This window comes from Hylobates moloch, unplaced genomic scaffold (assembly GCF_009828535.3).
Source record: "Hylobates moloch isolate HMO894 unplaced genomic scaffold, HMol_V3 SCAFFOLD_8, whole genome shotgun sequence".
In the NCBI taxonomy this organism is placed as follows: Eukaryota; Metazoa; Chordata; class Mammalia; order Primates; family Hylobatidae; genus Hylobates; species Hylobates moloch.
In genome coordinates this window covers 29,258,135-29,330,223 of record NW_026652283.1, presented here as the reverse complement: position 1 = coordinate 29,330,223, position 72,089 = coordinate 29,258,135, and the positions used below count along the sequence as shown (strand labels likewise).

General features: G+C 38.4%; 1 protein-coding gene across 10 annotated transcripts; it reads left to right on the top strand.

Annotated features, from left to right (window-relative positions):
* Positions 1–20,058: 20,058 nt before the first annotated feature.
* Positions 20,059–65,633, top strand: CAPRIN2 (caprin family member 2). Of its 10 annotated transcripts, none has more exons than XM_058442019.1 (19): positions 20,059–20,259; positions 21,447–21,662; positions 23,836–23,898; positions 34,239–34,325; positions 40,088–40,326; positions 41,618–41,700; positions 43,810–43,977; positions 45,036–45,079; positions 45,976–46,653; positions 49,157–49,279; positions 50,781–50,862; positions 51,922–51,977; positions 54,304–54,408; positions 55,989–56,135; positions 58,525–58,693; positions 60,123–60,245; positions 61,307–61,407; positions 63,557–63,620; positions 64,717–65,633. In XM_058442019.1, the coding sequence occupies exons 2-19, from the start codon at positions 21,486–21,488 to the stop codon at positions 65,283–65,285; spliced, it is 3,078 nt and encodes a 1,025-aa protein (XP_058298002.1). In that variant the 5' UTR covers positions 20,059–20,259; positions 21,447–21,485; the 3' UTR covers positions 65,286–65,633. The 10 variants fall into 10 exon arrangements, with proteins under 10 accessions (XP_058298002.1, XP_058298005.1, XP_058298000.1 ...); XM_058442022.1 differs by having other exon boundaries at positions 64,673–65,633; XM_058442017.1 differs by having other exon boundaries at positions 60,063–60,245.
* The last annotated feature ends 6,456 nt before the right edge of the window (positions 65,634–72,089 follow it).

The following is a 72,089-nucleotide window of genomic DNA, read 5'->3' as shown; positions in this document are numbered from 1 at the left end:
CTAGGTCTAAATTTACCATTCAATATTCTTTCTCATGTAAAATTATTTGTCTTTAAGCTTTCTTACCAAAAATCCTCTTTATTTCTATAACTTTCTTTGTATTTCTCTTATTTCCTGGATCTGTTTACCTTGTTTTATATATAACCTTTAAATAAGCTTTGAATTAGACAAAGCTTGTTTATTTTTCTTTTTTTTGAGATGGAGTTTCACTCTTGTTGCTGGAGGGCAATGGCACGATCTCAGCTCACTGCAACCTCTGCCTCCTGGGTTCAAGCGATTCTCCTGCTAAGCCTCCCAAGTAGCTGTGATTACAGGCATGCACAACCATGCCCAGTTGATTTTTTTTTTTTTAGTAGAGACAAGGTTTTACCATGTTGGTCAGGCTGGTCTCAAACTCCTCACCTCAGGTGATCTACATGCCTTGGACTCCCAAAGTGCTTCATGAGCCACCGTGCATGGTCTTGTTCACCTTTTTTAAACAAAGGACACACTTTTTTTTTTTTTTAGCAAGAATATTTTCCTACAATATATATTTGTTGGAAAATACACAAGTAATGAAATAACAATTATTTAATTTGATATACCTTTATATTCTAAATCATGACCAGTTTATCTACAAGTATTTGTATCATTACCTTTACCTAATTATTTTGTTTACCTAGGTTATTTATGAAAACTGTGATAGTCATGATTTAAAGTTATGAAGCTGCCATTGCAAAATAATAACTGAGACAGTCAAAAACTATTTGACCCAACTGACTCCATCTTGCTCTTAACCTCCAAGCTGTCCTTGTTCATTCCTGGGCACAGGTGGAACTAACTTTGAGAGGAACTTCCTTTGTAGTTTAGTTTTGAAACAAAGATGATAACAAAGATAAACAAAGATGTCCTTTTCCAAAACAAACCTCCTTATTGTCTGTGGACTAGACTCCCTAAAGCCACAGTATTAGAAGTTATGGTAATCTTGCTAAATTCAAGATGCAGCTATCTTCATTAAACCCATATCAATGTCTTATTTATTAAACATTACACAAGTGAAGATAATTCTGTTTTGGGCTGGGTTTATAGTTCTGTAACCCCTGTGCCAATTTTGACATGCACCTTATAGTATTTGCCAGGGATAAGTATGAAATTGCTTGATTAATAAATGCAAACAAAAATGTATGCTGGCACTTCTTAAGACATTTCTAATACTACTTTACCAATAATTTTAAAGCTAGCTTATTTATTAAAGATTTTGCTTAAGTTACATAAACTTACAAAAGCATTTGACTAGTCTTTTCTTTTTCCCTGATAAAGTATTTGATTTAAGCAATTTTATTTTTCTTTGAGCCAATTAATTAGAGCTCTTTTATATGTTTTCAGTGGTGAAACATTGTGTACACAACATATAAATACATAGACGTATTAGGCATGCTGATAGAAGTACATCTTACAGATTCATAAAAACCTTTTTTTCCTATCTTAGACTTTCAGATTCTTGATAACCTGTTTCACAACCCTAGGCAGTTGTCAGCTAAATAGCCTTAAATTGGCATATTAACAGAAACACCTCAGGTGTATGGCAGATAGCAAAATTTATAACATAATGTACAAAAAGAAAGTTTGGTGAGGTAGAGAGAAATTAAAACAGACTTAATTACCAACTGAACATAAAACTATAGACATTTATCATTGGATTGTATAAAGAGATTAATTTTCTTTAGATGGGGACTACCTATTTTTTTTAACTGGATCTGTGAGCTCTAGGCAGGGCCTACACTGAATTCTGGGTCTCCAAAAAGAAGGAATTACTATGAGGCTAGACCACGTGATTCTTTTACACTGCACTTAAAAAACGTTTTTGGCCAGCTGCTGTAGCTCATGCCTGTAATCCCAGTACTTTGGGAGGCTGACGTGTGTGGATCACTTAAGGTCAGGAGTTTGAGACCAGCCTGATCAATATGGTGAAACCATGTCTGTACTAAAAATACAAAATTATCTGGGTGTGGCAGCACACGCCTGTAATCTCAGCTAATCGGGAGGCTGAGTCAGGTGAATCACTTGAACCCAGGAGGTGGAGGATGCAGTGAGCTGAGATCATGCCATTGCACTTTAGCCTGGGCAATAGAGTAAGACTCAATCTCAAATTAAACAAAGACAGTTCAGACTAAGTGTCTCAACTACACTCTTTCTTAAAAGCCCAATACCTATTTTAGTCAAAAAATCAGGTGAAAACATAATTCAGTCAACTGAGAAGAAAAAACCTTTTGCTCAAAAAAAAGACAAGTTCCTAGGAGAGAACAACAAACAACAACAACAACAAAAAATGAAGGCCTTTTAAATACAAACATGCATGTATGCACATACACACACATCTCGGATGTTAGCCTTTTAATTAAGCTGACTTTTAACCATTGAACTGCTTTTAAAAAAAATCCTTTTAAATCTCATTACCATATTTTAACTAGGAAAACTTGCTGCTATTTCAAAAGTCCCAAGTTAACAACCCAGAAAGGGCTTGATTTAGGAACCAAACCCAGGCTGTGGTGGTGAAAAAAAAATACAAAAGCAGGACCTTAGCTATCGAACTGCAGCATAAAATGACAGCCATTGCTCTTTCACTCTGGCCTGGCTGGCAAAAAGGTGGCCTTGTTATGTAAATAAAGCCCCTTAAGTAGTCAAAATCAAAAGTCTTTTTTTTCCTGGTGCTGGCCATTTTTCTCCTTCCGCCATACCACCTTGTGTGTGGGGGGGTGGGGTGGGGGGGGATTTAGCCACTTTAGAGGTCTTGTTCCTCATAATTTGGAACTTTCCTTCAGATTTGATCAAGTCAGATAGAGTTGGTCAAACCCAATGGGAAAAAGACTGAAACAACAACAAAAACAGAAACAAACAACAACAAAAAATAGTTAAGCAAAACAAACGATCATGCCACTTATATGATTACTGAGCACTCTAATGGTAAGAAGAAATTAAGACTAGCCGGTTGTTAATCTTAACTTTAGCCAAGACATACCCCAACTCAGTTACTTACCTAGGGATAGGCCTCAGGCTGTGGACTGCTCTCTACCATCCTAGAAGCAGGAGAAAGACCTCATTTTCCCTGTTAGAAGTGAGCTCAAACTCCACAAAGGAGTTACCTGCCTTGGATCATCATGGAAGCAGAAAACCTGCCTCCTTCCTTGTTGGAAGCAAGTAGAACACCAAAAAAAAAAAAAAGGCGGGGGGGGACTTGTAAGGCAAAATAAACTTTAGATCTTGGTCAAATTTTGGGAGATCAGGGATTCTCTGGAGGGGGTGCTCTCACACCTCAGCAAATTGTCCTGTTGGTTTGAGCCATAAAGTTAGCTCATGCTGGTAGCAAGCACCTGTAGGAGATTTGTCAAAGGTCAGGGGCATCTCCACTCAGAATCCCTCTGTGGTTACCAAATGTGAACCCCCAAAATTTGAGACACGTCTCAGTTAATTTAGAAAGTTCATTTTGCCAAGGTTGAAGATGCATGCCCATGACACAGCCTCAGGAGTTCCTGATGACATATGCCCAAGGTGGTCAGAACACAACTTGGTTTTGTACATTTTAGGGAGATACAAGACCTCAATCAACATATGTAAGATGAACGTTAGTTTGGTCTGGAAAGGCAGGACAACTCGAAGTAAAGGCAGGGCATCTTGAAGCAGGGAGGGGGTTTCCAGCTCACAGATAGGTGAGAGACAAGTGGCTGCATTCTTTTGAGTTTTTTTGATTAGCCTCTCCAAAGGACTCAATCAGACACACATTTATTTTAGTGAGTAGAGGGATGACTTTGAATAGAACGAGAGGCAAGTTTGCCGTAAGCAATTCCCAGCTTTAATTTTCCTTTTAGCTTAGTGATTTCGGAGTTCCAAGATATTTTCCTTTCACAATTATATACAGTTAACAATATTGAATGAAAGGTAACAGGCAAACATAATTGCTTCTGGATGCAGATGTTTACATTTCTTATACCTGAGATTCTTATGAATTGGAATTGAAGAGTGAATGTTGAGCAAAATTTATACCTGGTTTAGCCTTGCCACAGGGCTGCATAGGGCAAACAGCCCAGGCCCCTTCACTTAGGACACATTTACAGTTGCCCTCTGCACCTTCTCCTATCTTCCCACTGAGTACTTTCCAAGCAACAGATACTGTGGTGGTTGCTGAGATCTGACAAAGAAAAAGAATACCACTCAATATCTGAAACAAAAAGCTGAATCTAATGCTGCCTGAAGCACAGTCTCCTCCAGTAAAGCAAGGAGCTGATTGTCTATAGAAGTTGGTGGAGCATGAAGTTGAGGGACTGGCAGACTTTCAAAGGTGGGAGTGGGTTGTTTGTTGCCAGCTAGGGAAACTTGGTTGTTTAGATGAGATTGTTGTGGATTGGCTGGCTTTCAAAAGCATAGGGCTGTTTCTGGCTAGATTTCAGAAGCGTGTTCGCTTAGGTAAGTTGCCATCAATCCACCAGACCAGATTATTTTATTTTATTCCTTTTTGTGTTTTTTTTTGAGACAGGGTCTCACTCTGTTGCCCAGGCTAAAGTACAGTGTGCAATTACAGCTCACTGCATCCGCAAACCCCTGGGCTCAAGTGAACCTCCAACTTCAGTCTCCCAAAATGCTGGGATTACAGATGTGAGCCATCATGCCCAGCCCATTAAACCAGTTTGGACCTGGGTCTGGTGGTTACTTGTTGCCATAACTACAGCACATTTAATCTTTTCCCAGGAGTGTCGGAATTTTTTTATTTTCAAGCCTCTGCCTTCAAGAAAATCATAATCTATGTGGGAGATAGCGACGCAAACTATACATAGAGACAGCATAACAGAGAAGTTAAAAGCACAGGTTTCTTGCTAAACATAAAAGATTGGAGACTTGCATTTCCTTCTGTTCCTTCCTGAATTTTCACCTAGATGACACTAAAGGGATTTTAAAAGGCATACATCTAAGAGAAAGAACATGAAGGGAGACAACAGGAGAGGATAGAACAGTTGAGAGATGCCAATTAAATTTTGGAAGCCTCCAAATCAGTTTGCAATTGCTAACTGATCTAGCAGACCAGAGAAAGCTGAAACAATACTGCCTGCAGAGAGGGAAGCCAAAAAGAAAAACCCTGCCTTAAAACCCTGGAAAATCTCAGGAATAGGTAGTATTAGTCATCTCTGAAGGTAGGGGTGAGAAGTGAGGCTGACAACAGAAGGATGGATTGAATATCTGTGAATGAACCAGTTAGACCCTTATATCCCTTTCCATACCATAGGCAGACAAGTAACCCAGCCCAGCAGAAATGGAAAGGTATTGAATTGAGGAACTCAAATTCAGGCATAGGTGAAAGGCAGGAAACTCTGCAGAAAGTAGGGGAAATAAGTGGAAATTGATATATCTCAAAGTAAGACTCTAAAGCCTCCTTCCTTACCGTGGCTCTTAGAATGCTGGCATCTATAACACCCACCAAAGTATGAAACTGGAAGGAGAATTTCTCCTGAGGAAAATGGCCATGCCTAGAAAAAGACTTAGAGATGCTGACACATTTCTGGGGAGGTTTTCCCTAGGGAATAGCTGGGGCCCTACCAAATCATTCTGCAATAAGTCTGTAATTCAATACATTGCACTTCTCCACAAAGGTTTTGTTTTTAGGTTTTAGTGCCTCAGTTTTAGATATAAATGAATAGGTAAGAATCACCAGACACTTGAGGAAAGTTTCCAGCATAAAGAAATAGAGATAAACAGAAAAGAATGTGGAGGAAACTGAGGCAATAGAGGAATCAGAAAAGTTAGGACCTACAAGTTATGATCTCAGAGAGATAAAAGAAGCTATTGCATTCATGAAGAAAAAATGAGATGTTTTTTAAAAGCCATACGTAAGCAAGCCAGGTTCAGTGTCATGCACTTGTAGTCCCAGCTACTTGGAAGGATTGCTTGAGCCAGGAGTGTGAGTCCAGCCTGGCAACATAGTGAGACCCTGTCTCTTTAAAAAAAAGCTATATAAGATGTATTAAGTAATACCATAGAGAAATATATAAAGCTGCATAAGACTTTTGAAAGTAGAACTTAACCCTGTCAGGAGGAGATAGGAAAGGTTTCATAGTAGTAGAAAGCCAAACGGGGTATAAGTGGATGAACAGAGTTTGACAGGTGACGAGTGGGAAGAACATTCCAGTGTAGAAAGGTATAAGCTGTAACACAAAAGTCTGAAAGATGTGTGTTAGCAAAGAGAATGTGAGCCAATAATTTATATATTGTGCTTAGTTGACTTTCAAGTATAAGGCCTACAGATCAATTGTTATGGACATTTAGGATCTCAGGGAATATTGCTCCCATGAACTCTTCCTGAGGAATGTACTAGAAAATTAACCTCAGATAAGCAAAATGACTAGAGAGGCATTGACATAAAGACTGGTGGCACTGGTCCTTAATAGGTCTAACATCACAAAAGAGAGATAATCATACATTGTGTACATCCTACTGCAAGAGCATGGCAAGAGCATAGCTGTGAAGCAGCAGTGTCAAGAAAATTAAACTTAAGTCGAATCACGATGGAAACCTAAGACGGGTGGACACTAAACTGAGAGAAAATTTGGAAGCCCCCAGACCCTGGGTTCCATAAGGAGAGCGAGGGAAGGGTAGGAGTGAAGAATGATGTGAGACTCCCAGTGCAGGTCACCTTCCAACATTTAATCCAACATTTTTTAATCTTTAAGCTGGTGACACCTTTGGATATTGCCTATGATCTCTGAATCACACAATGTTGCTTTGCCTTAATTTTGGCTCTCTGATGAAGAAGATTGAATTAATCACACAGCTCGATTCCTAGCACATTATCATCATTAGTCTGAGCAAGGTCCTTCTCTTGTTTTATTTATGCCCTATTAACCCCATTTCCCACTTGCATCTCCTTCCTCTCCTATAGGCAAACATTCTGGTCTTTTTAATGTGGTTTTTTTTTTGCTTGTTTCTTTATATCGTGCTTACAAAACAGATATCTTTGTATGCATGCGTATTTTTGTTTACAAAAAAAGTGCATCAGATACATCTTAGTCTTGGGCATTATGCTTTAAGTTCAGCCATGTTGCAATGTGCAAATCTGATCTATTGCTAATCTACTCTTCCAGTGATGAACACCAAGATTATCTATTCACTGTACCACAAATATTGTTACAATGTACATCTTTGCATCTGTCCCCTTGGGACATATGTGACCTGAGACTATGGACCTGAGACTATTTGAGCACGGGAAGGAGCTTAAATACTGCCCAATATTCATTCAATGTTAATCAACAAGTATTTGTTGAATGTTACTATATACCAGCTACTATTTTAGTTTCTAGGCATATAGTGGGAAACAGGATAGACAAGATCCTTGCTCTCAAATAGCTCACTTTCTAGTGTAAAGAAACAGAATAAAGACTTTTTTACAGGTAATAAAAAGTCCTGTGCAGAGAATGAAAACATTGTGATGTGCTAGTGTCAGAACGGCTATTTAGATTAGTTAGATAAGAATAAACATTAGAGCTAAGATCTTGAATGACAAGAAAAGGTCAGCTAGGTAAAGAGCTGGGTTAAAAGCCTCCTAGGCAGAGGACAGGGTAAGCGCAATGACCCTGAGGAGGGAATAGCCTTGACATATGGGGAGAGCAGCAAGAAGGTCCAGTGTAGAGATGAGAAGGAGTGTAATGGAAGAGAAGTGTATTTGTTATCTATTGTTATGTAACAATATTACCACAAATGTAGCAGCCTGGCACAGTTTAGCTGGGTCCTCTGCAAAGCTGCAATCAGGGTATTGGCCAAAGTAGGGTTCTCATGGGAGGCTCATCTGTGAATCTGCTTCCAAGCTCAAGTAGTTGTTGGCAGAATTCAATTTTTTGCAGGCTCTTGGCTGTAGGGCCTCAACCTCTTGCTGGCTGTTGGCTAGAAGCTGCCCTCAGTTCCTTGCCGTGGGGGCCTTCCCATTATGGCTGCTTGCTTCCTCAACACCAGCAAGGGAGAGAGAGTTTCCCGCAAGAGAGGTTACAGTCTTGTGTAAGGTTATAACAGAGGTGATGGCCCGTCACCCTGGCTGTATTTTGTTGGTTAAAAACATGTCCAGGTCCTGCCCACTCAAGGGGAGGGAATTACACTGGGATGAATACCTGGAGGTGGGGATCATGGGAACCACATTAGGGACTGTCAGCCACAATGAGGAAACAGAGGTGGAGGTTGGGGGAGGGTTTATATCATGAACACCATCTTAAGTACTATAGTATGAATTTGTTTTTTCTAAGTGAGGTAGAGAATCATCAGGAGACCTGAGCAGGAGATTATATCATATTTTAAATTCTTAACTATCCCTCTGCTTCAGTGTCTAAGAGAAATTGTAGTGGGGTCAGCAGGGAAACAAGAAATTCACAGGAGGCTGTTTCTGTAGAGAGCAAACAGTGGCCTGGCTTCAGTGGAAGTGTATATAGAGAGAAGTGGACAGAATTGGGATATGCTTTCAAGGTACAGTTGATAGCACTTGCTGACAGTTTATTGGGGGACTGTTCACAGACAAATTTAGTAGTTTGCCTAAGTTCGCAAACCATCATTGGAAGAGCTAGAATTAGAACTCTGCCTGCCTGGTTCTTAGTCCCGTTCTCTTTCTACTATGCCATTATAGATGCATGATATATCCAGTACATCCTCTCTATACCAACTCTCATTGCCTTCCCTTCTCTTACCTTCAAATTTTGCTTTAAACAAATAACCATTGCACAGGCTGCTCTGAAGAAGAGGAATTGTTGCTGCTACTCTAAATAATGTTTTTAGAATTGGTAACATAGTGTCAGGTAGGGGTAGCAAAAGCAATGATCTTAGAGAAAACATGCCTACTCTAGCATTTGCATTAAACTCCTGTGATGCCCCCTTTACATATTTATAGAAGTCTGGGCAGCCCAAGCTACCCAGCCTGGGAAAAGAGACTATGCTGTCTTCTTGATTTGCACTGTCCTGAGATGTGGGGTTTTTGTCTCATGAATTGTTTATGTAGTGCCCTACTTCCTTTCCCTAGGCTGTCCTAATCCTTTCATGGGATATATTCTTCCTTGGCTACTTTTAGAGTAGATAATGGCTCACGAGTGGAAATTGTTTTTGTAAGAATAAGGACCAATTACTGAGTATGATATGACAGGCAATGTGCTAAGTACTTTACATCTATTAGCTCATTTAATCATCAAAACACTCCTATGAATTATAATCTCATTTCAGAGGAAATAAAACTAAAGCTCTAAGAAGCTGACTTATTAGCTAGTAGTTTTACTTACCCGCATCTGAAGGTAACTCTCTTTCCTAGAAAAAAATAATCTGCCTCAATAGTAAAACATTCAGCATTTAAATGAAGTTCCATTTAGTCTTTTTTTGCCCCATGTTGTTTTACTTACTAGTTGTTAGGCATTTTGAAAAAAAAATTATGAAGCCTTTAAAACTATACATCTTTTAAAATTTCCTATGAAAATCAACATGTTGTTTATTTTCTGTTCTTCTCCATGGCCCCAAGATAATTTCAGTGCCAACCTACATGAATAATTATGCATGCTGTCAGGATTCCTGCTGAGATTAAGGGAAATATTCTAAAAGTAAATAATTTGCTGAATTTTTTCTGGCACAGACATCTGCTTTAAAGCTTTAATTAATGTTGCATGGTTTTAAACAGACTAGTTTCCAATAGCCTGAAAAAATCAACATTATGATGAAGATGAAACAGATGTAGGAACACTCAGATCAAATAAGGAGCTCAATTATCTTTGGAAGGTAAACATTGCTGACCCCTACTTTTGCTGCCTGATACTAATTACAAACAAAAAGAATCCTAGGAGGGCAATTCAGATGGGGCAGCTGGGAGGGGAGACTGGAAAGAGAAGTAGGGAAATGCCTTAGAAAAGGTAAGACGGCCAGTGGAGGTACTTTATTTACCAGCTACCATGTGGAAAAACCCTAGGAGGTAATATAACATACAAACCTCAGAATTATCCCACTAGAGGGATGATGGCGCTGGAAAGTCAGGGATAAATGCTGCTCCTTGTGCCTTGCGTATATGGTGGGGGGGGGGGGGTTGAAGGTAGTGGTGTTCATTTTCTGTGCTTTTGACCATCCTATAATCCTGTAAGATGCTTTGTTCAGATGGGGATGGGACTCTCAGGCACAGAGACTGATCAGATACTGACAGTCGGAAGTCACAGGAACACACTGACAGGTCTGGGCACCGGCAGCAAATGCTACACATGCTGTGTTAATGATGGGGAGGATAAACAGGTTGCATATGTTGCTGATGGGAGTTTACATGTGGCTACTTCTATGAAAATCAATTTGGAAACACCTATCAAAAGCATAATTGATCCAGTAATACTGCTTTGAAGGTTTTCTCCTACAGATATATTCATAAATGTGCAAAATGATGTATGAATAAGGTTATTAATTGCATAATTGTAAGGCAAAAGGTTGGAAATATCCTTAAAAATTTTCACTAGAGGACTGGTTAAATTATGGTACCTTTATCTTTTTGTGTACATTTATGAGTTCCAAGTACAATTTTGTTACATGCATAGATTGCCTAGAGATCAAGTCAGGGCTTTCAGGGTATTCATTTTCTGAACAACTTACATTGTGCCCATTAAGTAATTTATGATACATTTAAATGCAATACTATGCTTGTTCGAAAGAATGAGGAAGCTCCTTGTATAATGTATAATGGGGTTGATTGCAAAGATAAACTGTTAGGAGAAAAAAAGCAAGATGTAGCAGTGTTTGTATGCGAACATTTGGATTTAAAAAATGGTGATGGTGGTGGGAGAATATATTTGTTACATGTGCATAAAATCTATGGAAAGACCCACCGAAGATAGTTAACACTTGTTAACTCGGAGGAAGAGAACTGAGGACAAGAGTGAGGAGATACTTTTCCTTCCATATAGCGACAGTATTCCATTAGCTACTCAAAAATAAAATGTAAATAATTTACAAAGAACATTGCATCTTGGGGGCAGTTGGGAGCTGCTAAATTTTGTTTTAATCTTTCACTGAATATGTGATCAGACTTGTTGGGATAGACAGGCAGTTGGGTGGGATGCAGAGTTTCAGGGAGCCTAAAGGGAGAGAGAATGACTGGATAGAGAAGGAACCAAAGTTAAGTTCCCAGGGCCAAAGTGCCAATGAGGGAACAGTATTCAGCTATTAACTTGTCAGGGAATGTACTTGAGTAGGTAGGGGACTCAGTCTGAAGGTAAATGGTATCAGGCTACCTGTTTTAACTGCATTTTCTTAGATTCTGTATGTCTATTTGGTATCCACTTATCGCAGGGCCAAACCATAAGTAAATATGGTAAATCATATTTACCTTTGTCCTGTAAGTCGGCTTGCCGGGAACTCATGTGCAGACCACCTGAACCAAGGTTGTGGCTCCACATACCTTCTTATCTAACTCTCATATGCCAAGCCACTGTTTGCCCTGCCCTAAATCATCACAGGGCCAGGTATCAGGCAACTAGAGATCACCTCTATAGCCCAAAGCCTATTGGAATTATTCAAACTAGCCAATCCTAAACTGTTTCCCCTGCATATATATATCTGCCTTGCATTTGCTGCAGAACCCCAGTAAGGGCTCTGGCCTATGCCTTCCCCTCACTCCTGCTTCTGCCCCTCAGAAATCTGCATGAATAGAGCCCGCTTTTCACGTTTTGCCTTCTGGACTTCCAACGCTGTCTGCCATGAGTATACACATTTCCACTTAAAACAAAAATAAAGCCAGAGCCCTTAAAAAAGCTTTATTAGTATATAATTCACATACCATATCATACCATATATGTTAGTTTTATATAGCTACAAATTACTACAAACTGGGTGGATTAAAACAACAGAATTTGTTTTATTGAATATTGTTTTATTTTATTGAATAATTACAGAATTTTGTTTTATTTTACACTTACGGAATATACAGAATATTGTTTTATTTTATTGAAAATATTTATTTTCTCACAGTGCTGGAGATTGGACATCCAAAATCAAGGTGTCGGCAGGGGCATGCTCCTGAAGGCTCTGGGGAAGAATCCTTTCCCTCCTTTCTATGTTCTGGTGGTTGTCAGCACTCCTTGGTGTTCTTTGGCTCTTACTCCATTGCTTTACTCCGTCTCTGTCATCACATGGCCTTCATCCCTGTGTCTCCTCCGTGTCTTCAAATCTCTGTCCTTTTTTTTTTTTTTTTCAGACAGAGTCTCCCTCTGTTGCCCAGGCTGGAGTGCAGTAGTGCGCGATCTCGGCTCATTGCAACCTCCGCCTCCTGGGTTCATGCCATTCTCCTGCCTCAGCCTCCAGAGTAGCTGGGACTACAGGTGCTTGCCACCATGCCTGGCTAATTTTTTGTATTTTTAGTAGAAATGGGGTTTCACCGTGTTAGTCAGGATGGTCTCGATCTCCTGGCCTCGTGATCTGCCTACCTCAGCCTCCCAAAGTGCTGGGGTTACAGTCATGAGCCACCACGCCCAGCCCCAAATCTCTCTGTTCTTATGAGGACACCAGTCCTTGGATTTAGGTGCCCATCCTAATCCAGTATGGCCTCAACTTGATCACATCTGCAAATATCCCATTTCTAAATAAGGTGATATTCAAGGTACAGGGGTAGGACTTTAACATATCTTTTTAGTGGACACAAATCAACCCACACCACCATACAATTCACCCATTTAAAGTATACAATTTAATGGTTTTTAGTATACTCACAGAATTGTGCAATCATTATATCAACTTCACAACATTTTCATCGCCCCACAATGCAACCCTGTCCTGTATCCATTAGCAGTCACTCTCCATTTCCCTGCAACACTCCCCCAAGTGCTAGGCAACCAGTTATCCATGTTCCGTCTCTATAGATTGCCTATTCTGGACATTTCATATAAATGGAATAATATAGTATGCAGCCTTTTGTGCTGGCTTTTTTTTTTTTGAGATGGAATATAATTTTATTTTATTTATTTATTTTTTTGAGATGGAGTCTCACTGTCGCCCAGGCTGGAGTGCAGTGGTGTGATCCTGGCTCACTGCAACCTCCACTTCCCAGGTTCAAGTGATTCTCCTGCCTCAGCCTCCCCTGTAGCTGAGATTACAGGCGCCCACCACCATGCCTGGCTAATTTTTGTATTTTTAGTAGAGATGAGGTTTCACCACATTGGCCAGGCTGGTCTCCAAGTCCTGACCTCAAGTGATCCACCTGCCTCAGCCTCCCAAAATGCTGGGATTACAGATGTGAGCCACTGCGCCTGGCATTGCTTAGTATAATGTTTCTAAATTTCATACATACTGTATCAGTACTTCATTCCTTTTAATGGCTGAATAATATTCAATTGTACAGATATACCACATTTTATTTAAGCATTTATTAGTAGATGGGACATTTTGGTTGTTTCTACCTTATTTATTTATTTACTTATTTATTTATTCATTTTTAGACGAGTCTCGTTCTGTCGCCCAGGCTGGAGTGCAGTGGTGCAATCTCAGCTCACTGCAACCTCCACCTCCCGGGTTCAAGCAATTCTCTGCCTCAGCCTCCTGAGTGGCTGGGATTACAGGCATCTGCCACCAAGCCTGGCTAATTGTTTTGTATTTTTATTTTTTTAGTAAAGACGGGGTTTCAGCATCTTGGCCAGGCTGGTCTTGAACTACTGACCTCATGATCCACCCGCCTCGGCCTCCCAAATGCTGGGATTACAGGCATGAGCCAGCGCGCCCAGCCTGGTTGTTTCTACTTTTCAGTGATTTGAATAATGCTGCTATGAAAATGTGTGTTCAAGCTTTTGTGTGCATATGTGTTTTCATTTCTCCTGGGAGTATACCTAGGAATGGAATTGCTGGGTCATATGGTAACAGTATATTTAACTGAAGAACTGCCAGACTGTCTTCCAAAGCAGCTATATCATTTTACACTCCCACCAGCAATGTATGAGGATTTCAACCAATTTTTCCACATCCTTGTCAACACTTGTTATTATGTTTTTTTATTATGACCACCTAGGTAGGTGTGAAATGATATCTCATTGTGGTTTTGATTGACATTCCCCTGATGACTACTGATGTTGAGCATCTTTCCATGTACTTATTGGCCATTTTTATCTCTTCTTTGGAGAAATGCCTAATCATATTCTTTGCACATTTTTAAATTCGGCTGTCTTTTTATTAATGAGTTCTAAGAGAGTTCTTTATATTTTCGTACAAGTATCTTACATATAATTTACAAATATTTTCTCCAACTTTGTGGGCTGTCTTTTCACTTTCTTGATAGTGTCCTTTGAAGCACAAAAGTTTTCAATTCTGATGGAGTCCAACTTAACTACGTTTTCTTTTGTTGCTTGTGCTTTTGATGCCATATCTAAGAAACAGAACTTTTTAAAAACATATTGTTTATTAAAAATGAGTAAATCGTTTATGTGAAAAATTCTAGGCTAACAAAGTGATAGTGAATAAGTAGTATTTTTTTCAAATCACAAAATAACTTGTACCACTTTAGGCTTTCTTTCTAGAGTCACTTTTTTGTGTTTCATTTAGGATTCTTGTCCTTGTACAAGAATAATAATTATGTAGATTACCATTTATTCAAATAGTTACTGGTGTATTATATTGCTGTGATTCCTATTTGGATAACTAACATTTCTGTTAAATAATGTTAATTCTAACTTGTTCACAGAAAGTAAAAAGAATATAATTAAAATAATATGAAATTCTACCTCTCAAAGCTAATCTAAAGTTATTATTTATTTATTTATTTATTTTGAGATGGAGTCTTGCTCTGTCGCCCAGGCTGGAATGCAGTGGCACGATCTCGGCTCACTGCAAGCTCTGCCTCCCGGGTTCACGCCACTCTCCTGCCTCAGACTCCTGAGTAGCTGGGACTACAGGCACCTGCCACCACGCTTGGCTAATTTTTTGTATTTTTAGTACAGACAGGGTTCCACCTGTTGGCCAGGATGGTCTCAATCTCCTGATCTCATGATCCGTCCACTTCAGCCTCCCAAAGTGCTGGGATTACAAGCGTGAGCCACCGCACCAAGTTTATTTTAATAAAAAGATGCTCATTATATTTTAAGTCAAAATAGCAGAATTGCAAAATGTTTAGTACATTCCCATTTTTGTAAAAAATTATATAGTTATTTTCTTGGAAATAAGTCTAGAAGAATATAAGCAAAAAGTTAATAATGGTAATCTATGGAGGGGGCAGTTTTCATGTTTTTGGGAAAATACTTTTTCTGGTTTGGTATAAAAACTAAATGTATGCTATAAAAATAAAAGTGAAAGCATCTTTCAGCCTTTTCCATGCATATTTAAAATGAAATATTTTACAAAGTCATAATCTTATTAAATGTTTTATACCATGTTTTATCCTGCCCTTTTTTGACTTCATACAATATCATGTCATTGAATATTCTTTGAAAAGATGATTTGTACTACTTGAATTAAAATTCATGGCTTAGAGTCACGTTATTTAGCCATTTCTCTATTGTTGAGTGTCTAGGTTGTTGTTTACAATTTCCCACCACTTAAAAAACTGTGGTGCCTAGCATTTTCATAAATAAATGATTGTTTGCATGTCTGATTATTTTGATAGGGGAGATTCCTAAAATAAAGGCTACTGGATCAAAAGATATGAATTTTTTTTTTTTTTTTTTTTTTTTGGGGGCGGGGGTCTCACTTTGTCACCCAGGCTGGAGTACAGTGGCGTGATCTCGGCTCACTGCAAGCTCCGCCTCCTGGGTTCACGCCATTCTCCTGCCTCAGCCTCTCTGAGTAGCTGGGACTACAGGCGCCCGCCACCACGCCTGGCTAACTTTTTGCATTTTTAGTAGAGACGGGGTTTCACCGTGGTCTCGATCTCCTGACCTCGTGATCTGCCCGCCTCGGCCTCCCAAAGTGCTGGGATTACAAGAGTGAGCCACTGCGCCCGGCCAAGATATTAATATTTTAAAATGTCTTCCTGAATGAATTCCTTTGAAGACACTGTAACACTGAATTGCTTATTCTTTTTGGTTTCAATCTTCAAGTTTAATTGCCTATTTCTATACTTTATTTACTCCATGGAAGCAGCAAGGGAAAGGGATGAAGCGGCCTGGAGTGCATGTTGCATTAGAGGGCAGAAGACCTAGATTCTTTAGGTCTTGGAAAACTCACAAATGTCCAGCAGCCTTATATACCTTATCTTTCAAATAAGGGGAGGTGGGATTCTTAGCCATAAATTCCACAGTTCTGTAGTTCTCCTTGGCTACTAGGAGAAATGCTGGGCTTCATATTGTGGCAAAAGCAGCAAATACAGGTATCTCAGTGGAGGATACATTTTCATGGCCTAGTCTCTAGACACATGCTTTTACAGAAACGAAATGAAATCCTTAACAATACTGTTAATAGGTAATATTATGTCTGTTTTATTATCAGCTGTTTTACAGCTGAAAAAACTGAAGCCCACAGGATTTCAGTAACTTGCCCAACCAAGATCATTCAGCTAGTAAGAGGCAGGAACAAGAATCCAATCCATGTGTGTCTTGCTCCAAAGTCCATGCTGTTGACACTTTATAATACTTCAAAGTTGGACAGAAATCATATTTTTATGGGCTTGATATTATTGATTTAATGACACACATTCACAAGTTCTACACCGATTATTCCTCCTCTAAAGAACTTTTATTTCAAAGGTACTTAATGGTGGAGCACTATTAATGCATTAACTTCAATATCAGAAAAACAGTATCAACAAAACCAATAGGAATGTATAATTTTATGAAAAAATAAGCCTACCAAAATATTAATCTCACAAACTAGGTATTTCTCTAAAAATACTCTAAACTATTATGGCAAGTTTTTTTTCCTACCTGAGGTCTATATTTCTCAGTTCTTTACTTTCATAAAAAGTTTCTCAAATATTTGAATAGATACTCTATGAATCAGCAAGTATGTGAAAGTAATATATATATATATATATATATATATATTTTTTTTTTTTTTTTTTTTTTTTTTTTGAGACAGAGTTTCGCTCTTGTCATCCAGGCTGGAGTGCAGTGGCGCAATCTTGGCTCGCTGCAACCTTCCCCTCCTGGGTTCAAGAGATTCTTCTGTCTTAGTGTCCCAAGTAGCTGCGATTACAGGGGCGCACCACCATGCCTGGCTGAGTTTTGTATTTTTAGTAGAGATGGGGTTTCGCCATGTTGGCCAGACTGGTCTTGAACTCCTGATTTCAAGTGATCTGCCCGCCTCGGTCTCCCAAAGTGCCGGGATTACAGGCGTAAGCCACCACACCCGGCCAAAAGTACTATCTTTTTAACAACCTTATGTTACTGTTCCTGTCTTTTTCTTTCTTAGCCTTCTTGTTATTTTTCTTGGTGACTTTCTTCCTCTCTCTCTGTCTCTTGGTGGCAATTCTCCACAAAGTCTTGTAGAGCCAATAAGAAACAGACTTCTATCACCCACAACAATATGTCTAAGATAATTTCTGATATCTCTACTAACACGCTACCAGGTTTCACATCCTTTGGTGGATTTATCTTTCCAGTTTCAACAATATGAAGCTATATTAATTTTAAGTGACTACAGCATAACCACCCCTGCAGCAACTGAACATTTGTCAGACAGTGCATATTTAAGACCTTCACATTTTCAAAGGATGTAAAGTCTGGCTGTTTTTGTAGAAATCAAACCATCCGTTATAAAAGTCTTTAGTATTTTTGAATTTCAGGTTTTTTTATTTCGTTGTTTTTGCCATTTACATCTATAGCTTTTACTGAATTCCCACTCAGCTCCACGAAGGCAGAAGCTATATTGTCTCAGTCACCATTATGCCTTATCACCTACTACATATCAAGTGCTAAGTAAACATCTGTTGAATGAATAAATGAATATATTCTTCTATCAATGATTTGAGACAACACTTTTTATCATATTTCAAATACAGTTATTCCTCGCTAAGCTTGGAGGTGGCATGCCACAGATACTGCCTCACAGTTGGCAAGAAAAGTCACGGTGTTATAGAAAACGGAGTGGGAGAGGGTAAAATAAACCAAACTCCTGACAAATAAAAGTTTTGGGGACATGTGCTTTCAAAGTAAGCCAGACTTACTGACTTTAAAGATCTCCTCTAGCAGAAAAGCTTTTATCTGAATCATCTTTTTAACTTGTTCAGAAGACATTGCTTCAAGAGTATCTACTGTGGTATGTTCTCCTATAAATGTCACACCATATGTATACAGACTGTACCTTACTGGACTTGAAATTTATTTATTTTTGCTTTTGCATTCTTTTGTGATCCATTTTTATAATCCTTCTGAATTGAATCTGTATAGATTTATTCATTTAGGAGAATATCCATTTAGTAGAAAATTTAAAATTTATGGCCTCCTTTTTGCCTGGCCGATTAGAAGGCAAACATTTCTTTCTTTCTTTTTTTTTTTTTTTTGAGATAGAGTCTCGCTCTGTCACCCAGGCTGGAGTGCAGTGGCACAATCTCGGCTCACTGCAGCATCCACCTCCGGGTTTCAAGCGATTCTCCTGCCTTAGCCTCTGAGTAGCCATGATTACAGGCACATGCCGCCAAGCTTGGCTAATTTTTGTATTTTTAGTAGAGACGGGGATTCACCACGCTGGGCAAGCTGGCCTTGAACTCCCGACCTCAGGTGATCCACCCCGCCTAGGCCTCCCAAAGTGCTAGGATCACAGGCTTGAGCCACTGCGCCCGGCAGAGGGCAAACATTTCATGATTAATCTGACTGAAATACCATTTTTAGGTTCATCATTAGCTCGGACTACAACTCAGGCTGTGCTGTAACTTTGTGTCAACTCATTGATCCAACAGTGTGTCCTTCACATGTTTTCTTACTATGGCCACTGTTTTTTGTGTTACCAAAGGTGAAGGCATAGCCTTCCTCTCCTCATGTTCAGCATCTTCTGCGTTTCTCTGGTTATAAACAATGAGAAAAAGGGAAAATCCAGTATTTCTCTGACCCTTAAGAACACATATGAGATTCAGAGATTCAAAGTTAAAATGCAACATTAGGGTACATTATGTCACCAGGGACCAAAAAGAATACAGATAATAGATGCCAAAAAAATGTATTAAGTAATGTTAAAATTAATTTTGTGTGAAGTTGACCAAGGCTTTTAAAACTAGACCTTTGTTTCCTTGATTCTTCTTCTGAATTTTCTCTGTTCTTTTGCTAGTCTCAATATTTTTTATCAGAACGTCAGGGACAGACAGGACCTAAAAAACTCCACTTGGTGTAATAAGTAAACACATGTTGGGGCAAAGTATTGCTGAGTGTGTGTGTGTGTGTGTGTGTGTGTGTGTTTCTTATTTGGTATCAGAAACACCTTCCTTTCCTCAATAAACTTTTATGTATTTCCAGACTTTTCTCTTACTTTAATGTAACCTTACAAAGATTTTTTACAGCTTTCTCTGCGTGCCAGTCAATTAATGTGTTTCACATGAACAAATAATACAGCTTGAATAAACTCAATTCTATTATTGCAGGTTGCGAAGTCACCTACTCCGTGTTTATGGCGATGCTGATTTGGGGCATTCTGCTCTTACAGGCTGATTCCCCTGTAAGGAAACGGTGTTTTTTCCCCATCCTACTATGAAAGATGCTATCTGAGGGGCTAAGGCGCCTCTGCATTTCACGACTGCCCACTAGGCTACGACAGCCTCAAGCTCGGCTTTTCTGGCAGTTCCGCTAAGGGATCGCTGCCCTCCTGGAGCTATTGGCGTCACCTGTTCAAGGTCGCGAACCCACCGGTGCCGCCGGCAATCAGCGAGGTCCAGCGGGGCTGCGCGGTTTCCAGCCTGCTGGCGTTCGGCGTCGCCTCGGCCCCACCTGCTGCCCCGCAATCTGCGCAAAGGCTGGGAGACCGCGCCCTCTCCCGACCTAGCACCAGCCCAAGCTGGGCCCGGAACTAACACCCGACAAGCGCAGGCGGCCAGCGGCAGCCGGGAAGGGGCACCGGAAGGAGGCGGTGGCGGGGCGGCCGGGGGCGGAGCGGGCCGGGGCGGGGCGCGGCCTACAAAAGCCACGCGCGGCGCGGTGGGCGGGCCTAGGCGCGAGCGGCGGAGTCGGCGGGGTCCGCGGCGCCGCAGAGGCCGCGGGCGAGAACCGGGAGGGGAGAGGGAGGAGACAGGAGGAGGAGACGCGAGTGCGGGGTGGCGCCGGTCCACCTCCGCAGCGCTCCTGCCTCCCCCCGGATTTGGAAGGCGGGCCCGGGCTGCGGCAGCGGCGGCCTCGGCTGCCTGGGGAGGTGAAGTCGGGCTGCGGCGGCCTGGGTCGGCGCGGCGGAGGGAGGTGGCTGACCCGGCGAGGGTGGGCAGGTCTGGGCAGCCGGCGCCACGGCGAGGTGGAGGGGCGGCTTGGCATCCCCGGGGCGGGGCGGGGGCCCCCGAGGGCCGCTGCCGGTGCGTTTTCCCCAGGTCAGCCTCCCTCGGGGCCTTGCAGAAGCGGCTTCTGCGTCCCCGGGGCGGCTGTGGGAAGGGTGGGCGTCGATGCCTGCAGGGCTTTCCGTGGCCGCTCGGGAGAGGTGCTTTTCGCTCAGGCTCCCCTGGAGACTTGAGGGGGTGCGCGCTGGTGTGCGTGGGGCCTGTTCTGTCCTTGCTTTGGGGATGCTCCTAAGGGGGGAGAAAGGGATAACTCGGGTGCTTGGAGGTCGAGAGACGGATACGTAAGTGCGCAAGGGCCACTGATTAGGGCACGGGAAGGGCTCGCTAGAATGAGCTCTTAAACTGGTTGGGTGTAAGCGGTTTTGGGCTAGTCTAAACCAAACAACCGAGAATCAACGCGGGGTTCCTGCAGGTTGAGAGAGTACCTGTCTGCAAATGTCCAGTAGTGATGGATTGCCTTGTAGGCCCCAGAGCAATCGGGGAAGTTAGTATTCCTGTTCAGGAAGCTGCTGGTTCACTTAGAGCTATAAAAGAATGTTGTGAGTTTGGGATTTTCTTTCAAACGTTCAGGATTGAGGTTGGGGCTGGTGGTGAGGGACCATGTAAAGAGGTTTGAGTGGCTGCCTTAGGTCCCGGTGTGGAAAGCTTATTCTTTTGGTGTCATCACGTGGCCATGGGAATTATTTAGAATGTGATCTGCCCTCATGAGAAGAAAGGAGCTCTGAAGCCATTGCAGTTCTTCCTCCCTATGTGGAAAATCGAATTTCTGGAAACATCCTCTCTACTGGAATTTTGCCTACGTAAAGGCTATCCTTATTGGCTAGCGACACTAATTATTTTAAAAGTAGGATGAAAGTACAAGTATCTGAAGCATCATTGGGTTTCGAGCTCACTTCTGTGGAAAAGTTTAAGGGAGTGGGCTAGACTTTCCAGGGAAGTTATTGCCTGGCTGTGTCCCTCTAGTCCTAATTTTATACTTAACTTTCCCCCACCTCCTTCAGCCTCATCTGTTTCAATGGTGCAACTCTCTTCATCCCCTTTTGGTTACCAGTCACCTTCAGGCCATTCAGAGGAGGAAAGAGAGGGGAATATGAAGTCAGCCAAGCCCCAAGTGAACCACAGTCAGCATGGGGAAAGCCAGCGGGCCTTGAGCCCCCTGCAGTCTACTCTGAGTTCTGCTGCGTCTCCTTCCCAAGCATATGAGACCTATATTGAAAATGGACTCATATGCCTTAAACACAAAATTAGAAACATCGAGAAAAAGAAGGTAACTTTTTTTTCTTCCAGTCCTGTATATGCGTGATCTTAAAGATGAAGGAGCTGACATTTTTCTTTAAGAGCTCATAGATGTTCTTTACTAAAAATTTAACTAACCTTAGGTTTAGCTGCTTTAAACAAGCAGGCTACGTGTTGGAAATATTAAACATTTTCTGTTTCATTTGTCAAAACAACTGAATAAAAATATTCATAGTAAAATTATGCATGCTGCTGTTGAAATACTTTAAGAGCTAGCTATTTTAGGTCAGATTAATTCCTTATGTGGTATTAATGTTTCTTTTCATAGATGTGTTAATAGCTGATTTTTTAGCTTGTTTTCCTTGTGACTTTCTGCAGCAGATGATATTGCAGTATAACTGCTGCAGTCGTTGGAAGGTTTAACCGTGGTAGAGCTAGAAAATGTTTTACCACTTACTTTTGTGGTGTTAGGTGAAGATTTAAGATTGCTAGGTGAAAGCGTGGTAGTCAGCCTTGTAAAGAGACCCAGGAGTTAATCCTAGCTACAGAAAATGCTGTTGTAAAGATCTGAATCCTTCTTCATTTCCTGAGTCATGTAGCCTGTGAAACAGACTGCACGTTGCTTTGCTATATTACGATTCTCTTCTGCTTTTGGACAGGTGAGGTTGAGTGACTATCTGGATCTATGTGCTCTTAAATACTTTTGTGCCAAGACCTAGTTAAACCTTAAAGTTGCTTTTAATGGAGGAGTGTGAAGAGACTTTTTAGAGTCTGGTTGACTCTATTTTTTTTTTTTTTACCTAAGTAAAGAAGGGCAGGTTGCTAGTAGCTTCTCTGTAGCTCTCACCATTTATCTTTTTAATGCATGCAGTTGATCACAAGTGTGGTAAGGTGAGTGTGCCAGGTCAGCACAAATTCCCCGTCACTATGATAAATGGTCAAAGCAGGATCTATTGACGGAGCCTCCCTCAGGTGGAGGAACTACGTATATGTATACTTATGCTTTCTAGCTTACCTATAGTACCTTTTTAATTTTGAATACCTGATAGTACCAGTACTTTTGTTTCAACCTTCTGGGAAAGAATTTTTCCACAGGAGGAGCCTAAAAAATGCTTTTAGAATACCATAGTGGGTCCGGGTGCGGTGGCTCACACCTGTAATCCCTGGGTTTTGGGAGGCCAAGGCAGGTGGATCACCTGAGGTCAGGAGTTTGAGACCAGCCTGGCCAACACGATGAAACCCCGTCTCTACTAAAAATACAGAAAGAATTAGCCAGGCGTGGCGGGGGGTGCCTATAATCCCACCTACTCAGGAGGCTGAGGCAGGAGAATCGCTTGAACCCGAGAGGTGGAAGTTGCAGTGTGCCGAAATCGCGACACTGCACTCCCGCCTGGGCAACAGAGTGAGATTCCGTCTCAAAAAAAAAAAAAAAAAAAAAAATACCGTAGTGGGTTTATGTCATTATTATGGGGCCAACAAATGCAATTTATTTTTCATAATTTCCTTAAGTATCAAATATAATATGAAAAATAACTTCAGGATGAGCTTACTCTAATGATAGAAAAGAAATCTTTGTTTCTGTACTTCCAATAGGAGTTTCCTTTTAGGAAAATGCCACATAATTCAACAGGTAACTGAACTAATAGTTTAAGCATGAGATTAGAGTAGGACTTCTCAACCTCTACACCACTGACATTTTGTACAGGATAATTCTTTGTTGTAAAGGGCTGTCCTGTGCATTTTAAGATGTTTAGCAGCATCCCTGGCCTCTAACCACAAGATAACAGTAGCATTCTTCTTCCCCCTCCCAAGCTGTGATAACCAAAAATATCCCTAGATATTGCCAGGTATCTTTGGGGGACAAAATTGTCCCGTGTTGAGAAGCTACTGTGTTGGGGACATACGATTTACTAGGTAAGTCCCCATGGGTTAAGTAGTCTAGTTTGTTATTAATAGAGTCATTAAGAGAAAATAGTTTTATTACTGCTTAGCTTTTGTAATTCCAGACTTGTGATTCTGTGTATTTTTTCTCCCCTGACTGGAACTCATCTACAGTTGCTGCATGCCTTATAGTAAAATGATAGTCTTGTAGATTGATAGCTTACTTCAAGGACTTTGTTTCCTAGAGACAAGATCTGGCATTTACTTTATTTGCTTCTGAATTTTATATCAGACTATGGTAGATACAAGTTTCTCTTTTGTAGCTCAAACTGGAAGATTATAAGGATCGCCTGAAAAGTGGAGAGCAACTTAATCCAGACCAGTTGGTAAGTGGCTTATGATCTTTTAGTAAGACTTGCTGGTTTTCTTTTCTTAATAAAACTGTACATGGATTTAGTGAGACCAGAGTCTTTATAGTGCACACACACAGTTAAAATCCATAGTTTGTTCAAAAGCGTTTCAGAAGCCTTCACTGTTTGTGCCTGTTAGATCTCAGATACGACTTTTTTTTCTGTTTACTAGAAGATGGTATGCATGGGAGTGTAGACTGTTAAAACAGGAGTAAAAGTGTAGACTGTTACTAAGAGTTAACATACAGATTTAAATTAAACTTATGTGCCAGAGTGGACTGAAGGAGAAGAGAAGGGCATACTCTAACTTCCAGCTCTTCACTGGTATATTCTAAACCTGACATCTTTCTGCTCCAAAATGTGAAAGAGTATTTACTGTAGCTTACCTTAGTTTTCTCTAGCTGCCTCACCTTAATTCCTTTCATGCTCTCTTCCTACTTTTCTATGCTGGATTTTTGTGTCCCCTCTCAGGAGGCATGTTATCTGATAGATATCTGGCCTTAAAAAAAAAAAAAAAACTTACTATAAACATTAGGCATTAGGCTACTTGATTTTTTCCATTGGTTAACTTGTCAGTGATATACCTGGTAATTGCAAATTTTATGTAATTTGTGAAGCAGAGTTTTTGCAACGTGGAAAGAAAACAGTGCTTCCTGGATGTTTGCCATTTTGACTTGATCATGTTTCCTGACTAAGAAGGGACACATTTATTTGAAAATTATTTGATCTTGTTTGTGGGTCTTTTGTCTTTATGTTTTTCAACTAAAATTTTTGGCTATACATTGTAGATACTGGCATTCAAGGACTTTTCCCATTCCATAGTGACTCCTCTTCACTGACCCAGAATTTTTGTGATGTAGTAAGTTATAATTTTGCTGAGACACATATTTGCATTGTGTGAGCTCTGCAAATGGTGCGCTCACTTAGCTGGGGAGAGGACTCAGCTGGACATGCAGCATTTCAGCATGGCTTTGTTTTAAAGTCATGGTGTGTTCAATAACTCCTTTTTTTTTTTTTTTTTGAGATGGAGTTTCGCTCTGTTGTCAATAACTCTTAAAGTGATAAAACTTCTTTGTGTGTAAATATTCTTGAATGAAGTGTCCTGTTAAGAGTTGTGTTCTTTATTTTTAAGAAACATCGGGGAGAGGGGGTTGGAGATTGATCGTTCCCATGGTAGCTCTCTAAGAAACGTTAAGGACATGCTATATTCATTGCCCCAGCCAGGCAAACTTCATTCTCAATATTTCATTACTGTCTTTATAGCCACATGTTGCTTCTATAATAAATGTATGAACTTTGATATCTGGAGTAATATGCTGACAACTGCCCAATTTATATTCCCAACAGATCAGTCCTCTGAACTCAATATTTCTGTGTCCAGTTGCCTATCTGACACTTCATAATTTTTCCCTGCTCCCCAAAACCTGCTCCTCCTCTAATCTTAGCTATGTCAGTTGATAGCTTGATCAACTAGAAGGAGTTGCCAAAAATCTTGGAGAACTTTCCTCCTTTCTCCTCATAGCTCACATCCAGCTCATCCGCAAGTCTGCTCACTTCTCCCTTTAAGGTAAATCAGGAAACTGACCATTTCTGCCATCTTCATCCAGGCTATATAATCTTTCATCTGCATTACTTATTACAGTAGTAATTACTTCTGCCTCACAGGTTTTTCTGTTTCTGCTCTCTCCAAGTCTGTTCAGCATAGTAAATTCAGTGATCCTGTTCTGATGCAAGTCAAGATGGTTATTCCTCTGCTCAGAAGTCCCCATTTGTTCCCATCTGGTGGTAAAATGTCCTTACTGTGTCTACAAAGCCCTACAGAATATCCTTCCCACTTCCTTTGACATTTTGACTCCATTTCCTGCTCTTCTTTCCCTCGCTAGCTCCATTCTACCTACCCTAGCCTCCTTGCTGCTCCTCAGGCATCCCAGGCACACTTCTGCAGGGCTTTTTGCACATGATGTTCCTACTGCTCGGGATGCTCTTTTTCCAGATGTTTCAATGGCTCAATTCCCAACCTCCTTCAGCCTTGTATTTGAAGGTACCCACAATGAGATCTGTTCTCACCTCACTGTACCTCCACTTCCCCATTCACACTGCTTAGCTCCTTTCCTTGCTTAATTTTTCTTAATAGAAGTTAGCACTTCTCTGACAAGCTATGTTTTATCTTGTCTCTTTCCTACCCTTACAATGTAAGTTCTATGAAAGTAAGGATTTTGTCCGTTCATTGCTGTATTCCTAGTGCGTAGAATAGAGTATAACATGTAGTAGGCATATAAAATATTTATTACATGTAGACTTACTACGTATAAAATTAATGTTAGGTCTTTAGATGTAACTAAGCACGTAGTTGGTGGTACTTTTGAGAAATCACAGCTCATACATGCAATATATAAGGTAGAAAATTTAGAAAATGCAAATAAGTCAGAAGGAAAAAAAAAAAACAGAATCTTCAGAGAACTGTTACCAGTATAGGCATACCTCAGAGATACTATGAGTTCTGTTTCAGACCACCAAGATAAAGTGAAGATTGCAATAAAGCAAGTCACACAAATTTTTTGGTTTCCCAGTGCATGTAAAAGTTACGTTTGTCCTATACTGTAGTCTGTTAAGTGTGCAGTAGCACTGCGTCAAAAAGAAGGTACACACCTTGATTAAAAATTATTTTATTGCTAAAAAATGCTAATGATCATCTGAGCCTTCAGTGAGTTGTAATCTTTTCGCTGGCTGAGGAGGGTCTTGCCTCAGTGTTGATGACTGCTGACAGATCAGGGTGGTGGTTGCTGAAGGTTGGAGTGGCTGTGGCAATTTCTTAAAATAAGACAACAGTGAAATTAGCCACGTTGATGGGCTCTTTCTTTCATGAAAGATGTCTCTGTAGTATGTGATGCTGTTAGATAGGATTTTACCCACAGTAGGACTTTTTTCAAAATTGGAGTCAGTCTTTCAAACCCTGCTGCTGCTTTATCAATTATAAGTTTATGTAAAATTCTTTACCTTTAGTTTTGTTGTCATTTCAACAATGTTCGTAATATCTTTACCAGTAGAGTCTATCTCAAGAAATCACTTTCTTTGCTTATTCCTAAGAAGCAACTCCTCATCTATTAAAAGTTTATCCTGAGATTGCGGCAATTAGTCGTATCTTCAGGCTCTACTTCTAGTTCTCTTGCTATGTTCACCACATCTGCAGTTACTTCCTCTGCTAAAGTTCTGAACCCCCTCAGAGTCATCCATGAGTATTAGAGTCAGCTTTTCCCAAACTCCTGTTCATGTTGATATTTTGACATCCTCCCATGAATCGCAAATGTTCTTAATGACATCTAGAATGTAGGGAATCTTTTCCAGAAACTTTTCAATTTACTTTGCCCAGATCTATTAGACAAATCACTGTCTATGGCAGCTATAGCCTTATCAAAATGTGTTTCTTTTCTTTTTTTTTTTTTTTTGAGACGGAGTTTCGCTCCTGTTGTCCAGGCTGGAGTACAATGGCGGCGTGATCTCGGCTCACCACAGCTTCCACCTCCTAGGTTCAAGCGATTCTCCTGCCTCAGCCTCCTGAGTAGCTAGGATCACAGGCATGCGCCACCATGCCCGGCTAATTTTGTGTTTTTAGTAGAGATGGGGTTTCTCCATGTTGGGCTGGTCTCGAACTCCCAACCTCAGGTGATCTGCCTGCCTCGGCCTCCCAAAGTGCTGGGATTACAGGCGTGAGCCACCGCGCCTGGCCAAATGTATTTCTTAAGAAGACATGAAAGTCAAAATTACTCCTTGATCCATGGGCTGCAGAATGTGTGTTACGTTATCAGGCATGAAAACATCATTGATTTGTATATTTCTGTCACAGCTCTTGGGTGACAAGGTGCATTGTCAATGAGCAGTAATATTTTGAAAGAAATCTTTTTTTTCTGAGCAATAGGTCTCAACAGTGGGCTTAAAATATTCAGTAAACTGTGCTGTAAGAAGGTGTGCTATCATCCAGGCTTTGTTACTTTGTTTATAAAGCACAGAGTAGATTTAGCGTAAGTCTGAAGGGTCCTAGGATTTTCAGAATTATAAATGAGTATTGGCCTTAAATTAAAGTCATCAGCTGCATTAGACCCTAATAAGAAAGTCAGCATGTCTTTTGAAGCTTTGAAGCCAGGCATTGACTTCTCATCTCTAGTTATGGAAGTCCTAGATGGCACCTTCTTCCAATAGGAGACTCCTGTGTCTACATTGAAAATCTGTTGTTTAGTGTAGCCAGCTTCATCAATTATCTTAGCTAGATTTTCTGGCTAACTTGATGCAGCTTCTACACTAGCACTTGTTGCTTCATCTTGTACTTTTATGTGATGGAGATGACTTCTTTCCTTAAACCTCATGAACCAGCTTCTGCTAGCTCCCAACTTTTCTTCTGCAGCTTCCTCAGTCTCTCAGCCTTCACAGAATAAAAGAGAGTTAGGGTCTTGTTCTAGACTAGGTTTTGACTTAAGGAAATACCACTCAAATCTTGTGCACGTCAGCAGTAGCATTTGTTTTCTTATTATTCATGCATTCACTGGAGTAGCACTTTCACCTCACACAAGCTCAACCTCTTCCACTATCAAACATCTCTCATCAGAGAAGTACGTTTTTTACTTTCTATGAATCTACGTTGACACATCATCATCACCCAAAGTTCGTAGTTTAGAGTTTACATTAGGGTTCACTCTTGGTGCTGTACATTCTGTGGTTTTTGTTGGTGTGTGTTTGTTTTTAAGAGACAAGGTCTCTCTCTTACCAGGCTGGAGTGCAATGGCACAATCTCATAGCTCACTGCAGCCTTGAACTCTTGGGCTCAAGTGATCCTCTTAGCCTCTGAGTAGCCGAGATTACAGGCGTGAGTCACAGCACCCAGCTCTATGGGTTTTGTTAAATGCAAATGTATCCACCATTGTAATATCATACAGAATAGTTTCACTGCCCTAAAAATTCTCTGTGCTCCATCTACTCATTCACCAATTCTTTTGTTGTTGTTTTTAATATTGTGGCAGTGTTTCTACTATACATGGTCTTTAAAGTTTGGTTGAATTATTGTGTGAGAAACTATCTGTGCCTGGTTCTCTTTGAGGTGGGAGCTCTTTGAAAATATTCTCTGTTTTTCTTCGGAAATAGATTTTGTTTAGATTTCTTTTGGCATCAGTTTTTAAAAACTTCATTGAAAATCACCTATTTCGTTCAGTTTTTAAAATTTATTTGCATAGATTAGGGCCAAATAGTTTTTAATAAAAGTTTAATACAGCTTGTTTCTGTTGTTACTTTATAATTTTGTGTGGTTTTATTTCCTTAGTTTACTCTTAAATTATCTAGGGGTGTATTGCACCCCCCACCCAAAATCAGCTTTTGGACTTACTTTATTCCACTTTGTAAAAATTTTTCTGCCTTTTTGTTTTTTGGTTATTTGCTTTTTCTGATTGTGAAAATTTTCTAAAATTTCTTGAAGACTGAATTTTCCTTCAAGCACTGGTTCAGTTGTATTTGATTTGATACTGTGTTTTCAATATTATTTGTGATGTTTTATAATTTTAGTTTGATTTTCTTCTTTAACCCAATAGGTACTTATAATAATGTAAATAAAACTTGTAATGTTCTATATGGCTCTTGCAGCCTCTTTGAAGTAGTAACTCTTAAGGAATCTGTCAAGGCTGAGCTACATAAGGTTTATGTTAAATTGGTAACGTACGTTTCTCTTTTCAAATAGTAAGAATGTCTGATGAAGTTGTTTTTGGAGTCACTTTAATTTGTAATAATTTAATGTAACTTTATAATTTAAATGACTTAAATTGTTACATTTATAACTTTAGTATGTTTGGTTCAGATCTGGATTTGAAATAAAGAGATGAGATTCAAGTGAATTCTCAAGCAATAGGCAAGGGGAACTTGATGCCTTTGGTTCTGCCAAAGTTTTTGTTGTTAAGGAATTAGAATTTGGTACCCATTTTTTGCTGCTGAACTGTGATCCTGTGTTATATTTAATACATCTATAGTAAACTCAATAAATAATATAGAATCTTCCCTCTTTTGTAATTCCACTGCTATTGGCCTAGTCAAGGCAAGCCACCTAAACTTTACATATGCTTCCTAGTTGATATCCTTGTCTTGAGATCTTACCTTCAGTTCACCAGTCCTGTTGTCTGTGGTGTCCTTTGCTTAAAACAGCTCTCAATGTATGATTTCTTTCAAAAGTTTTAAATTGTTCAGAATCTTGAGCATATCTAATGCTCTCTAAGATCATCTGAACTATCTTTTATTCGTTCAACAAGATATATTAAGTATCTACTCTAGGAGGTACTGTACTTAATATTAGGGTTATAATACCTAAGGGACAAATGTAATCATTACCACATGGAGTCTATAATGTAGTGGGGAATAAACAAATACAGATATGATGGATTTTAAGAAGGTGAAGTACAGGATGATAAGGGATTGTAATGCAGGATCAATCCTAAGAAAGGAAGAACTTTAGTTAAGACCTAAAATATGAGGCTGGGTGCGGTGGCTTACGCCTGTAATCCCAGCACTTTGGGAGGCCGAGGCAGGTGGATCACGAGGTCAGGAGATCGAGACCATCCTGGCTAACATGGTGAAACCCTGTCTCTACTAAAAATACAAAAAATTAGCCGGGCGTGGTGGCGGGCGCATGTAGTCCCAGCTACTCAGGAGGCTGAGGCAGGAGAATGCCGTGAACCCGGGAGGCGGAGCTTGCAGTGAGCCAAGATCGTACCACTGCACTCCAGCCTGGGCGACAGAGTGAGACTCTGTCTCAAAAAAAAAAAAAAAAAAAAAAAAAAAGACCTAAAATATGAATGAGACTTAGCCAGTGAAAGGAGAGAGGGAGGAAGAAGAACAGAAGGCTAGGCAGATGCTTGTATGTGTAAAGGCTCTGAAAAGGAACAGATTTTTGGTTTTTTTACAAAGAGCCTTTTTCAAAAACTGGAAAGAAGGTCACGTGGATGGGTGATGAAGCTGGAGGGGGTAGGTCTTTGTATACTATTTGATAATTACTTTTTTCCAAAGGCATCAGAAATTGTACAGATACGTTTAAGCAGGGAACAACTACAGATTTTTATTTAAAAAAAATCACTGATTGCAGTGTGAAGTATGGTTTGGAGATGGTGTATGGAGGTAAGGAAATTAGAAAAGTGTTGCCTGTAGTCTAGGTGAATGATTATGGGAGCCCTACCAAGGCAGTGGCAGAGGGACTTGAATCAAGTAGCTGGATTTGAGAGGTAAAATCATCATGGCTTGGTAACTGGATACAGGAGTAGAGGGTAGAGCTGAGAGTGGTTTCAGGTTTCTTGCTTGAACAGTGGATGGATGGCAAAACCATTTATTAAATGTGGGGCCACTGGGGCAGAAGGAGGTTTGGGAGGATGGAGTAGGATATAAAGAGCTCAGTTTTGTACTATTGATTTTAATGTGCCTGGGAGACATCAGTGTCTGGTACCAGGTGTTTAGGTAAATGGGTCTGGAGCATGGAGAAGTTTAGCCGATAGAAATATCACCTGTATGACCGCTACTTGAAACCATTAGAGGAGATAAGACTGTCTTGGGTGAGAGTATAGAAAGCAGAATAGAGAAACCTAGGACAGAATCCTGAGGAACTCTGACATTTAATGTTTGGACAATAATGGCTAAAAATGCAGTGTGCCTATGAGGGTCAGGCATCATTCTGAGTGCTTTATACATATGCAGTCATTTAAATTGTACAGCATCTTTGTGAGGTAGGTTCTATTACTCCTATTTTACAGGTGCTAAAAGCAGGTGAGAGAAGCTAATGGAAAAATTGCTAGTAAATAAGCAGCTGGAGAAATGGGAGAAAAATGGAAGTTTAGTGTTAGGAAAAACAAGAAATGTCTGTAGAGCAGGAGTGTGCCTTTTTGTTGAAGGCTGCTGCTAAGTCAACCAAAATGAGAGCTATAAAAGATCCATAGCTTTAAAGGATGACATCGACAATTGCTAACTTCAGCTAAAACAGTTCTGGTGGGATGGTAGAAATGGAATCCGGGTTGATGAGGTCTGAAGAGCTGGAGACTGAAAACACGTTTGAATTTGTGTAAGGCTGGAGGGAAGTAGTTGTCACAGAAGAATTAATTTTTCTTGTTCAGATTGGGGATGACATGAACTTGTAAAATGCTGATTTAAGCATCAATAGAGAGGGAGCAGCTCTTTGTTAGAAGACATTAAAGAGGGAATCCTAAAGTAAAGTTTTGTATGAAGGCACAATTCCATAGGATCCAGGGCACAGGTAGAAGCGGGGGCGGGGCGGGGGATACCTTCTTCACTTACTAAAGAAAGGAAAAATGAAAGGATAGGTCTACATTAGATGATGGAAAGTTGAGGTAGTTCCCAGCTGATGCTGTTTTTCTTGAGTCAAAGTTAATACCATTTGGGAGTAGATATGGAGGAGTATTTCTTTATAGTTTTACATCCCTCTGAGGACTGTATATCCTGGTAATGTTATCCGCTCATTCTTGTTTCTGTAGCAGGATGATCTCTATACCTTTTTATTATAAAATATATGGCTGAAACAATGTATTCTGTGTAAGTTATAACACATAATAAAGCAAGTGCCAGAACCCGACTCAACTCACGTAGTCTGTTTCCAACAGTGTTGAGGCTCCCCTCTCGTGTGGTACTTTCTCCTTCCTGTAACCGTGACCCTGAAGTTTTCTCTTGCTTTTAAGAGCATCTTTTTTTTTTTTTTTTTGCTGCCCTGGTAGAGTTGCTTTTTTTTGTACCTTATAGTAAGTGGTATCATGCTATATATTCTGCAGTTTGCTTTTTTTCACTCATTATATTTAGTATTTTTATATCAATACAAGTGCCTGTATTTTATTTGGTTCTCTCTACTTAGTTTTAGTCTGTAAATAGATGGATGCTTGAGGTTTTGGGGTTTTTTTGTCACTATGAAGAATTTTACTTTGAGGAATCTTTTAGGTGTTACTGAGAATCAGGAGTAAGATTTTTTTTCAGGGTACGTATCTATCATTAGGCTGTAGGACATGCTCATGATTAACTTCATAGGTAAAAATACTGAACTGTTTTCCAAAATTATTGTACCAATTTATACTAATACTGGTATTATTACGTAGGAGTTCATATTGTTCTGTACCTTTATAAAGACTTAATATCAGTCTATTTTTTGCAACACTATTGAGGTATGATGTACTTAACACAAAGTAAACCCATTCTAAGCGTACATTTGTTTACAGTAAATTTGTAGAGTTATCGAACTGTTAGCACAGTTTCATTTTAGAGTATTCCTATCATCCCCCCGAAGTTCTCTTTTGTGCTCTGATTTACTTTCTATCTTTAAAAATTTGTCTTTTCTGGACATTTTGCATAAAATAGTCTTCTGCATCTGGCTTCTTTTACTTAGCATAATATTTTTGAGGTTTATCCATGTTATAGCGTGTATCAGTATTTTCATTTGTTTCTATTGCTGACTAGTATTCCATTGTATGGGTGTACCACATTTTGTTTATCCACTTACCAGTTGCTGGATATTTGGATTGTTTTCATTTTGGGCCATTATGCTGCTGTATACATATATGTACAAGTCTTTATGTGGACATGTTTTCATTTCTTTTGGGTGGATACTTTGGAGTGTAATACTTCACTATTTTAATTACTGAGGCTTTATAATATGTATTTATCTGGTTGCGCAGGTTCTCCACCTTGTTCTGTTTCAGATTGGTCCTTTCTCTTTCCATATAGATTTGAGTTAAAGTCCCATGAAATGCCCCCCTCTTTTCTGTCAATGTAGTTCATCTGGGAAATATTTTAAAAAAAGTTTTGTTCCTTTAAATTTCCTGTAGGACATTGCATATTGTTTGTTATAATATTTATTTTTGTGTGTTACAGGTAATTATTCTAAATCTTTCCACCATATTATAATGTCTCGAAGTTGCTTGTTCATCTGTTTGATACTCACCATGCTATTTGTGTAATATGTTTGAGTAGTGAATGAATATTAACAGAGAAATCCCGTTGGCTCAGTGCTATTAAAACCAACAGGCCTTTCTGATCTCAGACTTTATAGGGTAAAATTAGGACTCATATTTCTAATACAAAAATTGAATTTCTGGCATTAGAATTGAATTTTTAAATGCAACTTAATATAACTGATATTAATACTCTTTCTCCTTTTTCTTTAGGCAAGTACTTTTTTTGTGTATGTATAGTAAATAGCTATAAGGTCTTAAATCTCTTCTACTGTGTTTAAGAAACACTTATTTTCACATATTTATACTTAAACAGTCACAAAATTGATGTTTTCTTATCCTGTTTGGTAGGAAGCAGTAGAGAAATATGAAGAAGTGGTACATAATTTGGAATTTGCCAAGGAGCTTCAGAAAACCTTTTCTGGGTTGAGCCTAGATGTGAGTATGTTTTCTTTGCTTTTCCTGAGACTGGTTTTAACCACTGATCTTGGAGAAAATGTCAGTGTGTCAGTGTCTAGTAATGGTGCTTGGTTATTATTCTTCTAATTTCTGCTGATATTTTATTGTGATAGAGGGTTGAGGATAACTGTTGGAGAACTAGTTTTTTCAGATTTCTGTAGTCTCAAGGGAGAACACAAATGGCATCTGAATATGAGACATTGTGAATAAAGCATTAGTTATCTAATGTATGTTATTTAATTACCAAATTATAGAAATCGTTTAGAAAGGCAATCAAACTTTTGACAAGGTATATTTATTAAAGATATTTTAGAATATAGGCTTGTAAATTTATATAAGATAGGCTTCTTTCACATTATTTAACATATGAGACAACAGAGTTGGTAGTCTTGAAAGCATGAAAATTATTAATGGGAAAATAAATGACTCATGTTAAATAGAGTTAAATCTGGCCTCACTACTTGTTAGGTTCTCTATGTTGGCAGTTCAAACTTTTATCTCTGTCAAATTTAATCAGTAATATGAAGTCTTAAACACTTCTCAGTGAAGTATTCTTTACTTTTTCAAATCTCAGCATTAGAAGGTCCTTTAAAGATCATGTTCCAACAATTGCGGAAATTTTTAAATAAATTCATTCCTGGAGTGGAGAGCATGCCTCATAAGTTAATATCTTATATTTTTTTTGGATGTTTTTATTAAAAATTTATATATATATTTTTATTATGTTTCAGAGACAAGGTCTCGCTCTCTCACCCAGCCTGGAGTGCAGTGGTGTGATCATAGTTCACTGCAGGCTTATAATCCTGGGCTGAAGGGATCTTCCTGCCTTGGCCTCCCGAAATGCTGGGATTACAGGTGTGAGCAATCGCCCTGGCCTGTTTTTCTTTATAGTGAACTAAAATTATCTTCTCCATTCCTCTGGAATCAAAAAAATTCTTCTAGGCTGGAGACATTTACCATCTTAATTCTTGGTTAAGAAGGATTACAAATATGGTTAGAAGTATACTTTTATGATATTTAAAATTTTCTGTCTTCTGTCTTTACTCAGTTACCCAGTAACAATTTAGTTTTTCATTTAGGTCTATATTTTTCTAATATATGGTATTCTTTTCTTCTTTTTAGATTAAAAACGTGTAAAAAATGCCTACCTTGTGCCAGGCACCTATGCAGTTCCTCTTGATTTTTACAATAGTCTGGGAAGTTGCTCTAAATAGTCCCATTTTACACATCAGGAATCTGAGACTCAGAGCAAAAGTAACTTATGCTGTTTCTTTTTTTAAGATGGGAGTCTCACCCTGTTGCCCAGGCTGGAGTGCAATGGCGCGATTTTGGCTCACTGCAAGCTTCGCCTCCTGGGTTCACGCGATTCTTCTGCCTCAGCCTCCCAAATAGCTGGGATTACATGCGTGACTTATTCTTCTTTTTAAGAAAACTTTTATTTTAGGTTTAGGGGTGTATGTGCAGGTTTGTTATAAAGGTAAACTCATGTCATGGGGATTTGTTGTATAGATTATTTCGTCACCCAGTACTAAGCCTTGTACCTAATAGTTATTTTTTCTCATCCTATCCCTCCTCTTAACCTCCACCCTTAAGTGGCTCCAGTGTGTGTTGTTCCCCTCTGTATGTCCATGTGTTCTCATTATTTAGCCCCCACTTATACATGAGAACATGTGGTATTTGGTTTCTGTTTCTGTGTTTGTGAGGGATAATGGCCTCCAACTCCATCCATGTTCCTGCAAAGGACAAGATCTTGTTCTTTTTCATGGCTGCATGGTATTCCATGGTATATATGTGCCACGTTTTCTTTATCTAGTCTATCATTGATGGGCATTTAGATTGAGTCCATGTCGTTGCTATTGTGAATAGTGCTATAATGAACATATGCATGCCTGTGTCTTTATGGTAGAATGATTTATATTCCTTTGGATGTATACCCAGTGATGGGATTGTTGGGTCAGATGGTGGTTCTGGTTTTAGCTCTTTGAGGAATTGCCACACTGCTTTCCGCAGTGATTGAACTAATTTACACTCATCAACAGTGTGTAAGCATTCCCTTTTCTCTGCAACCTTGCCAGCATTTGTCAGTTTTTGATTTTTTAATAATAACCATTCTGACTGGTGTGAGATGGCTTCTCATTGTGGTTTTCATTTGCATTTTTCTAATGATCAGTGATGTTGAGCTTTTTATCATATGCTTTTTGGCCACATATATGTCTTCTTTTGAAAAGTGTCTATTTATGTCCTTTGCTTATTTTTTAATGTTTATTTTTCTTGTAAATTTATTTAACTTCCTTATAGATACTGGATATTAGCTCTTTGTCAGATGCATAGTTTGCAAAGGTTTTCTCCCGTTCTGTAGGTTGTCTGTTTACTCTGTTGATGATTTCTTTTGCTGTATAAAAGCTCTTAAGTTTAATTAGATCTAACTTGCCAGTTTTTGCTTTTGTTGTGATTACTTTTGGCATATTTGTTATGAAATCTTTGCCAGTTCCTATATTCAGAATGGTATTTCCTAGGTTATCTTACAGGGTTTTTATAGTTTCGGGTTTTACATTTAAGTAAAAGGAACGTATTCAAAGTCATATGGCCAGTAAGTGGTAGAGCCAAGATATGGCCCTAGGTACCTTTTCCCTATACCATGAATATAATGTCTTACCTGTTTTTTTTTTTCTTTTGTCGCTGTAGTCTAGAGGTAGCTCCCAGCTCACCAAATTTTGTTAATATCCATGAAATTATTTTTAGTTGCCTGTGTTTGAGATTTACTTTCATTTTAGGTGACATGATGAAGTTCTTTGGAGGTTGCCTTACTGAATCAAGACCCTGAAAGGTGCTTGGCAGAACTTTTGAGGTTTTTTTTCCCCTGGTAATTTTTAGGCTCCTCTTTTAAGTTTTTCTTTTGTCAGACATGTTCTGTGATAGCCAGTTTTGCAGCTTGTGGAACATTTTCTTTTTTCCCTTCAAAGTAAATTTGGAAGTCCTTCTTTTCAACCTTGTCACATTCTGCTTTGTCCTCATGAGCTCTATCTCCTGGTAGGGATTCATCATTCTGAGTCTTGATTAAGAAAACCAATTTTATTGGCCGGGCGCAGTGGCTCACGCCTGTAATCCCAGCACTTTGGGAGGCCAAGGCGGGCGGATCATGAGGTCAGGAGATCCATACCATCCTGGCTAAGATGGTGAAACTCTGTCTCTACTAAAAATACAAAAAATTAGCTGGGCGTGGTGGCGGGCGCCTATAGTCTCAGCTACTCAGGAGGCTGAGACAGGAGAATGGCATGAACCCGGGAGACAGAGCTTGCAGTGGGCCGAGATTGTGCCACTGCACTCCAGGCTGGGCGACAGAGTGAGACTACGTCTCAAAAAAAAGAAAATCAATTTTATCATTCAGTACTACTGATTGAGAGTGGTTTCCTTTCCAAACTGGTCCTCAACTGGAAAAAGAGAACAATGTAACCCACTTTTCTAATTTTCATCTAAAGAAGGAGAAATTGGCTCTTGTCCATGGCTTTTCATGACACCTGATCATGATCTGGGAGACTTTCCTGATACTTGCTTTTATTCAACAAAAATTTGAGGCCCTGGTATTTGTCAGACTCTGTGCTGGGCATTAGTGAATATTGGTGAACAGTAGATGTAGTCCCTGTCATCATAGATGCAGATAAATAAAAAATAGCCAGGGATGGTGGCTTACATCTGTAACCCTAGCCCTTTGGGAGGAGGATGGAGGATTGCTTGAGTTCAGGAGTTCAAGACCAGCCTGGACAACATAGACCTCATCTCTATTAAAAAAAAAAAAATAGCCAGGCATGGTGGCACGTACCTGTGGTTCCAGCTATTCAGGAGGCTGAGGTGGGAGGATCACTTGAGCACAAGAGGTCGAAGCTGCAGTGAACCTTGATTGTGCCACTGCACCCCAGCCTGGATGGCATAATGATACTCTGTCTCAAAAACAAACAAAAAACCCAAAAATACTTTGATAGAGGAAGTTCGAGGTGGCATGAGCCCATATGACCACCCAGTCCTACCTGGGAGACTGGCCGAAGGTAAATCTGAGATAATCGTGTGGTATAATTGTCTGAAGATGCCCTGTGAATCAGTTGCTTTTCCCTAAACCATGAGAAACTCCAGTGTTTTGGAGAGCTAGGAATGCCACCTCCGTCCTCTTTTCTTCTCTCAAGCAAGATAAGAGAATCCTATAGTTTTGGTAAGTGTTATTGATGCAGTCTATACTGAGGTCTTGGAAGAAGCCTTACTGAGCCTTTCCCATCTGAGAAAATGTGCTTGCCCATGCAACCTTCAACCAGTCTATTTCTCATTCTCAAAATTTTATCTTCACTTACTATCTTTCTGTCCCTAGCAGTAGCACAGATCATATTTATTAAGTTGCTTCCACATCCCCTAGGAAGGGATTATGCCACAGTGAATCTTTTACATGAGGTTTTCCGCTCTAATTTTAATGTTAGGATTTATGAACATCTCTTTTACATAATTTAAAATATCAATGCTATATCAAAGTACTTTGACCCATCTATAGGAAAAATCTTAGTTGTTTTTTTTTTTTTTTTGTATTTTAATCTTCAAACCTTGTGAAATATCCAATATGACGGAAACATTACAATCAGAAAAACTATGGAGGGAAAAGACCTTTTAGGTTTCTTAATGGAAAGAGATAGTACTTTTTAGTTAAATGGCAAGTCCTTTCTGGGACCCATGAATATTATGTCAGACTTTAAGGTATTATAGTTCTAAGCTTTAGAGTAGATCTAGGGCTGCTCAGTCTATATACACAAATTGTTGGAGGGGAAACCTTTTTTTTGGGGGGACAGGATTTCACTCTGTTGCCTAGTCTGGAGTGTAGTGGCACTGTCACCGCTCACTGTACCCTTGACCTCCCGGGCTCAAGCAGCCTGTCTACCACAGCCTCCTGAGTAGCTGGAACTACAGACACACACCACCATGCCCAGCTAATTTTTGTATTTTTTGTAGAGATGGGGTTTTGCCATGTTGCCCAGGCTGGTCTTGAATTCCTGGGGTCAAATGATTCACCCTCCTCGACCTCCCAAAGGGCTGGGATTACAGGTGTGTATCACTGTGCCTGGCCTGAGGGAAAACTTAAGCTCCATTTATTTTCTGTATCTGTTTTGTCAGCTAAATATTGGAGGATATAGCTCCGTCCAGACTGACAGGGCAAATTATTATTTAAAAAATTTTAATTTTACTTCTGAAACAAAATAACGTTTGCTGTGGCTGGTTTTTGGCATTACACTTGGAAGACATTTTATGTCTGTTAGCTTTTCAATCCCTTATGCTTTAGCCAGTCTTCTTTGGTTCATTGAAAACTGACCATTTTAGTTTAAATATTTTTTCCCCTGGAATATGAAATTTAAAAAAATCCTAAAAGATCCAAAAAGGACTGATACACATACATTTGAAAGAGTAAAATGAATATGGACATCGATGATTGGTACTTCGCTACTCATCATGGTGATATTAGTGGTACTAGACATATCCCGGATTTGGGAGTCAGATATTTGACCCCTTTGGCTCTGGTTAACTGAGACAAACCAGTTTATTACTCAGTGACTTCTTTAGCTGAAGAAGGAGACAGACTAAACTGGTAGTTTGACAGTCATGAGATTTATCATCTAATCTCAGCTATTTGGGTTTAGACTGTAGAACACGTATTGCTAATATGGGATGGTAGAGAATTGTTACCCTTAATTAGCCATTTGTTTTAACAGCTACTAAAAGCGCAGAAGAAGGCCCAGAGAAGGGAGCACATGCTAAAACTTGAGGCTGAGAAGAAAAAGCTTCGAACTATACTTCAAGTTCAGTATGTATTGCAGAACTTGACCCAGGAACACGTACAAAAAGACTTCAGAGGGGGTTTGAATGGTGCAGTGTATTTGCCTTCAAAAGAACTTGACTACCTCATTAAGTTTTCAAAACTGACCTGCCCTGAAAGAAATGAAAGTCTGAGGTAAGCTAATGAAAAGATTTTCCTGAAATGAAACACTTGACACTTTAGCTTTTTAGGGGTGTGTGTGTGTGTGTGTGTGTGTGTGTGTGTGAGAGAGAGAGAGAAAGAGAGAGAGAGTGTGTGTGTGTGTGTGTGTGTGTGTGTGTGTGTTAGAGAGGGGGAGATAGAAATTAAGAAAGTATTACTTTGATTCAGTATGGAAACCTTGGCTGGCCCAGAGTCTGACAGGGTTGACGGATTGTCTGGAAGGAAAGTGAGTGTGAATGGTCTCATTAACATGCTTCTTCATTGTAATACTGATTTAAAAAAAAAGATGAGGTCTGAGCATCAAGTTTTAATCCTGTACAAGTATAATATTATATCTATTTCTAAAACTTTTAAAGTAATTTCCTCAGAGTTGCCTTCTTACTCCTGCTATACTTAAGTAGAGGTAAATAATATTTAACTTGGCTGGTGTCATTAAACTTTCAAAGTAACAATTATTTGGTGTTCTTATTATGCTGTGAATAACTAGTGATAAGTACATTTAATAGTTTAAAATACAAAACCTGCAAATTGGGGCTGTCTGATTTTTTTTTTTCCCTCACAGTGATCCATTGCTCTTTTTGTTTTGATGGAGTAAATCAGCTAGGGGACAGACGCTGTGCTCTTGCTTTGTTAGATGCAGGCTATTCCAGCTTCGTGTTTATTAGCCCTACTAAAGTAGAGTCAGATTTCAACGGTTACCAGAAATCAGTCTCTGATCAGAAAGAAGCCTAATAGAACTCTTAATTGCCTATATATAGCCATATATTTTTTAATTCTCATGCTGATAGTCTACTCCATCATCATCATCTATACATTGCTTCCTTCACTTTTGTGGGTTCAGGGAATGTAGCTTCATTTTAATATATGAAATGTAAGCAAAACGTAATTTGTTAAATAAGCTGCTTTCTTTAAAGTCAAATGCAGCTCTTAATATTTCCATTTCACTGTTCTTTTATGTAGGGCATACACCTGAACTAATGATACTGCATTGGCAGCTTTAAACTCTTTTTGGTCTATTGTTTAATAGTTTTATTTGGTAAAATCCATATTTTAGTTGTTTTAAGGAAAAATTCTTACATTTGAAATCCTTAAGCAGGCATTTAGTCATCTTGTATACATTTCAATTTTTTTATTTCCAAAGAGCAAAAAGACAATTAACATTTGAATGTCTTATCTGTTAATGGGTTATATTGCATAAATTGTGCTGCTCCATATATATGTACTTCTAAAGCCACTTTGTTCTGCTGCTGCTTTTCCTTGTCAGTGTTGAAGACCAGATGGAGCAGTCATCCTTGTACTTTTGGGACCTTTTGGAAGGTAGTGAGAAAGCAGTGGTAGGAACGACATGTGAGTTTTCTCTACTCTGGACTTATGCAGTAAATACTAAACTATGTCTAGAAGTTTAGTATGATATTGAGGGTCTAAACTGTGTCAGTCCATCAGAACTTACATGTCTGACAATACTATATTCATTGGGAGAATGATCCCTTTGTTTAGTTCTGTTAAAAGCAGCTATTGTATAACCCTAGTCACTAAAATGGAATTCAGGGAGAGTTTTGAAGTGGCAAGTCAATATGATTTGGAAATAGAGCGAAGTACTGGCTTCAACACTAGCTTGATCATTTTGGGGTTCAGTTTTCTATTCTGTTTGGTAGTACCTGTTCTATTTAAGAATCTTAAATTCATACATTGTTAATATCAAGGCTTATCTACCAGATCAGCCTAAGAATATATGAATGGTTTTATAGTCTATTGAAACATTGTTGTCTATTGATCTGGAAGTGGTCTGTGGAAAGAGAGTTCTTTTGGCTTGCCAAATAGACTTTGGCCAAATGACCAAATACAAATGATTGGACATGAAGTACATAGCTTTGTGTACTAGCTTAGAGTAATGAAAACTCGCTAGAAGGTAGTAAATATTTTTGTTACCAGTGATTGCTTCCTTTTTAAAAAAATATCGAAGTGTCTATAACTATCTTAAGATTTCTAAGTTTGTTCAAGCTTAAATCAAAATTAAAAATTTATTTCTTGGTTAGAATGCAAAATGAGTTTAGAAAATAGTTTGGCAGTATTTTAATAAAATGAAGCATACACTTATAACACTAAGCAATTAGTCTTCTAGCTAAGATAAATGAAGACGTGTTCATGTAAGTACTTGTACATGAATGTTCATATTAGCTTTATTCAGCTGATAAATTGATAAAATGTGGTATACCCATACAGTGGAATCTACTCACCAATAAAAAAGGGATGGAACTATTGATACATGTAACAACATGGATGAATCTCAAAATAATTATGCTGAGTGAAAGAAGCCAGACATAAAATGAGTACATATTGTATGATTTCATTTATATGAAATTCTAGAAAAGACATAATGGGATGATAGTGGGTTATTGGTTTTCAGGGGGTCAGGGGAGGATGATTAATTGCAAAAGGGGTAGTAAGGAATTTTTTGGGTTGATGAAAATCGTCTATATCATGGTTCTGGTGGTAACACAACTGAATATCCGTTAAAACTGTACAGTTAAGATAGGAGAATTTTGCCTGTAAATTATATCTGAAAGCTGATTTTTTTTAAAAGACAAAGTCTGTCATAGTACTCCTATGAAAGGAATAATAGACTCAAAATCTATGTCATAGTACTGTGAAAGGAATAATAGACTCAGATGAAGTACGGAAACTCTGCTTAGTTTGGGATTATGTTTTTAATGGATTTTTAAAATAAAATGACTTTAGACCTATTTGTAGTGTAGTGACTTCAGCATCATTTTAAGGTTTTTCTTGATCATCAAATGGTCAGGTGGTAGGAATGACAAACAGCATAACTCGAGTAAAATCTTAATGATGGAATTTTGTAGTTTAAAAATACTTCAGAGTTTGTAAAAGATAGGGTTTTCTAAAATAGATTAATAATATTAGTAATCTAATAGAGATTGTCCAATATAGGATTTTCTAACCCGATCTTTTTGAGGAACTGACTTTTACTTCTCTAAAGCCATAATTACTTGGGGAAGATAGAATGGTTGCTAGTTGTGATGTCTTGGGAGCAGATAGGAAAAATGACTTATTTCTCATCTCAGGGAATATATGTGTGCTTTTGTGACATATTTGATTAGGGTCTCTGATTTTTAGTCATTTTTCAAATGGTGGAAATGGAGGTCCAGAGAAACTTAAGTGACTTGCTGAACTTTTGAGATTCTGATCTCATTAAAATTCATATTGATTCAGCATAAAATAAAGATGGACTGCATATTTACTTTTCATGGTACTGACAAGTTCTCCAGTCAGTACCATGAAAATGTAAACTGTTGTAAACTATTGTAACGATGTACTATGTACATCAATGTAAACTATTGTAACAATGTACTACAACTAGGATAAAATTAGGATTTCTATTCCCAGTAATTTTCAGTTAGGTCATGTGACAACTAAGTCTTAATCACTCTTTCTTAGACAAACACTTGAAAGATCTACTGTCTAAATTGCTGAACTCAGGCTATTTTGAAAGTATCCCAGTTCCCAAAAATGCCAAGGAAAAGGAAGTACCACTGGAGGAAGAAATGCTAATACAATCAGAGAAAAAAACACAATTATCGAAGACTGAATCTGTCAAAGAGTCAGGTTTGTTGTGACCTCTGAAAATCCTTATAGTGGTTGCATTTTTTAATACCCCAAATGAGTCACATATTGTGCAGTGATTGCCTTATTTTAATTTGTTAGGTTCTACATGCATGGAAATCTTTACTTACCGCAGGATAAACCTAGGTTTATAAAACATCTCTAGGCTTTATCACCATGATTTACTGAGTGAACCTTATTGAAATATTAGTTTGTACTTTGTCCCAAAAGAATACATTGGTTAAAAGGAGGCATTTATGGAATTTGAATAAACTTCTCTGTTAAACGGCTAGTAGGATAATTCTATTTAAAATTGTTTACAATGGAAGTTATAGTAGAAACCAGTACTGTAGTAGAATGAGGATGTAATTAACCTAAGGTGGAAATACCGATTCAGGCGAAAAAAGTGCTAAAGTCAGTAAAGAAAATATACTTTTAAAATTACCATTTGCCTGGGGAAGAAATATTTTGAGCAAATGGCACTTCTGCTTTTGTTTGCCGAAGCTGGATTTATTAAAGAAATATCTCTTCTAAGGAGGTAGTCCAGGCAGAGTTCTGGTAGCCATAAGCAAGAGTCAAACCATTTTCCATGTTTATTTCCCCTTAGTTCTTAATACTAAGTGCAGGGCTTAAGTATCTCCACTCTCTTATCCCCTCCTAACCTTAAACTGGCTTGTAAGAGGTTTTTAAGGGCTCTATGTCAAGCTGAGATGACCAATTTTTACCCCATGGGACATGAGCTATAATGCTAACTTGAAAAAAGCTGTGTTTTAGGATAAGAAGAAATAGTCTTATTTTCAATCAGATACCAGTTTTAAACTGAAACTTGACTTTTGTAAAGTGTCTTACATAAGGAGAACTACTAGTTTGAACTAGCCTCAGACCACATGCTTTGGACTAACAAGCAATAGAATTCCTCTTGCCATCAATATACTTGATTGTATTACCCTTTTTCTGTTACGAGTCTTCTGAAATATGTTGCTAGAATGAATTATAGTTGTAATCTGTCTAAAAACTTACAGTTCACCTAGTATTTATTCAAATTCTTTTTATCATCCCAGAGTCTCTAATGGAATTTGCCCAGCCAGAGATACAACCACAAGAGGTAAGATACTGAAAGACAATTTGCTGATGTTGATTTTTCAGCCTTTTGCATAGGGTTGTGGTTGGAAGCTAAGGCTCTGGAGCCAGACTGCCCAAGCTTGAACCCTGGTTCTGCAGTTTACTAGCTTAGGGACTTTGGGCAAGAAATCTGGTCCAGCTGTGTCTGTTATCCTCATATATAAAATAGAGATAGTGATAATGACTACTTCATGGGGTTATTGTGAGGATTAAAGAGGTTGATCTAAATTCTAAATTACTTAGAATTTGGCCTGCCACACTAACTGCCCAAATGATATCTATTTTTGGCTGCTATGTTAGAGGAACTTTAAGATGCGCAAGACTTTGCTCTCTCCAGAATTTACTCACATTGGTAGCAGAAAGGGGTATTTGTTCTCTTTCTGAAGTGACATTGAAATTCATGGGAAGCTGAAAAGAACGGGAGATTCAAAAACAGTGTAATCGATGTATAAAGGAAATAAAGAAAACACTGGTAACTTAGGAAATGTCAGGTTTAAGGTTACATAATTTAACTTTAAAGTTGAGCTATCTTCTGCCTTTTAATGTTTGAGGGAGTCAACTGGGGAGAAGGGTCCTAAGGCTGGCAAAGGCGGAACAGCCTTGGTAGAAGAATCCGAATCAAGCAATTCTTAGCAGTCTTAGGCAAGTCCAACAGAAGTTGCTACTTTTGAAGTATCGAAGTCTGTATTTCTGTTAATTGAGGAAAAAGGAATGGACAGAAAAGTAGGAAAGTAGGAAAGTCTTTTCAAGTAGAATAAGGACAGAAATTTCATATTAGTGCAACAACTTAGATCAAAGGAGATAGCAATACTAACAGAGTTGAATATTCCCTTCAAGGTCTTCTGTGAATTTTGTGACTTAAGTGCATTGTTTATCTAGTTTCTTAACAGACGCTATATGACAGAAGTAGATTATTCAAACAAACAAGGCGAAGAGCAACCTTGGGAAGCAGATTATGCTAGAAAACCAAATCTCCCAAAACGTTGGGATATGCTTACTGAACCAGATGGTCAAGAGAAGAAACAGGAATCCTTTAAATCCTGGGAGTCTTCTGGTAAGCACCAGGAGGTATCCAAGGCTGCAGTTTCTTTAGAACAGAGGAAACAAGACACCTCAAAACTCAGGTCTACTCTGCCGGAAGAGCAGAAGAAGCAGGAGATCTCCAAATCCAAGCCATCTCCTAGCCAGTGGAAGCAAGAAACGCCTAAATCCAAAGCAGGGTATGTTCAAGAGGAACAAAAGAAACAGGAGACACCAAAGCTGTGGCCAGTTCAGCTGCAGAAAGAACAAGATCCAAAGAAGCAAACTCCAAAGTCTTGGACACCTTCTGTGCAGAGCGAACAGAACACCACCAAGTCATGGACCACTCCCATGTGTGAAGAACAGGATTCAAAACAGCCAGAGACTCCAAAATCCTGGGAAAACAATGTTGAGAGTCAAAAACACTCTTTAACATCACAGTCACAGATTTCTCCAAAGTCCTGGGGAGTAGCTACAGCAAGCCTCATACCAAATGACCAGCTCCTGCCCAGGAAGTTGAACACAGAACCCAAAGATGTGAGTTGATCTGTATCATTCTGCTTCTGTCAGTGTAGGCATAAGGTGTTGTGGTAATGACTTTTTAGTTCTTTTTTTGAGATGGAGAAACACTCTGTCACCCAGGCTGGAGTGCAGTGGCACGATCTCTGCTCACTGTAACCTCCGCCTCCTGGATTCAAGCGATTCTCCTGCCTCAGCCTCCTGAGTAGCTGGGACTACAGGTGCGTGCCACCATGCCTGGCTAATTTTTTGTATTTTTAGTAGAGACGGGGTTTCACCGTGTTAGCCAGGATGGCCTGGATCTCCTGATCTCATGATCCACCCGCCTCGGCCTCCCAAAGTGCTGAGATTACAGGCGTGAGCCATTGTGCCTGGCCTTAGTTCTCTTCAAAACCCATGTGAAGTTAATGTATAAAATATTTCACCCTCTTTAGTGGGTAGATTTATTGTTTTCCCTTCAAAACTGGGAGTTCATCTAGTCTGTCTGAGCCTAATCTGAGATGAAATTTCTGCAATTATAAAATGTTGTTTTAATGCCAGATTTTAACAATATAACATGATATGAAAATAGTAAATAGTTTAGCTAAGACCATAATGTGAACAAGTGAGTAATGTAAATGCTTGACACAGGATGGGAGATACTGTATTTCATTTGTTGTCATTTACCTGCTATACGAATAACTTTTTCTGACAAGTTGTATTTTTCTATATTCTCTTGCTTCTCTTCTACTCATTTATGGTCACTCAGTTTAGCTCAGGTCTTTATGAAGAAGGTTTATGGTGGTTGCAGATATTTCAATATTGGGGGAAGGATTTGAATTAGTTCTCTACTTCCATTTCAAAATGAGAATTTTTCCAAAGATAGGAAAACTGTTGGCATTAAATATTTTGTAGTTAGGTTTTGGAGTACAAGATTCAGTTAAAATATGAGGCCACATTCTTTAAGGATTAATAACCTATTTCAGGTAGATAACACTTACATTGAATAATTCTTGGGTACAGTGCTATGTTAGGGTTGCCTACTATTTATAATGCAAACTTGTTACCACCTCATTTGCTGAGATATGTGAACTTGTGCTTCCAGTGTTCTCTATCTCTGTGGAGTAGTCTTCCTTGCACATTTGTGCCATTTTAGCTAAAGGCTTTCTGATAAACCATTGGCCCTCTAATATAATGTGAAAAACATTTTGCTTGGGGAAAGCAAAGCATTGCATTTTATAAGTAAATTACCCTTGGCTTAATTGTGTTGTATGGGAACAAAATTTTAGAGTTATTTGGCTATTTTGCTCTCCTTTCTCTCTCTTTCCAAGTTGCTAATATTAATTTTAGCTTCTTCCTGACCCTACAGAAGATTGTCAGCTTTATTAACCAAATATCATACAACAGTAACTGTAATATAACTATTTTGAAAAACATATTTAAAAACCCAATTTATATCTGAAAGCTGCTTTTCAAAACCTGGTTTAAAATTCCAGTAGGTGTAGCAATGCAGAACCTTTATCATACCAGAATATTATCATGCTATTTGATGAATTGCATTTAAAATCAGGGTTACATATTTGGAAACGTCAAAACGTATTTAATTTGCTTTTGTGGCACAGATAGCATTATATTGAAGTTGTAGGGTTTTTCAGTTACTGAGAGGAGAGTATACTTCTATGTGTAATATAGTATTTTTCTGTCATTCTTGGAATCTGAGCTGTCTAGAATATTGACTAAGTACAGCCAAGTGCAGAATAGAGTTCAAAGCCAAAAGACTAGATAACATGAAATTAATCACTAATGTTCATACCTTCCTCCTAAAAGAGTCCCATATGTATTCACTTCTGGTCTCTTAACTCTTACTTTATCTGGTACCTTTGACAAGCTTAGCTGTGTGTCTTCTTTGAGATTTAGAAGGTGGAGAAGAGGAGCTAGTGGAGACTGGCATGTTGACAGCTATAAAAAGTAACTGTAAATTGGTCTAATTCAAGATGTGCAGCTATTTTAAGCAATTTAGGATGAATATCAGCTCCCAAGAGTGTACTTACTTTATAACAAAATATAGTGTATCCCCCTCAATTTTAGGGTGTGTGTATGTATGTACTTACATGTGTATTTACATTTTGATTTCTGAAATCAGATACATCTTAAAAATGGGATGTACATTTAATGTGGTAGTAGTAATTTTTGCCCTGGAAAAAAAATCATTGGTATGTCTCATTGTCAGTGGCATCTTATCCTAGAGGACATATGGTAACTCATGTCCATAATGAAAACACTCTTAACAAGGAAGTTCTGCTGGATCTTCCCTTTAAGAGGAATATTTTGTGTTTTAGAAAGAGTTCCATGAAAATTGTGAAGGGGAAAAATCTGTTTAAAGTTTGCTTATTTAGAAAAGGTATTTATGAGAAAATTCTTTACCTGTGATAAATGAACATTGCTGTTTTTTCTTTTCCTCTAAGATGTAGTGATAAGCTGTTTCCTAGTTAGGCTCTTGAATTTGAATTTCACTCTTACACATTATGGGTTTATCTTGTAGGTGCCTAAGCCTATGCATCAGCCTGTAGGATCTTCCTCTACCCTTCCGAAGGATCCAGTATTGAGGAAAGAAAAACTGCAGGATCTGATGACTCAGATTCAAGGAACTTGTAACTTTATGCAAGTATGAGTCATTTACAAAATCTTAAATGATATTCATGGGGGTTCTGATTGGAAACATTACAGTGAAATTATTAAGAGCATAGATTATTCTGTCAAGTCCTGGCTCTGCTGCCTCCTAGCTCTCCTAGCCTGGAGTTCAGGCAAATTACTTGATTCTGCCTCAGTTTCTTTATTTGAAAAATGAGGATTATTGTTCCTACTTCCTAAGTTTGTTAGAACAAAAAAAAAATGAATTAAGCATGTGAAAAGCTTAACTTGCTCAAGTATCATTACTGCTATAGATGATCAGTACTGAGAACTGTGAGAACCTACTCTGTGCCTGGTATTGTTAGATACCATTATAGTACAGATACAGAAAATAAGACATTCATTGCCTTCGAGGAATTTATATTCCAGCTGTAGAAGATTGTAAATTTATGTTAAATCAATAGTTAAATGATAAATTGTGTTATACAATATGTTTAAGTTGTGAGATACAGACACAGAATTTGAGAATGGTATGAGATTACTGAGGGCTAAAGTAGTCAAATAAGTATTTTTGTTTAGTAAAAGATCCTGAGCCTGGAATATTGGCCTGGGTTTAAATTCTGTTACTTACCAGCTGTTTATTTAACCTCCAACACTTATTTGCAAAATGTAGGAATTGCCTATACCATCAGATTAGTTGAAGATGTAAGAACTAAAATGCTCCCTGCAAATGTGTAGCTTAAGTATGCAAAATACTGGAAACTTTTCTGGAAGAACCGAGATAGGCAGATAGAAGGGAGTGATTTCTCATCATGAAAGTGTTTTAACAGCATGAGCTAGTAAATGATTGAGATAAATAGATGCTCTTTGGTTGGGTGTAATAAAAATAGGGGTTCTGATTAGACTAGGATTGATGGCTATATTTAGGACCTTAGTAAGGTCAAGAGTTTCTTTTCTGACTTAGGCCTTAGATTTTAGTATTGTAGGCTTTTTGTTTTTTGTTTAAAGACAGGGTCTCACGCTGCTGGCTGAGGCTGGGGTGCAGTGGTGTGGTCAAAGCTCACTGTAGCCTCGAACTCCTGGGCTCAAGCGATTCTCTTGTCTCAGCCTCCTGAGCATCTGGGACTGCAGGCACATACCACCATGCCTAGCTAAAATTTTTAGTAGCAACAAGGTCTCGCTTTTTTGCCCATGCTGGTCTCGAACTCCTGAGCTCAAGCGATCCTTCTACCTCAGCCTCCCAGAGTGCTGGGGTTACAGGTGTGAGCCACTGCGCATGGCCTGTTCTTGTGGTTTTAGCACTCTACACAGCCTTAAGTTATGGCAGTTACTTTAGATTTTATTTTTAATTCTTAATTTCTTTTTCTATGGAGACTAGTTTTGGCATCTTGAGATAGTGATTAGCTAGATACCTATAGCTTTAGCTAGATATGTGTAGCTAATAGACTATAGGCAGCATCATGAATAATTTAATGGTAATAGCTTTTAAATGAGTAATCTCTGTTTCTACTCTTTATTTAAAATCGTATCTTTAGGAGTCTGTTCTGGACTTTGACAAACCTTCAAGTGCAATTCCAACGTCACAACCGCCTTCAGCTACTCCAGGTAGCCCCGTAGGTGTGTAATCATTCTAAAGACTTGGAGCAAACGTCTTGAGCTAACAGCTGTTTGTTGTTGTTGTTGTCTTTTCAAATGATTTTATTTTAGATGTCCTAATATGTTGGTGTATTAATTTATTCTAACTGTATCCATCTGTTAGCAGTTATATGTGGGTAAATTACCATTAGGACATTAGTGTACTTAACTGACTTGTTTTCATTTTTTGGAGAAAGGCTCTGGATGGGTGAATGGAAATACTCAATAGATGTTTTTGTAATTTATGTTGTTGTTGGAGTGAATTCTGACTAGAACTTGATTGACTCCTTTGGACTCTAAATCTAGTGTTGAGGCTTTTGGGTCTTAACTGCGGATGTGATTACCACAATGAAGTGTAGAACAGCGATTAGCACGGTAACTAACAAAAGAGCCTGCATTCGAATCTGGTCCGATGCTTCAAAGCTTAGGCTTTTTGCCCCACATTTGTTTCTCTCCAGAGAGGAGTGACATAAAGCTAGTCCAGCTTTAGTGAGCAGTATACACCAGCTTGAAGATTGGTGTAGCAATTCCTGGGTGAAGTAAGAGTAAATAGAGAGTAATTAATAAAAGTGATGGATATTAACAAGAAGAAACAAAACAAACTATATAATTGAAAAGTATGTTAATATATATAATCAGAAAAAAACTGAACAGATGATCCAGATAAGATTGACTTTGAAATTTGTGAAACTTAAGTTTATCAGTTAATTACTATGCATAGTAGCCCGGGTCTTACCTTCCCGGGTCACTATTATCAGTTATTTTTAAATGTCTTAGTTCTTTTCTTTTGGAAGTCTTGAAATGCTACTTTTGCCCATTTAACCTTAAGGCATCACTCTGTGTCACCGATGGAACTAGTATTTTCTATTCTTCTACAGTTCTCTCTTTTTAAAACTCTAATAGAAAGTGCATGATGAACTTGAGACCTAGTCCTTCCAGCTAATGCCTTTTTTGTGAAGTGTAAACTTTAGTTTCCTCCTAGTTGATATGCGTAAGCTTTTGTCTTCCCTCAGTAATTACTGTTTATTTTACACCTTGCAGCATCTAAAGAACAAAATCTGTCCAGTCAAAGTGATTTTCTTCAAGAGCCGTTACAGGTAACTTTCCAAATTAATCTTTTATTCTTTGCTACTCAAGAAAGAAGCTCTTGCTTTGGAAAGAATAATCAGACTTACTGATTCTTATGTACCTAATGAAATTATTAAAAGTGTTCTAAGCATATCTACTTTTGTAGATTAAATACAACTTGTCCTAAAATGATTCCCTGATGACTGTGCTGAAAACATATAATACAGATTTCCTGACTTTAGTAAAGAGAAAGCAAGCCTTAAGAAATCAGAGGGTACCTTGTCTAAGAATATTATGTTCTCTTGAGCTACTTAAGTGGTTTAGTTTATTAACGTAGTAAAGTGTCTGAAGAAATAAATTAATTTTTGTTGTTGTTGTTGTTTTATTGAGACAGAGTCTTGCTCTGTCACCCAGGCTGGAGTGCAGTAGCATGATCTCGGCTCACTGCAATGTCTGCCTCACGGGTTCGAGCAGTTCTCTGTCTCAGCCTCCCGAGTAGCTGACATTACAGGCGCCCGCCACCACACCTGCCTAATTTTTTTGTATTTTTAGTAGAGACAGGGTTTCACCATCTTGGCCAGGCTGGTCTTGAACTCCTGACTTTGTGTTCCACCCGCCTCAGCCTCCCAAAGTGCTGGGATTACAGGTGTGAGCCACTGTACTCAGCCTTAATTTTCAAACCATATTTGTTGAGCAGAGTATATTGGGGTTTTTCCTACTTTCCTCCAATTCACTCACTGCTTTTACTAAAGCAGTTACATTTTCTGTTCTAGCCGTTTAGGGTTCTGCATAAGGCTTTCAATTGACAGGTTAAATTTTTTGAAAAGCACTGGTCTAGTTTAGTAGTTCTCTGGTGGAGGCTGTGGGATGGCTGCATCGGAAGCCCCTGGTCACTTTAATAAAGTATACATTTCTAGATAAGACCTTAGACCTGTTGGAGCAGAATTTTCTAGGGTGTTGCCTATATTTTTAAAAGCTTCCTGAATGAATCTTCATACCCATTTTTTGGAACATTGGTTTCAAATATCATGTTTATTCACCAATAACCCACCTCCAACTGGTCTACTTAAAAAGCACTAATTTGGAAGCAGGAACTGCCATCACTTCTAAATAAATACTAATGTAAATGTCTTTGTTATTAAATGAACCTTTTAACTGAAATCGAAGCCATTAACTATCGAGTGGCCTAAGATGCCTTAACTTAGCATCTGTGAATCTTCCCTTAGCAACAGAGTTAGTTATTTCCCCACAACAGCCAGTTCTTCTTTTCTTGGGCGCTTGTCTCATTACTTTAATGACAGAGCCAGAAGAAAGACCTAGTTTTAGAAACACTTTAATCTTATAATGGTTCTAATATTTTGGCCAGATCTAAGTTATGCCTATTTACTTGGGTAATACAAAATGTTCTAAAGGATTTCAAATGTTTTTTTCCATAAGATCTTAAAACTCAATCCCCAGTCTCCTTCCTAAAAAGCAACATATCATAATGCCTCCTTCAAGAAGGTCACTGAAACATAATTTATCTGTTTTATAACCCTTCATTAGTTTCCAGTTCACCTATTTTATTACCTGGGCTTCTGAGAACCACATAGAAGCACTTATCTAAAAGGAGTGGATTCACTGACACTTTAGATCTTGCTATTGCCCGATTTTTATGGGTGTCTCTCTGCTGTATTTGAATACCTGCTGTGCGATAGAATTCTTTCCCAACCACTCTTTTCATTTTCTGTTGATTACAGTTGTCACAACTTTTTTTCCTAATGTGCTTTCTCCCAATTTTTATTTTACATATGCTATCAGCTTTGATTTTTCACTAGAATTTTTGGTGCCATTCTGATTTATGTAGAGCTTATTCTTCCTATTTATATTTCAGCCTGCCTCTTTAGGATGCTGGTAGCACTTAGAATGAAAGCACAGTTACTATGATCTCTGGCAGAGCTGTGCCTACAGTGTTAAATGTACCCAGAGCTCACCTTCCTGTGAATGCTATCTACTACGGGGCCAAGAATCAGTGAACAGGGGATGAGATGTGTAGTTTTGGTGACCAGGCCCGGAAAGGCAGTGTAGCATGCTCCTTGAGTTTGAATCTCAGCTCTACCACTTAATTGTAGTAAGATCTTGGGCAAATGTCTTAACCTTTCTTTGCCACTGCTTAATTGTCAATAAAATGAGAATAGTACCTACCTCACAGATTACTGTTAGGATTAAATATATTAACATGTATAAAGTGTTTAGCAGAGTGCTTGACACATGTGCGTGTTCAGTAAGAGTAACATATTAGAAAGGCCAGGGCCCAAGAAATATAAAGTGAACAAAATGTGCCTTTTACAATATTTTGTATTTTCCTGTGTCTAGGCTACTTCTTCTCCAGTTACTTGTAGCTCAAATGCTTGCTTGGTTACTACTGATCAGGCTTCTTCTGGATCTGAAACAGAGTTTATGACCTCAGAGACTCCTGAGGTAAAAGACCAATTGTCTTAATTTCTTTTGTGTCTTAAAGAATAGCAGAACCAGTTTATCTTATGAATTACAGGCATGATTAGTTGAATGATGTAACATTTATACTTTATTAATGTATTGCTTTCTATAGATATTGTGATCTTGGAACTTATACAGGTAACTTTATTGTAGCTTTGCCATATAAATAGATTTAATATGGTATTGCCTTATCTAGTGCAATAAATGTCCATTTTTGATCTAAAAAAATGAAAAGTGTAGGTAGCATTAAGTCAAGTTTCTCACTATATTTATACTGAAGGACTTTTAGGAGAAAAGTCTCTTATTTGTATAACTGAAAGCTCAGTAACTTTATATTATTAATATTAGCACTTACTGAGTTGGAATGAGTTACAATCTTGTTTTGGCTAACTTTGTCAAAAATATTTTGGGTCAGGTGCAGTGGCTCACGCCTGCAATCCCAGCACTTTGGGAGGCCGAGGCAGGTGGATCACTTGAGGTCAGGAGTTCAAGACCAGCCTGGCCAACATGGTGAAGCCCCATCTCTACTAAAAATACAAAAATTAGCTGGGTGCGGTGGCGCATGCCTCTAGTCCCAGGTACTCAGGAGGCTGAGGCCAGAGAATCGCTTGAATCCAGGAGGTGGAGGTTGCAGAGATTGTGCCACTGCACTTCAGCCTGGGTGACAAAGTGATACTCTATCTCAAAAAAAAAAAAAAAAAAAAGCATTTTAACAGTATTAAGTTTGTGCTTTCAATTTCAATTCTAAGTTATAGTTTTTACTAAGTTTGAGTAAATCCTTGAGATGGACATAGTAGGATGAATTTTGAGGGGTAATTTGGCAACCATCAGGTATTTTTTGTTAACTATTATACAAGAATATGTATTCATTATAGAATATAAGAAAATATAGATAATTCTTAGTTTTTATGGTGCTGACTTGATCTGAATTTAAATTATCTTATTCCTCATTTTAAGAAGAGGAAGAAGTGATTGTTACCAAGTAACTCACAGCTGTCTGCTTCACAATCTAGTTGAGATTGGTTTTTGGTATTTTTTTTAAGCCTTTGGATTTATAATCTGTTATGTCAAGAACTTGTGGCTTCCTTAGGTAAGGATTACTTAAATTGGATCAGAGTTGTTTTCTGTTTTAGGTAGCTGACTTAGAAACCTACTAATAAGTCTTTAAAATAGAGAAAAATTAACACTAAACAACTAACCCAAGTTTTTTCTTAAATCCAATTCTGACGTATAAATTTTGAATAATATTAGGTTCTTCAGTGGAAGTTACCATTTCAGGGTTTGAAAAGGACTAGGTGCACATAAAAAGTTCAGCCCCTCGTCTGTTAGACTGATTATTGGTAAGACTCTTTCACTTAGTCAGCAAGCTGTGCAAAGCAAATACTGGTATGCATCCTCAGCAACTGAGATTTGAAATTGTAAGCAAAAGCTATTCTTTTGCATTCCTGTGTCCAAATGTCATCCTAAAGAACTTGCTGACTTATGCCAGTTTGGGTTTTAGAGTAAGTCAACTGCTTGTTATATGGCAGGTGATTGGCTGATGCTGCATTTCTCCTCCCCAGGCAGCAGTTCCCCCAGGCAAGCAACCGTCTTCACTAGCCTCTCCAAATCCTCCCATGGCAAAGGGCTCTGAACAGGGCTTCCAGTCACCTCCAGCAAGTAGTAGTTCAGTAACCATTAACACAGCACCCTTTCAAGCCATGCAGACAGTGAGTATGAAACATGAATGATGATTGCAGTTCATTATTCCTGTTAAAAGCCATTGTTTCTCTTACATAATTATTGGATACTATGTGAAAAGTTTGCCTTTTGTAAAATTTATTTGGGTTGGTAGAATTATATTTGGCCAGTGGCAATACTGTTTGTGGCAGAAGAGTAGGAAATCCACAGCCTCTAGAATTTTAAATGGGTGTTTTATCAGAGCATTATTCCTTCTTTTAGAATTAGTAGCAGGCAAAGCTGAGGACCCATATTAAACAAACAAAATGTGTGGGTTAGTTAATAATACTAACCATTACTAATATCATTACTAGTGTTATTCCCTAACATCAGTAACCTGAAATACCGGACACATACTTGGGTGTTCTGTCATTGCTGAAACTTACATTTTATTTTATCCTGATCTCAAGATGGTTTTTGGAGATTTGTTCAGATTTGTGTGGTGTTTTGAATTACGTATTTTTCTACGCATTGTAGTTAAGGCTTTTTTTTTTTTTAAATAATATTACAGGTAGTTTGGTATGTTTATTTTGTAAACACAGACTAGTATAAAACAGTTCTCTGGGGGGGAAAAAAGCCTTAGTGAGCCGTTAAGTACCCTTCCTATTGGTGCTTAGTGTCCCACTCCAAGCAGTTTGGAGTGATGGTGGTAGTGGGGCCAGTGGAGTAGCATGGAAAGCAGGCACCACCCCGGGAGATCGGCTGGTGAGTCCAGACAGCTGAATTCACTCACCTTATCACTTAGAATATCTTATTTCTAGCTAGAATAGTTTCCTTGCTTTCACACTTTTCCTGTCAGTTCATCCTGCACAGTATAGCCACATTGGTTTTACCTTTTCTTTTGTCTAATTAAAAGCAAGCAGTGTTCCATTACAGAATGAAATTTAGTTCTCTGACACTCAGTACCTTTTCAAGTGTGATATAACCTATCACACTAGTCCCCTGAGCTTGCCTTATATATTCTTGTCACAGTACCTTTTGCTCATGCCAATCTGTTTTCTCTGCCTGTTTGAATCCTACCCAGTACACATTGGTTCTTACTCCTTTATTGATTAAAGAATAGTTACAAAACCAGGCACTGTTCTTAATCACTGAGGTTGTAGCAGTGAAAAAAAGAAAAGTATGCTCAGGAAACTTAACATTTTAGTATGGAGGTAGGAGGGCTAGGGAGACAAATACCTGTGTATCAGGTGCTGTGTGATACAAGGAAAAATGGAGCAGAATCAGGGAGCTAGAGAGTCATAGAAGGACAGATCATTGCTTGCCACACGGTAAAGATTCAGTAAATGGTAAAATATTTCATTCATCTTTAGTTTTTGAAAAAAGACCCCTTTCCCTTGTATAGCTTTTATTGTCAGTAAGCATTATTACGACAGCATAATAGCAGGAAGATTAACTTTTGCTCTTAGGTGTAAATCCTGTCAGGAATCAAGTAGGAGTGTTTTTTTGTTGTTTTTTACTGTGGTAAAATGTATGTAACACAGAATTTACCATTTTAACCTTTTTAAAGTATACAATTCAGTGGCATTAAGTACATTCATATTGTGCAATCATCATCACTACTTTCAGAACTTTGTCATTATTCCAAACAGAAACTCAGTACCCATTAAACAATAACTTCCTATTTGTAACCCCCTCCACAGCTCTGCTAACCTCTATTCTACTTTGCTTCTATGAATTTACCTATTCTACCTCATATAAGTGGTATCCTACAACATTTTTCCTTTTGTATCTGGCTTATTGCACTTTGCATAATGTTTTCAAAGTTCATTCACGTTATACAGTGTATCGGAATTTCATTTTTGTATGACTGAATAATCCATTTTATGTATGTACTTCATTTCGCTTATCCATTCATCTGTTGGGAAGTTGAGTTGTTTGTACCTTTTGGCTATTCTGAATAATGCTGCTATGAACATGGGTGTATAAATATCTGTTTGAGTCCTGCTTTCAATTATTTTGGGTATATACCTAGAAATGAAATTAGTGGATCATATGTTAATTCTGTACTTTTTGAGAAGGCAGCATACTGTTTTCCACAGGGTGACTGCACCATTTTGCATTCCCACTGGCAATGCATGAGGGTTCCAGTTCCTCCGCATCCTTGCCAACACTTATTTTCTGTCTTTTTGGTAATTGCCCTGCTAATGGGTATAAAATTTTATGGCATTATGGTTTGGATTTACATGTCCCTAATGACTAATGATGATGAGCATGTTTTCATGTGCTTATTTGCCATTTATCTTCTTTGGAGAGATGTCTATTCAAGTCCTTTGCCTGCAAAATAGAAGTTTTTGAATGTACAATTTTGCTGGATACCACCCTTAAGCATTTTCTTTGAAACTTCCTAAATGACTCAGTGTGTCCTTGTCTTTTAAGGTATTTAACGTTAATGCACCTCTGCCTCCACGAAAAGAACAAGAAATAAAAGAAGCCCCTTATTCACCTGGCTACAATCAAAGTTTTACCACAGCAAGTACACAAACACCACCCCAGTGCCAACTGCCATCTATACATGTAGAACAAACTGTCCATTCTCAAGAGACTGGTAAGATCTTTGCATATGATATTTGGAAGACTTAGAGGGACAGCCAATTGAATGGAAAGCAAGTCTAGCAAGTCTGCAGTGACACTTTAGAAGTATTTTCCTGACTAGTAAGCATTATTTCTTCACATGTTCCTCCAGTGTTGAGGAAAACCTAATGCCCTTTCCTGTACTTTAAGTTTACCTATTAATTTTAATTTTTGTAGAGATAGAACTTAGATGACTGATTTAACCTTGAAGTAGGTTTGTATTTTTAAATCTATTTGCTTTGATTACCACAGACAGTGATTGAGGTAGATGGGCTGCTTGTATGAAGGTTTTGAAACCATTCTGTTAATCCTTTTAACAAAAATGGTTATCTGTCCTTTTCTCTTTTATCTTATAATAAAAGATTGAAGACTGTGAAGATATGACTTAGTATGCTCATTGTACTGTTTGCTTAGAGATGAGAGGCTATTTTGATCTTTCATGCTGTTCTAAATCATGAAAGAATAGGTAACTTTGTACTCATTTCTTAATTTAAATTTAAGAAGCACCTGTAGATTTTTTGTATTGGTATTTCAGATCCCTATTGAGTTTTTTAACTGAAGTCGGAGCAAACGAATTGAGCTTTCTGAGTGCTTGGCTAATCAAGTGATGAAGAGGTAGTAATATAAATTCTGGGACCTAGGCACAGATGACCTGATTCTGTTCTCCCCTCTACTGTTGAAAGACAGGGCAAGTGACTTACGTAAGGGATATTTTTGTCTTGTGCCTTCTCAGATACAGTATTAATTAGAATCCATTTTCTTTTACTCCCTCATCTGGAGTATTTAGCCTGCTTTTTAAAAATTGTCGTAAAATATACATAACATAAAAATTACCATTTTAATCATTTTTAACTATATAGTTCTGTGGCATTAAGTACAACCAAACTGTTGTGTAATTATTACCACTGTCCGCCTCCAGAACTTTTCATCTTTCCCCAACTGAAACTTTGTAATCATTTAATACTAACTCCTCCTCCTCCTCTCCCCCCAGCCCCTGGCAACCACCATTCTACTTTCTGATTCTGAAAATGACTGCTCTAGGTACCTCATATAAGTGGTATACAATATTTGTGCTTTTGAAACTAGCTTGTTTTACTTGGCATGTCTTAAGGGTTCATTCGTGTTGTAGCATGGGTCAAAATTTTCTTCCTTTTTTAGGCTGAATAATATTCCATTATATATATGAATTATGTATGAGTCATATAGATGAATTATATATATGAATATACATCTCATTTTTAAAGGGAGCAAGTTGTATTAATGATTTTGATATATATTGGCTTCTAAGTATAAAGACTATTAGCATTTAACTCTTGGACTCTAAAACCGTTTTTCTTAAGCAGCAAATTATCATCCTGATGGAACTATTCAAGTAAGCAATGGTAGCCTTGCCTTTTACCCAGCACAGACGAATGTATTTCCCAGACCTACTCAGCCATTTGTCAATAGCCGGGGATCTGTTAGAGGATGTACTCGTGGTGGGAGATTAATAACCAATTCCTATCGGTCCCCTGGTGGTTATAAAGGTATGCCCTGAATAAAATTTAATTATACTGAATTATTTTGTCTGTGTGTTTACTTGACTCAAACCATTTTTACCTAACCTTCTTCCCTTTTGTCATTTACAATGTAGTAGAGAATTTCCTGTTTGTGGATAATAAAGTATTTTTAATATACCTATTCTCCGTAACAGAGGAACTAATTTTCTATATGAAAAGCAGATTGATTTTGTGACTTACTGAAGTGGAAAGTTTCACTATATTGTTTTACAAAGGATGAATTTTCATATTTGAGTAATGTTTTTCTTTTGTTGACTTTGCTAAAAGTGTATCATATTTACAAAATGTCCATTTTCTAGTTATTTGTTAGATTATGTCACAAAGAAGAATATAGAATTTGAGACTATAATAGTGATGTTCTCTTAAACTTTTGTTATGGTTCCAAGTATCCTAGTCACTACTTACTATTAACAAAAATACTCTAGACAGGCTGGGTGCAATGGCTGATGCCTGTCATCCCATTTCTTTGGGATGCCAAGGTAGGAGGATCATTGAGGCCAGGAGTTTGCGACCAGCCTGGGCAACATAGGGAGACCCTGCCTCTACAAAGAATTAAAAAATATTAGTTGGGCATGGTGATGTGCACCTGTAGTCCCAGCTACTTGGGAGGCTGAACTGGGAAGAATGCTTGAGTCCAAGAGTTTGAGGTTACAGTGGGCTGTGATCTCACTACTATGCTCCAGCCTGAGTAACAGAGCGAGGCACTGCCTTTAAAAAAGCAAACAACAACAAAACAACCCTAGACAGAGGCCCTAAGTACCTAACTGCCCTACCACCACCCTTTCCCAACCCCACCCTGCATTTTAGCAGTAGTAAATTTATAAACCTGGCTTATTTGAAGACAGCAATGTTGTGTACATATATGTTTTACTGTGGAAGCAATATTAGTAGAGTTTGCTTAAAGAGGGCATAAGTCTGATGATAGCATTATATAATCAATTTAACTTTTAAAGCAATATAGAATTAGACTGTTTAAAAGTTTAATATGGTTTTGTTCATAATCTTATGTAAGTTTGTTTATTTAGTAGGTTTTGATACTTATAGAGGACTCCCTTCAATTTCCAATGGAAATTATAGCCAGCTGCAGTTCCAAGCTAGAGAGTATTCTGGAGCACCTTATTCCCAAAGGGTAAGTAAGAATAGTTGTCATCGTTGAATAGTGCTACAGTTGTTGATGTTAAGGTGGTGATTGAAGTATATCGCAGAGTCATAATTTGTTTTCTAAAAGTGCACTCTTAGTTTTAAAACTACTTGTAAGTCCTGTGGAGAAGAGTTGAGTTAGAAGCTTTTTCCAATTACCCAAGAAAGATAAATGATAATTGCTTGTTATGTGGAACTTAGAAGGTGTTAAGGACATTATTAATCATGTTGTTTGCATTAACTCATTTGCTCTTCCACCTGACAGGAGAAATGGGTTCAGAGGTTAGATAACTTATCTAAGGTCACTCATCAAGGAAATGGTAAAGATTAGAACGTGACTTTCTTACTCCAGAGCCCATGATTTTAACTTTATTACATTGCCTTCAGCTTAACTTGCCTAAATAGCAAATGTAGCGAAGCCCTTTTTCGTAAGTTTTTTGTTGTTGTTTGTACTTATTTGAAGAACCCAGCATATTTTCTTTACTACATATGATAAAAGACTCATAAGAGTATGTTAGAAATTCCACTTTAACTAAACCTTGGGAACTTAAGGATTTGAATCTATAATACATCAGCATATTCAGTTTTGAAGTTTTACAAGCCTTTGAGTATGTGTATGGTACCATACTGAGTTCTGTTGGTAATATATAAAGTACCTGTCCTTGAAGAACTTACAGTTACATGGGGTAGGATGGATATCCACACAGAGGCAGTATTGAAAAGGGTGAAGGCTGGGCGTGGTGACTCACACCTGTAATCCCAGCACTTTGGGAGGCTGAGGCAGGTGGATCACTTGAGGTCAGGAGTTCGACACCAGCCTGACCAACATGGTGAAACCCCATCTCTACTAAAAATCAAAATTAGCCAGATGTGGTGGCACACGCCTGCAATCCCAGCTACTCAGGAGGCTGAGGCAGGAGAATCGCTTGAACCTGGGAGGTGGAGGTTGCAGTGAGCAGAGATAGCGCCATTGCACTCCACCCTGGGCAAGAAGAGTGAGACTATGTCTCAAAAAAAAAAAAAAAGAGTGGAGAACACCTTGGAATCTAAATGCCTTGGGTTTGACCCCTTATTTATCCCTTCTCTTGCCATGTGACCTCGGATATGTTAGTGAAACTTTCTGAGCTCTAGTTCCTCATCTGTTAGTTTTTCATCTAACATTGAGGGGTAGTGAGGTTTTCTCCATGAGATATTCTGAGAATTAAATGAACTAAAGCACCCAAGTGCTTAGCATTACAGAGCCAGGTGTGTTTATCAGCCCATGCAAATATTAGATGTTATTACGTGATCCTCAGGGAATGTATGTGAGGGGAGGATGTTGATTAATACAGACTTAGGTAAAAGAACTGTCTCTTCTTAATACCACTATTACAGTATTTTGTGTGCTCTTTTACATTTTTCCTGAGGAACAAGAAATTGATAATGCTAGTTGCTATTGCAAAGGGGCGACTGGGAGTATGGAGTAAGAGGCTTTATTATTTTTATTGTGTACCTTCTTGTCCTTTTCAATTTTTATTGCATATAATAATTACACCACTAATTATTCTTTTCATAGGTTGTATGAAGTTTGGCTTCCTTCATACTTGAGTTTGTTTGAAGTACTGCCCCTGGAACATTTTTTCTTAATATTGGATTATATTTCTAGGCAATAAATATATTTATACAATATGATTTTTTATCAATTTCTTAAAAAAAAAATTCCAAAACCCCAACATAGTTGGTATTAGTCTTCCCAGTTTGGTGTATAAATAGAGCAAGGTTGAGAAAAATCTGCATTCTTGCTTTATGATGTCCTTTTATACTGAGATGAGGGACAAAGGACCATGCCACATTAAAAAATTTCTCTCATTACCTAGCATTGTATCTTTTACATAGTATTCTCCAAGTGCTTTATTGTTTTTCAGGTATTAACAGATCTGATTGGTCAGGTTAATAAACAGATGAAGCAAGTAATGCCACTGTTGCCCTTGCTTTGTTTTTCTTAGTGTTTGGAAACACCTGAGCCTCTTTGGTTGCTGGGGAAGGCCAGGTAAAGAACTAAGGGGACTAATCTTATTTGCCAGCCAGTAGTCCTGTGTAATAACCAATTATAGTCCTGCATTTTTAATGCCAAGGTAAATATTATATGTTCACTTTAGGATAATTTCCAGCAATGTTATAAGCGAGGAGGGACATCTGGTGGTCCACGAGCAAATTCGAGAGGTAAGGGGAATTAGCTGAATAGTTTTCTTACCCAAAACATGTCTCTAGCTCTTTCTGCATCCTCTACCAAGTTCCTTCCAAAGCACGTTGCTTTTTAGCATTTATCTTGTTGAGGTTTTCAGTTTGCTTGAATGTAGTACTAAAGTACTAAGTAGGGAGATATTAGACCACTAGATAGGCTGTGGAAACCAATTGCAAATTGAATTAAAAGGGTGGGTGTTTTTTAAAAATCTGATTGATAGTAGAGCATATTTAACCTTATATATTCACTATGCTGATTTCAAATATTTTTCATGTGATGATTCAGGATGGTGGTTTTTGTAATAATGGGTGCTTCTACTTACTGTCATGTCACTGCATTAATAGATTCGAATAAGCAAAAATTAAGACATTGTGACTTGAGACAAAACCAGCATAGTTATAACACTTTAAAATATGGAGGAACTATTAAAAGTTTGTATAAGGGAGAAAAAAAATCATTGAAGAGTAACTTTGTCACAGGAAAGCAGTCTTTTCCTTCTGAAAAAATAGTATTCAGTTTGCCTTTGCCTTAGTCTGAGCAGTGTTTTTGTATGGCACTTAAAACATTAAAAGTGTATGACTTGGAAATAAAAAAAACCAAGCATTCATCATGGGACTTAGTTCCATATCAATGTATCTCTGAATGGCTAGTGGCTAGTAGTTCTAAAAGTTGGTTCTTTTATGTAGTCTCCATTTTCTTGAGACTTTCTACAGTAGCTGATTTGTAGAATGATCTCTGAGAAATTAAGAATTATGGGAGGAAGATGAAGTAAAAAGTGTTCAGACCTGAGTTTTAGACTTTGCTAAGTTATCTAGCCTTTCGGGGGCCACATTTTCTTAATCTTAAAAAAGGATCAATTAGACAAGATTATCTTGGACCTTTCTGGCTTTAGAAGAGTATTGTAAAAACCTATTGCCAGAAAAATCTAGAAAAGTATAATCTAGCTATATATTGCTTTTGTTTTGGAATTTACTATAAAATGTGTCTGTCTATTTCAGTAGCCAACTAATGTTAAATATTGTGTTCAAAGCTAACTGCTTCATTATGAGAAACTCACTGTTGCTAATAAAACAGCAGGGTGGAGTGATTCTTCTCAGGTGAGCAGCCCAGAAAGAGACAACGAAACCTTTAACAGTGGTGACTCTGGACAAGGAGACTCCCGTAGCATGACCCCTGTGGATGTGCCAGTGACAAATCCAGCAGCCACCATACTGCCAGTACACGTCTACCCCCTGCCTCAGCAGATGCGAGTTGCCTTCTCAGCAGCCAGAACCTCTAATCTGGCCCCTGGAACTTTAGACCAACCTATTGTGTTTGATCTCCTTCTGAACAACTTAGGAGAAACTTTTGATCTTCAGCTTGGTAGATTTAATTGCCCAGTGAATGGCACTTATGTTTTCATTTTTCACATGCTAAAGCTGGCAGTGAATGTGCCACTGTATGTCAACCTCATGAAGAACGAAGAGGTCTTGGTATCAGCCTATGCCAATGATGGTGCTCCAGACCATGAAACTGCTAGCAATCATGCAATTCTTCAGCTCTTCCAGGGAGACCAGATATGGTTACGTCTGCACAGGGGAGCAATTTATGGAAGTAGCTGGAAATATTCTACGTTTTCAGGCTATCTTCTTTATCAAGATTGAAAGTCAGTACAGTATTGACAATAAAAGGATGGTGTTCTAATTAGTGGGATTGAAGGAAAAGTAGTCTTTGCTCTCATGACTGGTTTAGGAAAATGTTTTTGTTCCTAGAGGAAGGAGGAGGTCCTTACTTTTTTGTTTTCCTTCCTAAGGGGAAAAATCAAGCTGAATGACAATTAGCACTAATCTGGCACTTTATAAATTGTGATGTAGCCTCGCTAGTCAAGCTGTGAATGTATATTGTTTGCACTTAATCCTTAACTGTATTAACGTTCAGCTTACTAAACTGACTGCCTCAAGTCCAGGCAAGTTACAATGCCTTGTTGTGCCTCAATAAAAAAGTTACATGCACCTTCAGTGTTCCTATTTAATTAAACATTTAGTTGAGAGGTAAAATATCTGCTTTTTAATAGTCATCACTGATAACTCTTGAATGGTTATTTCTTCATGGGCTCATGCTATTATTTTAAAATAAGACATATATAACAGTTCCTTCTAGGGTTACTTTTCTCTGATACATGCCATTCATCAAAACATTTGATCTGTTTTCCATGGGCCAAATCATGCATTCTTCTTGAAGCTATTCTATTTTGCAGTAGGGCATGGGCTTCCTTTAGTTAGCTATCTTTGGGTAGCTACTATATGTGTAGTAATATACAATAGGAGATACACAGGCAATACTACTGGCCCACCATCAATATGGCTTACACTTTCTAGTGGATTCTCAATTTAATTTGAGCAGGCAAAATGCTAAGACATTAAAAAGCAGAGGCTCTGTGGTCAGGCAATGCTGTGTTTCAGAGTCCTGATTCTGCCACTTAGTAGCTAATCTTAGATAAGTTATGTTACCTCTAATATGTCTCTCTCTTAAATACTGTTTCTCAAATGTAAAATATGAATGATGATAGATTACCATCAGGACAATTGTGAAGTTTAAGAACATATCTAAAAGACTGAACATAGTGCCTGGCACATACACATTTAAGAAATGCAGTAAAATTTAGTGTTCATTCTAGCCATATGATACTTTCTCACACTTAGAGCTTGTATGTCTTCTTCAGTAATAAGTTTTTTTATTTCTCAGTTTAAATAATAATTTTTGGCCAGGTGTGGTGGCTCACGCCTGTAATCCCAGTACTTTGGGAGGCTGAGGTGGGCAGATCACCAGAGTCAGGAGTTCAAGACCAGCCTGGCCAACAATGGTGAAACCCTGTCTCTGCTAAAAATACAAAAATTAGCCAGGTGTGCTGGTGGGCACCTGTAATCCCAGCTACTTGGGAGGTTGAGGTAGGAGAATGGCTTGAGCCTGGGAGGCAGAGGTTGCAGTGAGCCAAGATCATGCCACTGCACTCCAGCCTGGGCGACTGAAAGAGACTCTGTCTCAAAAAAAAAAAAAAAAATTTTTTTAAAGTGGCCATTTTGGTTGCATTTTCAGGACTATATTAAGGGTTGGAGAAGGGTGTTATTACACATCAATTAAAACAAGTAATCTGCTGAGGCAGAAAATAATTTGCCGGGTCTGACCCGCAGACCCTGGCTGAACTATGGATGAAAAAATGTACACTGACACAGGTATTTCGCCTGACAATGTGATGAGGGGACTTCACTACTCAGCACTGCCGACAAGAGAGTACAGCGAGAGTGAAGCCCCCATAAGCCAGTGATATTTGTATTTATTTAGTACAGATTTAATGACAAAGGCTTTGAGTCAACACACTTGTGGCTAATTAACATGCCCGCTCCCCTCCCCCACCCACCAAGAGAGCAGTCCTGTGCATGAATGATTAAAGGCCAGGTTCCAGGTTCCGAGGCCTGAGTAACTTATCTAGATCAATTCCTTTACATCCCCTTGTTATATAACCTAAGCTTTTAAGAGAATTCAGCTGCCTTCAGCCAAATTGTCTTTTGAAGCTTTTGCAGAACCTCCTGGCCTTCCAAGAAGGTTTGCTTCTTTCTATAATTTCCTCTTAATTTCTCCTATCACCCTGTCTGAACTCCTGCAATAATTGTTTTGATTTTCCTCTCTGAGGTGTTGAGTAATCTCAGGAAAATGGTATAAGAGCATTACGTTTATTACAGTTAATATTTTTGAGCTGGGTGTGGGTTCAGCAATTACACCCTGAAGCCATGTGTAATTCTCCGTGGTGTTAAATGCTAGTATAGTGTTCTCAAGATAGAAGATGGGATTTGATTCAGTACCTCACATAACTTTTTCAGTTTATGGTAGGAACTTCGAAGGGTAGGGATAATAGTATTCCAGTTAAAAAAATTAGCTCATGGCTTTTATGTCCACAACACAACTAAAAAGCACATAGAAAAGTGGTAATATGATTAAATGATGGAGGGGAAAACTTGATGTTTAAGAACAGTTGGTGATCAGTAAGGCCTTTCTCTAGCTGTGAATTTCCTACTGCATTAAAGTATTCAGCATAGTGTTTTTCTTACACACACAATGTTTATTTAAAATACATTGGGCAACTCTACTTTTTTTTTTAAATAAGTGTCCAACCAAGAGATTCATTAATTAGGGTATCCCCTTACAATAAGAGTCATATTTTAGGAGAGTATTTGAAATGTTACTTTGCTAAGTATAAAGATAATGAACTAGACATTTTTTGACTTATAAGAATGCATGGACAAGATATTTCATTTTGAAGCAGTATAACTTTGAGGCTAGTTCTGGAAGCTATTACTAAAAGCAGATGTCTTTACGGAAGGATGTGCACATACACAGAATTTACATACATTTGTAAGAGATAGAGTAGGGATCCAGAGATATCTAAAGTCCATTTATGGACCTTGTGGAAAGAACTTATATTTTGCTGGGAAGATCTTATTGTAGATACGGCTGGCATGGAGAGACATTCCATATAATTATTCCATATAATTATCCGAATATACAAATACTTAGTTGTTTTACTAAAAGCAGAGATGAGGGAGGTAAAATAAGTTTCCTGTTTACTAGATTCTCCTCGGAGTTTTTTAAGTCTTTTAGTCTTTTATTAAGTGACGTCTCCTCCCTACGCCCAAAGTTGTGAGCCACTGACTTTTTATCTCCTCTAAAATGATTTGAGTAAATGAGCAGGCATTTAAAGCAGGATGTTTTTTGAGAGGTTTACTCACTTGTTTCCTGTACTAGTTATCTGTCAACCATCCCATTTTTCTGTTTACCTTTCTCAATTCCATAATAGCTTTATTTTTACAATCCTATGACATCACATACTGTGTTTTTATACTCTTAATCTTTCCTGTTTGCACAGTTAAACTCTGTAGCTTTAATGATCAGTGTTCTATTGTGAGCCTTACGATAACTAGGATGTTATTTTATGTATTTTAAAGGTGAAATAATTGTTAGCATATACAAAGTGTTTCCCTATTGCTAGGTACAGTGGCTTATGCTTGTAATTACAGCACTTTGGGAGGCCGAGGTGGGTGGATCGCTTGAGCGCAGGAGTTAGACCAGCCTGGGCAACATGGTGAAGCCCTGTCTCTACAAAAAGATAGAAGAAATAAGCTGGGTGTGGTGTCGTGCCCCTGTAGTCCCAACTACTCAGGAGACTCAGGTGGGAGAATCACCTGAGCCTGCGCATTGAGGCTGCAGTGAGCTGTAATTGTGCCATTGCACGCCAGCCTGAGTGGCAGAATGAGACCCTGTCTCAAATAAAATGTTTTTCTGTATGACTTATCTCCTTCTCTGCCAAATACTTTAAATAATTTTGATGAAAAATTTAGCTCTCTGGTTTCTCTACTTGTTACTCTATATCAGGGGTGTTCTTACTGACCACTTTTGTGATTAGACCACAGTGGCTTTGTTCTCATTTCGACAGTTTACAGGTACAGCTCATTTGCTACCAGTGCAAGATATTGAATGCTAGATTATAATTGTATTCATTATTAATACCAAGAGGACTTAGCCTCAGTAATTCTGTTTCTCAAGCATTATTCCTTTATTCATTTTATTTCAAAGACCCTAAACTTTGGTAATGATTAGTCTTTCAAATATTTGGGTTATCTGATTTGTATCTGACTCTGGGACTACAAAGATGAATGATATTAAAATATTCAGACACATCAGGTATGTCCATTTCACCCACTGAGAGCAAGTCTCTTCTTTAATTACTCATTTGATTTTTATCACACTTTTCCTCCTCTCTGTCTGAAAGTGTTACTATTCAAAAACTAGACTTTTGGATCACTTCTATAACTTTCTTTTCTTTTGTTTCTGATTTTTATTGGGAGATTTCTTTGACTTTTATCTTCCTACCATTTTATGAAGTTTTAAATTTTCATTAACATTCAAAATTTCTAAGTAGACCTGTTACCTGAATGTTTATTACATACAGTTGTCCGTCAGCATCCATGGGGGATTGTTTCCAGGACCCCTACAGATAATAAAATCACAAATGCTCTCTAGTCCCTGATACAAAAGGGAGTAGTGTTTGCCAATAACCTCCACACATCCCCCTGTATACTTTAGATCATCTCTAGATTATTTATAATATGCTGTGTAGATGCTATGTAAATAGTTGTTATACTGGATTGTTTAGGGAATAATGACAAGAAAAAATGGTTTGTACATGCTCAGTATAGAAACAAGCATCCTTTGTTTCCCTGAATATTTTCAATCTGTGGATGTGGGACCTGTGGCTCTGGAGGGCCAACTGTGTATGTATTCTGTTATTGTTTCATGATTGCATTATTTTCTCATTACTCTAAGGATAGTTTTTTAAAAGGTTTTTTTACCCTAAGTAGTCTATTTACTACACTTTTTCTATTCTATTCACTTAACTGCATTGTTTTATTTGCTCAGAATCTTGTGATAATTGGCTGACTGTTTGAATGGAGCACCAACCCCACACCTACTGGGGGGTCATCCTGGAAGGGCATCCAACAAAGTTGGAGACCCCAGCTCTGGTGTGGGGTGTGGGGTGAAAAGCAGGTCAAATTCAGGTTTCAAGACAGGCCAAGCTCGGTGCATTTTCTCGTCCACTGCCTCAGTTTACCTACATTCAGAAGATGGTCCAGGAAGAATTGAGCAGAGTTGGCTCCAAAACATTAGGGTGCTAACAGCAAAACAATTCCAAGACTTCATCTTGCTGTATGCCCAAATCATTTATGTTTATCTTGAGAGATGGGGATGAGTGGATGGTGGGTGCATGGTGGAGCTCTGAGGAGCCCTGTCCAGAGCCCCATCTTAGGGGGATACAGAGGACTTCCTGCCTGCCCACGGCCCCCTCTGGCCCTCACTTGGCATGCACAGGTCACCATCCATAGCAATGATGCTTCATTGGTCCCAAGGTCTAGGTGAAGGGGAGAACTGACCATCCTATCCCAACCTCCTGGGGCCTTCATGCTTACGTTCTTATTGAAGAAACACAAAGCCCTTGAGATTCATGTAACTGTATGATGGAGAGAAAAAAGTACCTAATGTTTCCCAAAAAAGACAGTATATTTTGTACTTTGTAAAGTGTTTATTAAAATGAAGGGGAGAAAACAGGAAAAAAAAAAAAAGAATGGGTCACCAAAAAGATGACTGGAAGCTTGAATGTAAAAGGTAGGGCCTGCTCATTTGGGGCTTCATGATAGCATTATTTTTTGTCAGGGTAGGGAACACCAATGTAGGGGTATGGAAGAGCATTCTAAGTGGGATGCAAAACCCAGAAGCCCTAAGGATAAATTAAACACACAGAATTTATTCCCACAAGACTTTTGATTGGAGGAAAATAGCAGCGTCAAAAGACAAAATGGCCACCTGCAGTGGGAGGAAATCAATAAATAAAAAAGGGCAATGGATGTGAAGAGGCAGTTAATACATGAAAACATTTTCAGTAAGCGTATGTAAGGTTTTAAGGCACGTACTTTGGCAAGCATGTGGGGAAATGGGCGTTCATGCTGTAGTTTGGAATAAAATTAGTATATTTTTGGAGAGTAAATTGGTAATGACTGTTAAGGTAAAATACACACACACACACACACACACACACACACACACACACACACACTCTCTGTCTCTCTCTCTCTCTCTTTTGACCCAGAAATTCCGCTGCTAGGAATTTGCCCTACAAATGGTAGAACAGAATTGATAACATCTCATTTATGTGAAAAATCTTAAAAGCATATATCTGATTGCTTGAACTTTTTTCTTTTCTGGTAGGATGTACAAGAAATTTGAAGGTGTTAGCTTTAAGGAAAGGGTTTGGGGCTTGTTGGGGGAGGAAGACTTGCTTTTCATTCTGAACTTTAGAACTTAAAAGGTATATATCACTTTTTTGTTAAAAATTTTAAACTAAGAGATAAAATGGTAGGTTGCTATGATACCTACCCTGCCTGTCTTTCTTTGGATAGAGTTTGAGGGTTTGTTTTAATTATCAAGTCTGGGATAATACTTTTAGAAAAAAGCCTAAGTACTTAAAAGCCTAAGTATTATCCACAATACACTAATTTTTGCATTTCACTTAATACTTTACTGCCATATATGTAACTTTTTTATTGTTTGTTTTTTGAGATAGGGTCTCACTCTGTCCCCCAGGCTGGAGTGCAGTGTGATCATGGCTCACTGCAGCCTTGACCTCCTGGGCTCAATTGATCCTCCTGCCTCAGCCTGCTGTGTGGCTAGGATTACGAGTGCACACCACCACACCCAGTTAATGTTTGGGAAGTTTTTTGTTTTCGTTTTTTTGAGATAGAGTCTCACTCTGTCACCCAGGCTGGAGTGCAGTGGTATGATCGCGGCTCACTGCAACCTCTGCCTCCTGGGTTTGTGCAATTCTCCCTCAGCCTCTCAAGTAGCTGGGATTACAGGCGTGC

What these genes read in the sequence shown, in the direction of transcription:
- CAPRIN2 (XM_032159940.2), top strand. Translation starts at nt 21,411, where the DNA reads ATGGTGCAACTCTCTTCATCCCCTTTTGGTTACCAGTCACCTTCAGGC. An exon ending in GAAACATCGAGAAAAAGAAG is followed by an intron (nt 21,663 to 23,835) that starts GTAACTTTTTTT and finishes TCTCTTTTGTAG; the next exon opens with CTCAAACTGGAAGATTATAA. An exon ending in TCCACGAGCAAATTCGAGAG is followed by an intron (nt 63,621 to 64,716) that starts GTAAGGGGAATT and finishes CTAATAAAACAG; the next exon opens with CAGGGTGGAGTGATTCTTCT.